General features: G+C 38.0%; 1 protein-coding gene and 1 long non-coding RNA gene across 2 annotated transcripts; one reads left to right on the top strand and one right to left on the bottom strand.

Annotated features, from left to right (window-relative positions):
* Positions 1-32,847: 32,847 nt before the first annotated feature.
* Positions 32,848-37,231, bottom strand: LOC146726064 (uncharacterized). The gene is made up of 2 exons (XR_014928667.1): positions 36,547-37,231; positions 32,848-33,092 (listed from the first exon to the last, which is right to left on the bottom strand). It is a non-coding gene; the product is annotated as an uncharacterized LOC146726064 (long non-coding RNA).
* Positions 37,232-45,187: 7,956 nt separating this feature from the next.
* On the top strand, positions 45,188-46,771 carry LOC146726065 (uncharacterized). Its single transcript, XM_085496297.1, has 3 exons — positions 45,188-45,290; positions 45,722-45,932; positions 46,034-46,771. Exons 1-3 carry the CDS (start codon positions 45,216-45,218, stop codon positions 46,666-46,668), a joined length of 921 nt encoding a protein of 306 aa, XP_085352423.1. The 5' UTR covers positions 45,188-45,215; the 3' UTR covers positions 46,669-46,771.
* The last annotated feature ends 25,318 nt before the right edge of the window (positions 46,772-72,089 follow it).

Consider the following 72,089-nt stretch of genomic DNA (forward strand, 5'->3'; position numbering starts at 1 on the left):
ATAAGGCCATGTATGATGGTTTCATTTTTCTTATGGAAAACAATTTTAATTAAAAACTTCTATGCTCCTGTACCCAACCGTGGGGGTTCATCACACTAAACAACAGGTGTCACTATTACTAAGATAAATGTACTTTTTTTTCATTAAAATTACTGATCAGTTCTTTTTATTTAGATCATGGCAATTTTTTGGTCAGAGCGCCCTCTAGTTTTGTGGAGAATCATGTTCATTTGGAATGCTCTGATTGGATGGAAGTTCAAGCCTAGCAAGGTGTGATAGAATTGGCCTGTTATGTTCAGATTCAAATAAGCATGAACCACTAATTTGACAGGGAAGTGATACTTATAATGCAGCAAGCTGTTCTAATTGCTGTTGTGGTAGAGTTTTTCTATTTTCCTGTCAAATGCATTTATTGGTCCACTGAAAAATGAAAATAATGTTCCCTGTAACTTAGACTCTTATTGATCAAGGCATTTTAAAAATCATGGGTGTTAACTCCCCTCAAGTTATGACCCGTTGTCCCCTACAGAATAATGGTTGCATCTAATATTAAAATAAAGATGGCGGAGTATAGCGTTGATTCATCTCGTTCTACTCTGGATTACTTGGAGTCAATAAAGATCCTAGAAAGTTAGTATTTATATGCCTGTGTGTTTTTTGTTTGTTTGTTTTTTCACTGTCTTTGACTTTCCCAGTATGTTTGTTGCTGTTGACAACAATTCAGTCCTCTGCCAGGCTTCAGTCAATGTTTTTCTTCACTACCTACCCAACTCCTCGTCGGGCACTATGTAGCTGGTGTGGTATATTTATCACAGACAGTAGGGCAATTGTCACATTTAGTGCTCCAAGAAAATATTCTCTGTCCATGTGTATTTATATAAATAGATGCAGTTTCTTTGGCTTGAATAACGATCACTGGCTTCGTACATACAGGTATACTGGTTTACCTGTTTCTAGTTGAAATATAGCCAATCTTATTAACCAAGACAGTTGGACATTTGCCACATGTCACAACACTCATTTCCAAGTGCCATAGCTTGAAACAAGTAGTCAAATCTGATATTGGCTGGAGCTTTAGTTTATATGGACATGGTAAATGGCAAACTAGATGGTCAGAAAGTAATAAAAATAATCACAGCTTTACTCCACCCACCCCACTATGAAGTAAAAGGCTGTTTATAAGGCCATGTATGATGGTTTCATTTTTCTTATGGAAAACAATTTTAATTAAAAACTTCTATGCTCCTGTACCCAACCGTGGGGGTTCATCACACTAAACAACAGGTGTCACTATTACTAAGATAAATGTACTTTTTTTTCATTAAAATTACTGAATGCTTATACATATGTACTAAAACGTTAGTTAACATTTAATATCAGGCAATGCATTGGTTCATTACCCTGGCTACGTGTTAAAATGGTTATGAATTCATTTTGGATAAGTACGTACATAACCGACCAATCTTGGACTTTATTTCAATATGTTGGTCAGGGTTCTGACCCTGTGTATTTTTCGGTGGGTACCGTTTAATTTCATTACCCTGGCTACGTGTTAAAATGGTTATGAATTCACTCTGGATAAGTACGTACATAACCGACCAATCTTGGACTTTATTTCAATATGTTGGTCAGGGTTCTGACCCTGTGTATTTTTCGGTGGGTACCGTTTAATTTCATTACCCTGGCTACGTGTTAAAATGGTTATGAATTCACTCTGGATAAGTACGTACATAACCGACCAATCTTGGACTTTATTTCAATATGTTGGTCAGGGTTCTGACCCTGTGTATTTTTCGGTGGGTACCGTTTAATTTCATTACCCTGGCTACGTGTTAAAATGGTTATGAATTCACTCTGGATAAGTACGTACATAACCGACCAATCTTGGACTTTATTTCAATGTGTTGGTCAGGGTTCTGACCCTGTGTATTTTTCGGTGGGTACCGTTTAATTTCATTACCCTGGCTACGTGTTAAAATGGTTATGAATTCATTTTGGATAAGTACGTACATAACCGACCAATCTTGGACTTTATTTCAATGTGTTGGTCAGGGTTCTGACCCTGTGTATTTTTCGGTGGGTACCGTTTAATTTCATTACCCTGGCTACGTGTTAAAATGGTTATGAATTCACTCTGGATAAGTACGTACATAACCGACCAATCTTGGACTTTATTTCAATATGTTGGTCAGGGTTCTGACCCTGTGTATTTTTCGGTGGGTACCGTTTAATTTCATTACCCTGGCTACGTGTTAAAATGGTTATGAATTCATTTTGGATAAGTACGTACATAACCGACCAATCTTGGACTTTATTTCAATGTGTTGGTCAGGGTTCTGACCCTGTGTATTTTTCGGTGGGTACCGTTTAATTTCATTACCCTGGCTACGTGTTAAAATGGTTATGAATTCATTTTGGATAAGTACGTACATAACCGACCAATCTTGGACTTTATTTCAATGTGTTGGTCAGGGTTCTGACCCTGTGTATTTTTCGGTGGGTACCGTTTAATTTCATTACCCTGGCTACGTGTTAAAATGGTTATGAATTCACTCTGGATAAGTACGTACATAACCGACCAATCTTGGACTTTATTTCAATATGTTGGTCAGGGTTCTGACCCTGTGTATTTTTCGGTGGGTACCGTTTAATTTCATTACCCTGGCTACGTGTTAAAATGGTTATGAATTCACTCTGGATAAGTACGTACATAACCGACCAATCTTGGACTTTATTTCAATATGTTGGTCAGGGTTCTGACCCTGTGTATTTTTCGGTGGGTACCGTTTAATTTCATTACCCTGGCTACGTGTTAAAATGGTTATGAATTCACTCTGGATAAGTACGTACATAACCGACCAATCTTGGACTTTATTTCAATATGTTGGTCAGGGTTCTGACCCTGTGTATTTTTCGGTGGGTACCGTTTAATTTCATTACCCTGGCTACGTGTTAAAATGGTTATGAATTCACTCTGGATAAGTACGTACATAACCGACCAATCTTGGACTTTATTTCAATATGTTGGTCAGGGTTCTGACCCTGTGTATTTTTCGGTGGGTACCGTTTAATTTCACCACCCTGGCTACGTGTTAAAATGGTTATGAATTCACTCTGGATAAGTACGTACATAACCGACCAATCTTGGACTTTATTTCAATATGTTGGTCAGGGTTCTGACCCTGTGTATTTTTCGGTGGGTACCGTTTAATTTCATTACCCTGGCTACGTGTTAAAATGGTTATGAATTCACTCTGGATAAGTACGTACATAACCGACCAATCTTGGACTTTATTTCAATATGTTGGTCAGGGTTCTGACCCTGTGTATTTTTCGGTGGGTACCGTTTAATTTCATTACCCTGGCTACGTGTTAAAATGGTTATGAATTCATTTTGGATAAGTACGTACATAACCGACCAATCTTGGACTTTATTTCAATGTGTTGGTCAGGGTTCTGACCCTGTGTATTTTTCGGTGGGTACCGTTTAATTTCATTACCCTGGCTACGTGTTAAAATGGTTATGAATTCACTCTGGATAAGTACGTACATAACCGACCAATCTTGGACTTTATTTCAATATGTTGGTCAGGGTTCTGACCCTGTGTATTTTTCGGTGGGTACCGTTTAATTTCATTACCCTGGCTACGTGTTAAAATGGTTATGAATTCACTCTGGATAAGTACGTACATAACCGACCAATCTTGGACTTTATTTTGCATGCAGGTAAGGTACACCTACAGACATAACTGTGGACATTCAGTTCTTTTTATTTAGATCATGGCAATTTTTTGGTCAGAGCGCCCTCTAGTTTTGTGGAGAATCATGTTCATTTGGAATGCTCTGATTGGATGGAAGTTCAAGCCTAGCAAGGTGTGATAGAATTGGCCTGTTATGTTCAGATTCAAATAAGCATGAACCACTAATTTGACAGGGAAGTGATACTTATAATGCAGCAAGCTGTTCTAATTGCTGTTGTGGTAGAGTTTTTCTATTTTCCTGTCAAATGCATTTATTGGTCCACTGAAAAATGAAAATAATGTTCCCTGTAACTTAGACTCTTATTGATCAAGGCATTTTAAAAATCATGGGTGTTAACTCCCCTCAAGTTATGACCCGTTGTCCCCTACAGAATAATGGTTGCATCTAATATTAAAATAAAGATGGCGGAGTATAGCGTTGATTCATCTCGTTCTACTCTGGATTACTTGGAGTCAATAAAGATCCTAGAAAGTTAGTATTTATATGCCTGTGTGTTTTTTGTTTGTTTGTTTTTTCACTGTCTTTGACTTTCCCAGTATGTTTGTTGCTGTTGACAACAATTCAGTCCTCTGCCAGGCTTCAGTCAATGTTTTTCTTCACTACCTACCCAACTCCTCGTCGGGCACTATGTAGCTGGTGTGGTATATTTATCACAGACAGTAGGGCAATTGTCACATTTAGTGCTCCAAGAAAATATTCTCTGTCCATGTGTATTTATATAAATAGATGCAGTTTCTTTGGCTTGAATAACGATCACTGGCTTCGTACATACAGGTATACTGGTTTACCTGTTTCTAGTTGAAATATAGCCAATCTTATTAACCAAGACAGTTGGACATTTGCCACATGTCACAACACTCATTTCCAAGTGCCATAGCTTGAAACAAGTAGTCAAATCTGATATTGGCTGGAGCTTTAGTTTATATGGACATGGTAAATGGCAAACTAGATGGTCAGAAAGTAATAAAAATAATCACAGCTTTACTCCACCCACCCCACTATGAAGTAAAAGGCTGTTTATAAGGCCATGTATGATGGTTTCATTTTTCTTATGGAAAACAATTTTAATTAAAAACTTCTATGCTCCTGTACCCAACCGTGGGGGTTCATCACACTAAACAACAGGTGTCACTATTACTAAGATAAATGTACTTTTTTTTCATTAAAATTACTGAATGCTTATACATATGTACTAAAACGTTAGTTAACATTTAATATCAGGCAATGCATTGGTTCATTACCCTGGCTACGTGTTAAAATGGTTATGAATTCATTTTGGATAAGTACGTACATAACCGACCAATCTTGGACTTTATTTCAATATGTTGGTCAGGGTTCTGACCCTGTGTATTTTTCGGTGGGTACCGTTTAATTTCATTACCCTGGCTACGTGTTAAAATGGTTATGAATTCACTCTGGATAAGTACGTACATAACCGACCAATCTTGGACTTTATTTCAATATGTTGGTCAGGGTTCTGACCCTGTGTATTTTTCGGTGGGTACCGTTTAATTTCATTACCCTGGCTACGTGTTAAAATGGTTATGAATTCACTCTGGATAAGTACGTACATAACCGACCAATCTTGGACTTTATTTCAATGTGTTGGTCAGGGTTCTGACCCTGTGTATTTTTCGGTGGGTACCGTTTAATTTCATTACCCTGGCTACGTGTTAAAATGGTTATGAATTCACTCTGGATAAGTACGTACATAACCGACCAATCTTGGACTTTATTTCAATATGTTGGTCAGGGTTCTGACCCTGTGTATATTTCGGTGGGTACCGTTTAATTTCATTACCCTGGCTACGTGTTAAAATGGTTATGAATTCACTCTGGATAAGTACGTACATAACCGACCAATCTTGGACTTTATTTCAATATGTTGGTCAGGGTTCTGACCCTGTGTATTTTTCGGTGGGTACCGTTTAATTTCATTACCCTGGCTACGTGTTAAAATGGTTATGAATTCATTTTGGATAAGTACGTACATAACCGACCAATCTTGGACTTTATTTCAATGTGTTGGTCAGGGTTCTGACCCTGTGTATTTTTCGGTGGGTACCGTTTAATTTCATTACCCTGGCTACGTGTTAAAATGGTTATGAATTCACTCTGGATAAGTACGTACATAACCGACCAATCTTGGACTTTATTTCAATATGTTGGTCAGGGTTCTGACCCTGTGTATTTTTCGGTGGGTACCGTTTAATTTCATTACCCTGGCTACGTGTTAAAATGGTTATGAATTCACTCTGGATAAGTACGTACATAACCGACCAATCTTGGACTTTATTTTGCATGCAGGTAAGGTACACCTACAGACATAACTGTGGACATTCAGTTCTTTTTATTTAGATCATGGCAATTTTTTGGTCAGAGCGCCCTCTAGTTTTGTGGAGAATCATGTTCATTTGGAATGCTCTGATTGGATGGAAGTTCAAGCCTAGCAAGGTGTGATAGAATTGGCCTGTTATGTTCAGATTCAAATAAGCATGAACCACTAATTTGACAGGGAAGTGATACTTATAATGCAGCAAGCTGTTCTAATTGCTGTTGTGGTAGAGTTTTTCTATTTTCCTGTCAAATGCATTTATTGGTCCACTGAAAAATGAAAATAATGTTCCCTGTAACTTAGACTCTTATTGATCAAGGCATTTTAAAAATCATGGGTGTTAACTCCCCTCAAGTTATGACCCGTTGTCCCCTACAGAATAATGGTTGCATCTAATATTAAAATAAAGATGGCGGAGTATAGCGTTGATTCATCTCGTTCTACTCTGGATTACTTGGAGTCAATAAAGATCCTAGAAAGTTAGTATTTATATGCCTGTGTGTTTTTTGTTTGTTTGTTTTTTCACTGTCTTTGACTTTCCCAGTATGTTTGTTGCTGTTGACAACAATTCAGTCCTCTGCCAGGCTTCAGTCAATGTTTTTCTTCACTACCTACCCAACTCCTCGTCGGGCACTATGTAGCTGGTGTGGTATATTTATCACAGACAGTAGGGCAATTGTCACATTTAGTGCTCCAAGAAAATATTCTCTGTCCATGTGTATTTATATAAATAGATGCAGTTTCTTTGGCTTGAATAACGATCACTGGCTTCGTACATACAGGTATACTGGTTTACCTGTTTCTAGTTGAAATATAGCCAATCTTATTAACCAAGACAGTTGGACATTTGCCACATGTCACAACACTCATTTCCAAGTGCCATAGCTTGAAACAAGTAGTCAAATCTGATATTGGCTGGAGCTTTAGTTTATATGGACATGGTAAATGGCAAACTAGATGGTCAGAAAGTAATAAAAATAATCACAGCTTTACTCCACCCACCCCACTATGAAGTAAAAGGCTGTTTATAAGGCCATGTATGATGGTTTCATTTTTCTTATGGAAAACAATTTTAATTAAAAACTTCTATGCTCCTGTACCCAACCGTGGGGGTTCATCACACTAAACAACAGGTGTCACTATTACTAAGATAAATGTACTTTTTTTTCATTAAAATTACTGAATGCTTATACATATGTACTAAAACGTTAGTTAACATTTAATATCAGGCAATGCATTGGTTCATTACCCTGGCTACGTGTTAAAATGGTTATGAATTCATTTTGGATAAGTACGTACATAACCGACCAATCTTGGACTTTATTTCAATATGTTGGTCAGGGTTCTGACCCTGTGTATTTTTCGGTGGGTACCGTTTAATTTCATTACCCTGGCTACGTGTTAAAATGGTTATGAATTCACTCTGGATAAGTACGTACATAACCGACCAATCTTGGACTTTATTTCAATATGTTGGTCAGGGTTCTGACCCTGTGTATTTTTCGGTGGGTACCGTTTAATTTCATTACCCTGGCTACGTGTTAAAATGGTTATGAATTCACTCTGGATAAGTACGTACATAACCGACCAATCTTGGACTTTATTTCAATGTGTTGGTCAGGGTTCTGACCCTGTGTATTTTTCGGTGGGTACCGTTTAATTTCATTACCCTGGCTACGTGTTAAAATGGTTATGAATTCACTCTGGATAAGTACGTACATAACCGACCAATCTTGGACTTTATTTCAATATGTTGGTCAGGGTTCTGACCCTGTGTATATTTCGGTGGGTACCGTTTAATTTCATTACCCTGGCTACGTGTTAAAATGGTTATGAATTCACTCTGGATAAGTACGTACATAACCGACCAATCTTGGACTTTATTTCAATATGTTGGTCAGGGTTCTGACCCTGTGTATTTTTCGGTGGGTACCGTTTAATTTCATTACCCTGGCTACGTGTTAAAATGGTTATGAATTCATTTTGGATAAGTACGTACATAACCGACCAATCTTGGACTTTATTTCAATGTGTTGGTCAGGGTTCTGACCCTGTGTATTTTTCGGTGGGTACCGTTTAATTTCATTACCCTGGCTACGTGTTAAAATGGTTATGAATTCACTCTGGATAAGTACGTACATAACCGACCAATCTTGGACTTTATTTTGCATGCAGGTAAGGTACACCTACAGACATAACTGTGGACATTCAGTTCTTTTTATTTAGATCATGGCAATTTTTTGGTCAGAGCGCCCTCTAGTTTTGTGGAGAATCATGTTCATTTGGAATGCTCTGATTGGATGGAAGTTCAAGCCTAGCAAGGTGTGATAGAATTGGCCTGTTATGTTCAGATTCAAATAAGCATGAACCACTAATTTGACAGGGAAGTGATACTTATAATGCAGCAAGCTGTTCTAATTGCTGTTGTGGTAGAGTTTTTCTATTTTCCTGTCAAATGCATTTATTGGTCCACTGAAAAATGAAAATAATGTTCCCTGTAACTTAGACTCTTATTGATCAAGGCATTTTAAAAATCATGGGTGTTAACTCCCCTCAAGTTATGACCCGTTGTCCCCTACAGAATAATGGTTGCATCTAATATTAAAATAAAGATGGCGGAGTATAGCGTTGATTCATCTCGTTCTACTCTGGATTACTTGGAGTCAATAAAGATCCTAGAAAGTTAGTATTTATATGCCTGTGTGTTTTTTGTTTGTTTGTTTTTTCACTGTCTTTGACTTTCCCAGTATGTTTGTTGCTGTTGACAACAATTCAGTCCTCTGCCAGGCTTCAGTCAATGTTTTTCTTCACTACCTACCCAACTCCTCGTCGGGCACTATGTAGCTGGTGTGGTATATTTATCACAGACAGTAGGGCAATTGTCACATTTAGTGCTCCAAGAAAATATTCTCTGTCCATGTGTATTTATATAAATAGATGCAGTTTCTTTGGCTTGAATAACGATCACTGGCTTCGTACATACAGGTATACTGGTTTACCTGTTTCTAGTTGAAATATAGCCAATCTTATTAACCAAGACAGTTGGACATTTGCCACATGTCACAACACTCATTTCCAAGTGCCATAGCTTGAAACAAGTAGTCAAATCTGATATTGGCTGGAGCTTTAGTTTATATGGACATGGTAAATGGCAAACTAGATGGTCAGAAAGTAATAAAAATAATCACAGCTTTACTCCACCCACCCCACTATGAAGTAAAAGGCTGTTTATAAGGCCATGTATGATGGTTTCATTTTTCTTATGGAAAACAATTTTAATTAAAAACTTCTATGCTCCTGTACCCAACCGTGGGGGTTCATCACACTAAACAACAGGTGTCACTATTACTAAGATAAATGTACTTTTTTTTCATTAAAATTACTGAATGCTTATACATATGTACTAAAACGTTAGTTAACATTTAATATCAGGCAATGCATTGGTTCATTACCCTGGCTACGTGTTAAAATGGTTATGAATTCATTTTGGATAAGTACGTACATAACCGACCAATCTTGGACTTTATTTCAATATGTTGGTCAGGGTTCTGACCCTGTGTATTTTTCGGTGGGTACCGTTTAATTTCATTACCCTGGCTACGTGTTAAAATGGTTATGAATTCACTCTGGATAAGTACGTACATAACCGACCAATCTTGGACTTTATTTCAATATGTTGGTCAGGGTTCTGACCCTGTGTATTTTTCGGTGGGTACCGTTTAATTTCATTACCCTGGCTACGTGTTAAAATGGTTATGAATTCACTCTGGATAAGTACGTACATAACCGACCAATCTTGGACTTTATTTCAATGTGTTGGTCAGGGTTCTGACCCTGTGTATTTTTCGGTGGGTACCGTTTAATTTCATTACCCTGGCTACGTGTTAAAATGGTTATGAATTCACTCTGGATAAGTACGTACATAACCGACCAATCTTGGACTTTATTTCAATATGTTGGTCAGGGTTCTGACCCTGTGTATATTTCGGTGGGTACCGTTTAATTTCATTACCCTGGCTACGTGTTAAAATGGTTATGAATTCACTCTGGATAAGTACGTACATAACCGACCAATCTTGGACTTTATTTCAATATGTTGGTCAGGGTTCTGACCCTGTGTATTTTTCGGTGGGTACCGTTTAATTTCATTACCCTGGCTACGTGTTAAAATGGTTATGAATTCATTTTGGATAAGTACGTACATAACCGACCAATCTTGGACTTTATTTCAATGTGTTGGTCAGGGTTCTGACCCTGTGTATTTTTCGGTGGGTACCGTTTAATTTCATTACCCTGGCTACGTGTTAAAATGGTTATGAATTCACTCTGGATAAGTACGTACATAACCGACCAATCTTGGACTTTATTTCAATATGTTGGTCAGGGTTCTGACCCTGTGTATTTTTCGGTGGGTACCGTTTAATTTCATTACCCTGGCTACGTGTTAAAATGGTTATGAATTCACTCTGGATAAGTACGTACATAACCGACCAATCTTGGACTTTATTTTGCATGCAGGTAAGGTACACCTACAGACATAACTGTGGACATTCAGTTCTTTTTATTTAGATCATGGCAATTTTTTGGTCAGAGCGCCCTCTAGTTTTGTGGAGAATCATGTTCATTTGGAATGCTCTGATTGGATGGAAGTTCAAGCCTAGCAAGGTGTGATAGAATTGGCCTGTTATGTTCAGATTCAAATAAGCATGAACCACTAATTTGACAGGGAAGTGATACTTATAATGCAGCAAGCTGTTCTAATTGCTGTTGTGGTAGAGTTTTTCTATTTTCCTGTCAAATGCATTTATTGGTCCACTGAAAAATGAAAATAATGTTCCCTGTAACTTAGACTCTTATTGATCAAGGCATTTTAAAAATCATGGGTGTTAACTCCCCTCAAGTTATGACCCGTTGTCCCCTACAGAATAATGGTTGCATCTAATATTAAAATAAAGATGGCGGAGTATAGCGTTGATTCATCTCGTTCTACTCTGGATTACTTGGAGTCAATAAAGATCCTAGAAAGTTAGTATTTATATGCCTGTGTGTTTTTTGTTTGTTTGTTTTTTCACTGTCTTTGACTTTCCCAGTATGTTTGTTGCTGTTGACAACAATTCAGTCCTCTGCCAGGCTTCAGTCAATGTTTTTCTTCACTACCTACCCAACTCCTCGTCGGGCACTATGTAGCTGGTGTGGTATATTTATCACAGACAGTAGGGCAATTGTCACATTTAGTGCTCCAAGAAAATATTCTCTGTCCATGTGTATTTATATAAATAGATGCAGTTTCTTTGGCTTGAATAACGATCACTGGCTTCGTACATACAGGTATACTGGTTTACCTGTTTCTAGTTGAAATATAGCCAATCTTATTAACCAAGACAGTTGGACATTTGCCACATGTCACAACACTCATTTCCAAGTGCCATAGCTTGAAACAAGTAGTCAAATCTGATATTGGCTGGAGCTTTAGTTTATATGGACATGGTAAATGGCAAACTAGATGGTCAGAAAGTAATAAAAATAATCACAGCTTTACTCCACCCACCCCACTATGAAGTAAAAGGCTGTTTATAAGGCCATGTATGATGGTTTCATTTTTCTTATGGAAAACAATTTTAATTAAAAACTTCTATGCTCCTGTACCCAACCGTGGGGGTTCATCACACTAAACAACAGGTGTCACTATTACTAAGATAAATGTACTTTTTTTTCATTAAAATTACTGAATGCTTATACATATGTACTAAAACGTTAGTTAACATTTAATATCAGGCAATGCATTGGTTCATTACCCTGGCTACGTGTTAAAATGGTTATGAATTCATTTTGGATAAGTACGTACATAACCGACCAATCTTGGACTTTATTTCAATATGTTGGTCAGGGTTCTGACCCTGTGTATTTTTCGGTGGGTACCGTTTAATTTCATTACCCTGGCTACGTGTTAAAATGGTTATGAATTCACTCTGGATAAGTACGTACATAACCGACCAATCTTGGACTTTATTTCAATATGTTGGTCAGGGTTCTGACCCTGTGTATTTTTCGGTGGGTACCGTTTAATTTCATTACCCTGGCTACGTGTTAAAATGGTTATGAATTCACTCTGGATAAGTACGTACATAACCGACCAATCTTGGACTTTATTTCAATGTGTTGGTCAGGGTTCTGACCCTGTGTATTTTTCGGTGGGTACCGTTTAATTTCATTACCCTGGCTACGTGTTAAAATGGTTATGAATTCACTCTGGATAAGTACGTACATAACCGACCAATCTTGGACTTTATTTCAATATGTTGGTCAGGGTTCTGACCCTGTGTATATTTCGGTGGGTACCGTTTAATTTCATTACCCTGGCTACGTGTTAAAATGGTTATGAATTCACTCTGGATAAGTACGTACATAACCGACCAATCTTGGACTTTATTTCAATATGTTGGTCAGGGTTCTGACCCTGTGTATTTTTCGGTGGGTACCGTTTAATTTCATTACCCTGGCTACGTGTTAAAATGGTTATGAATTCATTTTGGATAAGTACGTACATAACCGACCAATCTTGGACTTTATTTCAATGTGTTGGTCAGGGTTCTGACCCTGTGTATTTTTCGGTGGGTACCGTTTAATTTCATTACCCTGGCTACGTGTTAAAATGGTTATGAATTCACTCTGGATAAGTACGTACATAACCGACCAATCTTGGACTTTATTTCAATATGTTGGTCAGGGTTCTGACCCTGTGTATTTTTCGGTGGGTACCGTTTAATTTCATTACCCTGGCTACGTGTTAAAATGGTTATGAATTCACTCTGGATAAGTACGTACATAACCGACCAATCTTGGACTTTATTTTGCATGCAGGTAAGGTACACCTACAGACATAACTGTGGACATAATTATGCTTATACATATGTACTAAAACGTTAGTTAACATTTAATATCAGGCAATGCATTGGTTCATTACCCTGGCTACGTGTTAAAATGGTTATGAATTCATTTTGGATAAGTACGTACATAACCGACCAATCTTGGACTTTATTTCAATATGTTGGTCAGGGTTCTGACCCTGTGTATTTTTCGGTGGGTACCGTTTAATTTCATTACCCTGGCTACGTGTTAAAATGGTTATGAATTCACTCTGGATAAGTACGTACATAACCGACCAATCTTGGACTTTATTTCAATATGTTGGTCAGGGTTCTGACCCTGTGTATTTTTCGGTGGGTACCGTTTAATTTCATTACCCTGGCTACGTGTTAAAATGGTTATGAATTCACTCTGGATAAGTACGTACATAACCGACCAATCTTGGACTTTATTTCAATATGTTGGTCAGGGTTCTGACCCTGTGTATATTTCGGTGGGTACCGTTTAATTTCATTACCCTGGCTACGTGTTAAAATGGTTATGAATTCACTCTGGATAAGTACGTACATAACCGACCAATCTTGGACTTTATTTCAATATGTTGGTCAGGGTTCTGACCCTGTGTATTTTTCGGTGGGTACCGTTTAATTTCATTACCCTGGCTACGTGTTAAAATGGTTATGAATTCATTTTGGATAAGTACGTACATAACCGACCAATCTTGGACTTTATTTCAATGTGTTGGTCAGGGTTCTGACCCTGTGTATTTTTCGGTGGGTACCGTTTAATTTCATTACCCTGGCTACGTGTTAAAATGGTTATGAATTCACTCTGGATAAGTACGTACATAACCGACCAATCTTGGACTTTATTTCAATATGTTGGTCAGGGTTCTGACCCTGTGTATTTTTCGGTGGGTACCGTTTAATTTCATTACCCTGGCTACGTGTTAAAATGGTTATGAATTCACTCTGGATAAGTACGTACATAACCGACCAATCTTGGACTTTATTTTGCATGCAGGTAAGGTACACCTACAGACATAACTGTGGACATTCAGTTCTTTTTATTTAGATCATGGCAATTTTTTGGTCAGAGCGCCCTCTAGTTTTGTGGAGAATCATGTTCATTTGGAATGCTCTGATTGGATGGAAGTTCAAGCCTAGCAAGGTGTGATAGAATTGGCCTGTTATGTTCAGATTCAAATAAGCATGAACCACTAATTTGACAGGGAAGTGATACTTATAATGCAGCAAGCTGTTCTAATTGCTGTTGTGGTAGAGTTTTTCTATTTTCCTGTCAAATGCATTTATTGGTCCACTGAAAAATGAAAATAATGTTCCCTGTAACTTAGACTCTTATTGATCAAGGCATTTTAAAAATCATGGGTGTTAACTCCCCTCAAGTTATGACCCGTTGTCCCCTACAGAATAATGGTTGCATCTAATATTAAAATAAAGATGGCGGAGTATAGCGTTGATTCATCTCGTTCTACTCTGGATTACTTGGAGTCAATAAAGATCCTAGAAAGTTAGTATTTATATGCCTGTGTGTTTTTTGTTTGTTTGTTTTTTCACTGTCTTTGACTTTCCCAGTATGTTTGTTGCTGTTGACAACAATTCAGTCCTCTGCCAGGCTTCAGTCAATGTTTTTCTTCACTACCTACCCAACTCCTCGTCGGGCACTATGTAGCTGGTGTGGTATATTTATCACAGACAGTAGGGCAATTGTCACATTTAGTGCTCCAAGAAAATATTCTCTGTCCATGTGTATTTATATAAATAGATGCAGTTTCTTTGGCTTGAATAACGATCACTGGCTTCGTACATACAGGTATACTGGTTTACCTGTTTCTAGTTGAAATATAGCCAATCTTATTAACCAAGACAGTTGGACATTTGCCACATGTCACAACACTCATTTCCAAGTGCCATAGCTTGAAACAAGTAGTCAAATCTGATATTGGCTGGAGCTTTAGTTTATATGGACATGGTAAATGGCAAACTAGATGGTCAGAAAGTAATAAAAATAATCACAGCTTTACTCCACCCACCCCACTATGAAGTAAAAGGCTGTTTATAAGGCCATGTATGATGGTTTCATTTTTCTTATGGAAAACAATTTTAATTAAAAACTTCTATGCTCCTGTACCCAACCGTGGGGGTTCATCACACTAAACAACAGGTGTCACTATTACTAAGATAAATGTACTTTTTTTTCATTAAAATTACTGAATGCTTATACATATGTACTAAAACGTTAGTTAACATTTAATATCAGGCAATGCATTGGTTCATTACCCTGGCTACGTGTTAAAATGGTTATGAATTCATTTTGGATAAGTACGTACATAACCGACCAATCTTGGACTTTATTTCAATATGTTGGTCAGGGTTCTGACCCTGTGTATTTTTCGGTGGGTACCGTTTAATTTCATTACCCTGGCTACGTGTTAAAATGGTTATGAATTCACTCTGGATAAGTACGTACATAACCGACCAATCTTGGACTTTATTTCAATATGTTGGTCAGGGTTCTGACCCTGTGTATTTTTCGGTGGGTACCGTTTAATTTCATTACCCTGGCTACGTGTTAAAATGGTTATGAATTCACTCTGGATAAGTACGTACATAACCGACCAATCTTGGACTTTATTTCAATGTGTTGGTCAGGGTTCTGACCCTGTGTATTTTTCGGTGGGTACCGTTTAATTTCATTACCCTGGCTACGTGTTAAAATGGTTATGAATTCACTCTGGATAAGTACGTACATAACCGACCAATCTTGGACTTTATTTCAATATGTTGGTCAGGGTTCTGACCCTGTGTATATTTCGGTGGGTACCGTTTAATTTCATTACCCTGGCTACGTGTTAAAATGGTTATGAATTCACTCTGGATAAGTACGTACATAACCGACCAATCTTGGACTTTATTTCAATATGTTGGTCAGGGTTCTGACCCTGTGTATTTTTCGGTGGGTACCGTTTAATTTCATTACCCTGGCTACGTGTTAAAATGGTTATGAATTCATTTTGGATAAGTACGTACATAACCGACCAATCTTGGACTTTATTTCAATGTGTTGGTCAGGGTTCTGACCCTGTGTATTTTTCGGTGGGTACCGTTTAATTTCATTACCCTGGCTACGTGTTAAAATGGTTATGAATTCACTCTGGATAAGTACGTACATAACCGACCAATCTTGGACTTTATTTCAATATGTTGGTCAGGGTTCTGACCCTGTGTATTTTTCGGTGGGTACCGTTTAATTTCATTACCCTGGCTACGTGTTAAAATGGTTATGAATTCACTCTGGATAAGTACGTACATAACCGACCAATCTTGGACTTTATTTTGCATGCAGGTAAGGTACACCTACAGACATAACTGTGGACATTCAGTTCTTTTTATTTAGATCATGGCAATTTTTTGGTCAGAGCGCCCTCTAGTTTTGTGGAGAATCATGTTCATTTGGAATGCTCTGATTGGATGGAAGTTCAAGCCTAGCAAGGTGTGATAGAATTGGCCTGTTATGTTCAGATTCAAATAAGCATGAACCACTAATTTGACAGGGAAGTGATACTTATAATGCAGCAAGCTGTTCTAATTGCTGTTGTGGTAGAGTTTTTCTATTTTCCTGTCAAATGCATTTATTGGTCCACTGAAAAATGAAAATAATGTTCCCTGTAACTTAGACTCTTATTGATCAAGGCATTTTAAAAATCATGGGTGTTAACTCCCCTCAAGTTATGACCCGTTGTCCCCTACAGAATAATGGTTGCATCTAATATTAAAATAAAGATGGCGGAGTATAGCGTTGATTCATCTCGTTCTACTCTGGATTACTTGGAGTCAATAAAGATCCTAGAAAGTTAGTATTTATATGCCTGTGTGTTTTTTGTTTGTTTGTTTTTTCACTGTCTTTGACTTTCCCAGTATGTTTGTTGCTGTTGACAACAATTCAGTCCTCTGCCAGGCTTCAGTCAATGTTTTTCTTCACTACCTACCCAACTCCTCGTCGGGCACTATGTAGCTGGTGTGGTATATTTATCACAGACAGTAGGGCAATTGTCACATTTAGTGCTCCAAGAAAATATTCTCTGTCCATGTGTATTTATATAAATAGATGCAGTTTCTTTGGCTTGAATAACGATCACTGGCTTCGTACATACAGGTATACTGGTTTACCTGTTTCTAGTTGAAATATAGCCAATCTTATTAACCAAGACAGTTGGACATTTGCCACATGTCACAACACTCATTTCCAAGTGCCATAGCTTGAAACAAGTAGTCAAATCTGATATTGGCTGGAGCTTTAGTTTATATGGACATGGTAAATGGCAAACTAGATGGTCAGAAAGTAATAAAAATAATCACAGCTTTACTCCACCCACCCCACTATGAAGTAAAAGGCTGTTTATAAGGCCATGTATGATGGTTTCATTTTTCTTATGGAAAACAATTTTAATTAAAAACTTCTATGCTCCTGTACCCAACCGTGGGGGTTCATCACACTAAACAACAGGTGTCACTATTACTAAGATAAATGTACTTTTTTTTCATTAAAATTACTGAATGCTTATACATATGTACTAAAACGTTAGTTAACATTTAATATCAGGCAATGCATTGGTTCATTACCCTGGCTACGTGTTAAAATGGTTATGAATTCATTTTGGATAAGTACGTACATAACCGACCAATCTTGGACTTTATTTCAATATGTTGGTCAGGGTTCTGACCCTGTGTATTTTTCGGTGGGTACCGTTTAATTTCATTACCCTGGCTACGTGTTAAAATGGTTATGAATTCACTCTGGATAAGTACGTACATAACCGACCAATCTTGGACTTTATTTCAATATGTTGGTCAGGGTTCTGACCCTGTGTATTTTTCGGTGGGTACCGTTTAATTTCATTACCCTGGCTACGTGTTAAAATGGTTATGAATTCACTCTGGATAAGTACGTACATAACCGACCAATCTTGGACTTTATTTCAATGTGTTGGTCAGGGTTCTGACCCTGTGTATTTTTCGGTGGGTACCGTTTAATTTCATTACCCTGGCTACGTGTTAAAATGGTTATGAATTCACTCTGGATAAGTACGTACATAACCGACCAATCTTGGACTTTATTTCAATATGTTGGTCAGGGTTCTGACCCTGTGTATATTTCGGTGGGTACCGTTTAATTTCATTACCCTGGCTACGTGTTAAAATGGTTATGAATTCACTCTGGATAAGTACGTACATAACCGACCAATCTTGGACTTTATTTCAATATGTTGGTCAGGGTTCTGACCCTGTGTATATTTCGGTGGGTACCGTTTAATTTCATTACCCTGGCTACGTGTTAAAATGGTTATGAATTCACTCTGGATAAGTACGTACATAACCGACCAATCTTGGACTTTATTTCAATATGTTGGTCAGGGTTCTGACCCTGTGTATTTTTCGGTGGGTACCGTTTAATTTCATTACCCTGGCTACGTGTTAAAATGGTTATGAATTCATTTTGGATAAGTACGTACATAACCGACCAATCTTGGACTTTATTTCAATGTGTTGGTCAGGGTTCTGACCCTGTGTATTTTTCGGTGGGTACCGTTTAATTTCATTACCCTGGCTACGTGTTAAAATGGTTATGAATTCACTCTGGATAAGTACGTACATAACCGACCAATCTTGGACTTTATTTCAATATGTTGGTCAGGGTTCTGACCCTGTGTATTTTTCGGTGGGTACCGTTTAATTTCATTACCCTGGCTACGTGTTAAAATGGTTATGAATTCACTCTGGATAAGTACGTACATAACCGACCAATCTTGGACTTTATTTTGCATGCAGGTAAGGTACACCTACAGACATAACTGTGGACATTCAGTTCTTTTTATTTAGATCATGGCAATTTTTTGGTCAGAGCGCCCTCTAGTTTTGTGGAGAATCATGTTCATTTGGAATGCTCTGATTGGATGGAAGTTCAAGCCTAGCAAGGTGTGATAGAATTGGCCTGTTATGTTCAGATTCAAATAAGCATGAACCACTAATTTGACAGGGAAGTGATACTTATAATGCAGCAAGCTGTTCTAATTGCTGTTGTGGTAGAGTTTTTCTATTTTCCTGTCAAATGCATTTATTGGTCCACTGAAAAATGAAAATAATGTTCCCTGTAACTTAGACTCTTATTGATCAAGGCATTTTAAAAATCATGGGTGTTAACTCCCCTCAAGTTATGACCCGTTGTCCCCTACAGAATAATGGTTGCATCTAATATTAAAATAAAGATGGCGGAGTATAGCGTTGATTCATCTCGTTCTACTCTGGATTACTTGGAGTCAATAAAGATCCTAGAAAGTTAGTATTTATATGCCTGTGTGTTTTTTGTTTGTTTGTTTTTTCACTGTCTTTGACTTTCCCAGTATGTTTGTTGCTGTTGACAACAATTCAGTCCTCTGCCAGGCTTCAGTCAATGTTTTTCTTCACTACCTACCCAACTCCTCGTCGGGCACTATGTAGCTGGTGTGGTATATTTATCACAGACAGTAGGGCAATTGTCACATTTAGTGCTCCAAGAAAATATTCTCTGTCCATGTGTATTTATATAAATAGATGCAGTTTCTTTGGCTTGAATAACGATCACTGGCTTCGTACATACAGGTATACTGGTTTACCTGTTTCTAGTTGAAATATAGCCAATCTTATTAACCAAGACAGTTGGACATTTGCCACATGTCACAACACTCATTTCCAAGTGCCATAGCTTGAAACAAGTAGTCAAATCTGATATTGGCTGGAGCTTTAGTTTATATGGACATGGTAAATGGCAAACTAGATGGTCAGAAAGTAATAAAAATAATCACAGCTTTACTCCACCCACCCCACTATGAAGTAAAAGGCTGTTTATAAGGCCATGTATGATGGTTTCATTTTTCTTATGGAAAACAATTTTAATTAAAAACTTCTATGCTCCTGTACCCAACCGTGGGGGTTCATCACACTAAACAACAGGTGTCACTATTACTAAGATAAATGTACTTTTTTTTCATTAAAATTACTGAATGCTTATACATATGTACTAAAACGTTAGTTAACATTTAATATCAGGCAATGCATTGGTTCATTACCCTGGCTACGTGTTAAAATGGTTATGAATTCATTTTGGATAAGTACGTACATAACCGACCAATCTTGGACTTTATTTCAATATGTTGGTCAGGGTTCTGACCCTGTGTATTTTTCGGTGGGTACCGTTTAATTTCATTACCCTGGCTACGTGTTAAAATGGTTATGAATTCACTCTGGATAAGTACGTACATAACCGACCAATCTTGGACTTTATTTCAATATGTTGGTCAGGGTTCTGACCCTGTGTATTTTTCGGTGGGTACCGTTTAATTTCATTACCCTGGCTACGTGTTAAAATGGTTATGAATTCACTCTGGATAAGTACGTACATAACCGACCAATCTTGGACTTTATTTCAATGTGTTGGTCAGGGTTCTGACCCTGTGTATTTTTCGGTGGGTACCGTTTAATTTCATTACCCTGGCTACGTGTTAAAATGGTTATGAATTCACTCTGGATAAGTACGTACATAACCGACCAATCTTGGACTTTATTTCAATATGTTGGTCAGGGTTCTGACCCTGTGTATATTTCGGTGGGTACCGTTTAATTTCATTACCCTGGCTACGTGTTAAAATGGTTATGAATTCACTCTGGATAAGTACGTACATAACCGACCAATCTTGGACTTTATTTCAATATGTTGGTCAGGGTTCTGACCCTGTGTATATTTCGGTGGGTACCGTTTAATTTCATTACCCTGGCTACGTGTTAAAATGGTTATGAATTCACTCTGGATAAGTACGTACATAACCGACCAATCTTGGACTTTATTTCAATATGTTGGTCAGGGTTCTGACCCTGTGTATTTTTCGGTGGGTACCGTTTAATTTCATTACCCTGGCTACGTGTTAAAATGGTTATGAATTCATTTTGGATAAGTACGTACATAACCGACCAATCTTGGACTTTATTTCAATGTGTTGGTCAGGGTTCTGACCCTGTGTATTTTTCGGTGGGTACCGTTTAATTTCATTACCCTGGCTACGTGTTAAAATGGTTATGAATTCACTCTGGATAAGTACGTACATAACCGACCAATCTTGGACTTTATTTCAATATGTTGGTCAGGGTTCTGACCCTGTGTATTTTTCGGTGGGTACCGTTTAATTTCATTACCCTGGCTACGTGTTAAAATGGTTATGAATTCACTCTGGATAAGTACGTACATAACCGACCAATCTTGGACTTTATTTTGCATGCAGGTAAGGTACACCTACAGACATAACTGTGGACATTCAGTTCTTTTTATTTAGATCATGGCAATTTTTTGGTCAGAGCGCCCTCTAGTTTTGTGGAGAATCATGTTCATTTGGAATGCTCTGATTGGATGGAAGTTCAAGCCTAGCAAGGTGTGATAGAATTGGCCTGTTATGTTCAGATTCAAATAAGCATGAACCACTAATTTGACAGGGAAGTGATACTTATAATGCAGCAAGCTGTTCTAATTGCTGTTGTGGTAGAGTTTTTCTATTTTCCTGTCAAATGCATTTATTGGTCCACTGAAAAATGAAAATAATGTTCCCTGTAACTTAGACTCTTATTGATCAAGGCATTTTAAAAATCATGGGTGTTAACTCCCCTCAAGTTATGACCCGTTGTCCCCTACAGAATAATGGTTGCATCTAATATTAAAATAAAGATGGCGGAGTATAGCGTTGATTCATCTCGTTCTACTCTGGATTACTTGGAGTCAATAAAGATCCTAGAAAGTTAGTATTTATATGCCTGTGTGTTTTTTGTTTGTTTGTTTTTTCACTGTCTTTGACTTTCCCAGTATGTTTGTTGCTGTTGACAACAATTCAGTCCTCTGCCAGGCTTCAGTCAATGTTTTTCTTCACTACCTACCCAACTCCTCGTCGGGCACTATGTAGCTGGTGTGGTATATTTATCACAGACAGTAGGGCAATTGTCACATTTAGTGCTCCAAGAAAATATTCTCTGTCCATGTGTATTTATATAAATAGATGCAGTTTCTTTGGCTTGAATAACGATCACTGGCTTCGTACATACAGGTATACTGGTTTACCTGTTTCTAGTTGAAATATAGCCAATCTTATTAACCAAGACAGTTGGACATTTGCCACATGTCACAACACTCATTTCCAAGTGCCATAGCTTGAAACAAGTAGTCAAATCTGATATTGGCTGGAGCTTTAGTTTATATGGACATGGTAAATGGCAAACTAGATGGTCAGAAAGTAATAAAAATAATCACAGCTTTACTCCACCCACCCCACTATGAAGTAAAAGGCTGTTTATAAGGCCATGTATGATGGTTTCATTTTTCTTATGGAAAACAATTTTAATTAAAAACTTCTATGCTCCTGTACCCAACCGTGGGGGTTCATCACACTAAACAACAGGTGTCACTATTACTAAGATAAATGTACTTTTTTTTCATTAAAATTACTGAATGCTTATACATATGTACTAAAACGTTAGTTAACATTTAATATCAGGCAATGCATTGGTTCATTACCCTGGCTACGTGTTAAAATGGTTATGAATTCATTTTGGATAAGTACGTACATAACCGACCAATCTTGGACTTTATTTCAATATGTTGGTCAGGGTTCTGACCCTGTGTATTTTTCGGTGGGTACCGTTTAATTTCATTACCCTGGCTACGTGTTAAAATGGTTATGAATTCACTCTGGATAAGTACGTACATAACCGACCAATCTTGGACTTTATTTCAATATGTTGGTCAGGGTTCTGACCCTGTGTATTTTTCGGTGGGTACCGTTTAATTTCATTACCCTGGCTACGTGTTAAAATGGTTATGAATTCACTCTGGATAAGTACGTACATAACTGACCAATCTTGGACTTTATTTCAATGTGTTGGTCAGGGTTCTGACCCTGTGTATTTTTCGGTGGGTACCGTTTAATTTCATTACCCTGGCTACGTGTTAAAATGGTTATGAATTCACTCTGGATAAGTACGTACATAACCGACCAATCTTGGACTTTATTTCAATATGTTGGTCAGGGTTCTGACCCTGTGTATATTTCGGTGGGTACCGTTTAATTTCATTACCCTGGCTACGTGTTAAAATGGTTATGAATTCACTCTGGATAAGTACGTACATAACCGACCAATCTTGGACTTTATTTCAATATGTTGGTCAGGGTTCTGACCCTGTGTATTTTTCGGTGGGTACCGTTTAATTTCATTACCCTGGCTACGTGTTAAAATGGTTATGAATTCATTTTGGATAAGTACGTACATAACCGACCAATCTTGGACTTTATTTCAATGTGTTGGTCAGGGTTCTGACCCTGTGTATTTTTCGGTGGGTACCGTTTAATTTCATTACCCTGGCTACGTGTTAAAATGGTTATGAATTCACTCTGGATAAGTACGTACATAACCGACCAATCTTGGACTTTATTTCAATATGTTGGTCAGGGTTCTGACCCTGTGTATTTTTCGGTGGGTACCGTTTAATTTCATTACCCTGGCTACGTGTTAAAATGGTTATGAATTCACTCTGGATAAGTACGTACATAACCGACCAATCTTGGACTTTATTTTGCATGCAGGTAAGGTACACCTACAGACATAACTGTGGACATTCAGTTCTTTTTATTTAGATCATGGCAATTTTTTGGTCAGAGCGCCCTCTAGTTTTGTGGAGAATCATGTTCATTTGGAATGCTCTGATTGGATGGAAGTTCAAGCCTAGCAAGGTGTGATAGAATTGGCCTGTTATGTTCAGATTCAAATAAGCATGAACCACTAATTTGACAGGGAAGTGATACTTATAATGCAGCAAGCTGTTCTAATTGCTGTTGTGGTAGAGTTTTTCTATTTTCCTGTCAAATGCATTTATTGGTCCACTGAAAAATGAAAATAATGTTCCCTGTAACTTAGACTCTTATTGATCAAGGCATTTTAAAAATCATGGGTGTTAACTCCCCTCAAGTTATGACCCGTTGTCCCCTACAGAATAATGGTTGCATCTAATATTAAAATAAAGATGGCGGAGTATAGCGTTGATTCATCTCGTTCTACTCTGGATTACTTGGAGTCAATAAAGATCCTAGAAAGTTAGTATTTATATGCCTGTGTGTTTTTTGTTTGTTTGTTTTTTCACTGTCTTTGACTTTCCCAGTATGTTTGTTGCTGTTGACAACAATTCAGTCCTCTGCCAGGCTTCAGTCAATGTTTTTCTTCACTACCTACCCAACTCCTCGTCGGGCACTATGTAGCTGGTGTGGTATATTTATCACAGACAGTAGGGCAATTGTCACATTTAGTGCTCCAAGAAAATATTCTCTGTCCATGTGTATTTATATAAATAGATGCAGTTTCTTTGGCTTGAATAACGATCACTGGCTTCGTACATACAGGTATACTGGTTTACCTGTTTCTAGTTGAAATATAGCCAATCTTATTAACCAAGACAGTTGGACATTTGCCACATGTCACAACACTCATTTCCAAGTGCCATAGCTTGAAACAAGTAGTCAAATCTGATATTGGCTGGAGCTTTAGTTTATATGGACATGGTAAATGGCAAACTAGATGGTCAGAAAGTAATAAAAATAATCACAGCTTTACTCCACCCACCCCACTATGAAGTAAAAGGCTGTTTATAAGGCCATGTATGATGGTTTCATTTTTCTTATGGAAAACAATTTTAATTAAAAACTTCTATGCTCCTGTACCCAACCGTGGGGGTTCATCACACTAAACAACAGGTGTCACTATTACTAAGATAAATGTACTTTTTTTTCATTAAAATTACTGAATGCTTATACATATGTACTAAAACGTTAGTTAACATTTAATATCAGGCAATGCATTGGTTCATTACCCTGGCTACGTGTTAAAATGGTTATGAATTCATTTTGGATAAGTACGTACATAACCGACCAATCTTGGACTTTATTTCAATATGTTGGTCAGGGTTCTGACCCTGTGTATTTTTCGGTGGGTACCGTTTAATTTCATTACCCTGGCTACGTGTTAAAATGGTTATGAATTCACTCTGGATAAGTACGTACATAACCGACCAATCTTGGACTTTATTTCAATATGTTGGTCAGGGTTCTGACCCTGTGTATTTTTCGGTGGGTACCGTTTAATTTCATTACCCTGGCTACGTGTTAAAATGGTTATGAATTCACTCTGGATAAGTACGTACATAACCGACCAATCTTGGACTTTATTTCAATGTGTTGGTCAGGGTTCTGACCCTGTGTATTTTTCGGTGGGTACCGTTTAATTTCATTACCCTGGCTACGTGTTAAAATGGTTATGAATTCACTCTGGATAAGTACGTACATAACCGACCAATCTTGGACTTTATTTCAATATGTTGGTCAGGGTTCTGACCCTGTGTATATTTCGGTGGGTACCGTTTAATTTCATTACCCTGGCTACGTGTTAAAATGGTTATGAATTCACTCTGGATAAGTACGTACATAACCGACCAATCTTGGACTTTATTTCAATATGTTGGTCAGGGTTCTGACCCTGTGTATATTTCGGTGGGTACCGTTTAATTTCATTACCCTGGCTACGTGTTAAAATGGTTATGAATTCACTCTGGATAAGTACGTACATAACCGACCAATCTTGGACTTTATTTCAATATGTTGGTCAGGGTTCTGACCCTGTGTATTTTTCGGTGGGTACCGTTTAATTTCATTACCCTGGCTACGTGTTAAAATGGTTATGAATTCATTTTGGATAAGTACGTACATAACCGACCAATCTTGGACTTTATTTCAATGTGTTGGTCAGGGTTCTGACCCTGTGTATTTTTCGGTGGGTACCGTTTAATTTCATTACCCTGGCTACGTGTTAAAATGGTTATGAATTCACTCTGGATAAGTACGTACATAACCGACCAATCTTGGACTTTATTTCAATATGTTGGTCAGGGTTCTGACCCTGTGTATTTTTCGGTGGGTACCGTTTAATTTCATTACCCTGGCTACGTGTTAAAATGGTTATGAATTCACTCTGGATAAGTACGTACATAACCGACCAATCTTGGACTTTATTTTGCATGCAGGTAAGGTACACCTACAGACATAACTGTGGACATTCAGTTCTTTTTATTTAGATCATGGCAATTTTTTGGTCAGAGCGCCCTCTAGTTTTGTGGAGAATCATGTTCATTTGGAATGCTCTGATTGGATGGAAGTTCAAGCCTAGCAAGGTGTGATAGAATTGGCCTGTTATGTTCAGATTCAAATAAGCATGAACCACTAATTTGACAGGGAAGTGATACTTATAATGCAGCAAGCTGTTCTAATTGCTGTTGTGGTAGAGTTTTTCTATTTTCCTGTCAAATGCATTTATTGGTCCACTGAAAAATGAAAATAATGTTCCCTGTAACTTAGACTCTTATTGATCAAGGCATTTTAAAAATCATGGGTGTTAACTCCCCTCAAGTTATGACCCGTTGTCCCCTACAGAATAATGGTTGCATCTAATATTAAAATAAAGATGGCGGAGTATAGCGTTGATTCATCTCGTTCTACTCTGGATTACTTGGAGTCAATAAAGATCCTAGAAAGTTAGTATTTATATGCCTGTGTGTTTTTTGTTTGTTTGTTTTTTCACTGTCTTTGACTTTCCCAGTATGTTTGTTGCTGTTGACAACAATTCAGTCCTCTGCCAGGCTTCAGTCAATGTTTTTCTTCACTACCTACCCAACTCCTCGTCGGGCACTATGTAGCTGGTGTGGTATATTTATCACAGACAGTAGGGCAATTGTCACATTTAGTGCTCCAAGAAAATATTCTCTGTCCATGTGTATTTATATAAATAGATGCAGTTTCTTTGGCTTGAATAACGATCACTGGCTTCGTACATACAGGTATACTGGTTTACCTGTTTCTAGTTGAAATATAGCCAATCTTATTAACCAAGACAGTTGGACATTTGCCACATGTCACAACACTCATTTCCAAGTGCCATAGCTTGAAACAAGTAGTCAAATCTGATATTGGCTGGAGCTTTAGTTTATATGGACATGGTAAATGGCAAACTAGATGGTCAGAAAGTAATAAAAATAATCACAGCTTTACTCCACCCACCCCACTATGAAGTAAAAGGCTGTTTATAAGGCCATGTATGATGGTTTCATTTTTCTTATGGAAAACAATTTTAATTAAAAACTTCTATGCTCCTGTACCCAACCGTGGGGGTTCATCACACTAAACAACAGGTGTCACTATTACTAAGATAAATGTACTTTTTTTTCATTAAAATTACTGAATGCTTATACATATGTACTAAAACGTTAGTTAACATTTAATATCAGGCAATGCATTGGTTCATTACCCTGGCTACGTGTTAAAATGGTTATGAATTCATTTTGGATAAGTACGTACATAACCGACCAATCTTGGACTTTATTTCAATATGTTGGTCAGGGTTCTGACCCTGTGTATTTTTCGGTGGGTACCGTTTAATTTCATTACCCTGGCTACGTGTTAAAATGGTTATGAATTCACTCTGGATAAGTACGTACATAACCGACCAATCTTGGACTTTATTTCAATATGTTGGTCAGGGTTCTGACCCTGTGTATTTTTCGGTGGGTACCGTTTAATTTCATTACCCTGGCTACGTGTTAAAATGGTTATGAATTCACTCTGGATAAGTACGTACATAACCGACCAATCTTGGACTTTATTTCAATGTGTTGGTCAGGGTTCTGACCCTGTGTATTTTTCGGTGGGTACCGTTTAATTTCATTACCCTGGCTACGTGTTAAAATGGTTATGAATTCACTCTGGATAAGTACGTACATAACCGACCAATCTTGGACTTTATTTCAATATGTTGGTCAGGGTTCTGACCCTGTGTATATTTCGGTGGGTACCGTTTAATTTCATTACCCTGGCTACGTGTTAAAATGGTTATGAATTCACTCTGGATAAGTACGTACATAACCGACCAATCTTGGACTTTATTTCAATATGTTGGTCAGGGTTCTGACCCTGTGTATTTTTCGGTGGGTACCGTTTAATTTCATTACCCTGGCTACGTGTTAAAATGGTTATGAATTCATTTTGGATAAGTACGTACATAACCGACCAATCTTGGACTTTATTTCAATGTGTTGGTCAGGGTTCTGACCCTGTGTATTTTTCGGTGGGTACCGTTTAATTTCATTACCCTGGCTACGTGTTAAAATGGTTATGAATTCACTCTGGATAAGTACGTACATAACCGACCAATCTTGGACTTTATTTCAATATGTTGGTCAGGGTTCTGACCCTGTGTATTTTTCGGTGGGTACCGTTTAATTTCATTACCCTGGCTACGTGTTAAAATGGTTATGAATTCACTCTGGATAAGTACGTACATAACCGACCAATCTTGGACTTTATTTTGCATGCAGGTAAGGTACACCTACAGACATAACTGTGGACATTCAGTTCTTTTTATTTAGATCATGGCAATTTTTTGGTCAGAGCGCCCTCTAGTTTTGTGGAGAATCATGTTCATTTGGAATGCTCTGATTGGATGGAAGTTCAAGCCTAGCAAGGTGTGATAGAATTGGCCTGTTATGTTCAGATTCAAATAAGCATGAACCACTAATTTGACAGGGAAGTGATACTTATAATGCAGCAAGCTGTTCTAATTGCTGTTGTGGTAGAGTTTTTCTATTTTCCTGTCAAATGCATTTATTGGTCCACTGAAAAATGAAAATAATGTTCCCTGTAACTTAGACTCTTATTGATCAAGGCATTTTAAAAATCATGGGTGTTAACTCCCCTCAAGTTATGACCCGTTGTCCCCTACAGAATAATGGTTGCATCTAATATTAAAATAAAGATGGCGGAGTATAGCGTTGATTCATCTCGTTCTACTCTGGATTACTTGGAGTCAATAAAGATCCTAGAAAGTTAGTATTTATATGCCTGTGTGTTTTTTGTTTGTTTGTTTTTTCACTGTCTTTGACTTTCCCAGTATGTTTGTTGCTGTTGACAACAATTCAGTCCTCTGCCAGGCTTCAGTCAATGTTTTTCTTCACTACCTACCCAACTCCTCGTCGGGCACTATGTAGCTGGTGTGGTATATTTATCACAGACAGTAGGGCAATTGTCACATTTAGTGCTCCAAGAAAATATTCTCTGTCCATGTGTATTTATATAAATAGATGCAGTTTCTTTGGCTTGAATAACGATCACTGGCTTCGTACATACAGGTATACTGGTTTACCTGTTTCTAGTTGAAATATAGCCAATCTTATTAACCAAGACAGTTGGACATTTGCCACATGTCACAACACTCATTTCCAAGTGCCATAGCTTGAAACAAGTAGTCAAATCTGATATTGGCTGGAGCTTTAGTTTATATGGACATGGTAAATGGCAAACTAGATGGTCAGAAAGTAATAAAAATAATCACAGCTTTACTCCACCCACCCCACTATGAAGTAAAAGGCTGTTTATAAGGCCATGTATGATGGTTTCATTTTTCTTATGGAAAACAATTTTAATTAAAAACTTCTATGCTCCTGTACCCAACCGTGGGGGTTCATCACACTAAACAACAGGTGTCACTATTACTAAGATAAATGTACTTTTTTTTCATTAAAATTACTGAATGCTTATACATATGTACTAAAACGTTAGTTAACATTTAATATCAGGCAATGCATTGGTTCATTACCCTGGCTACGTGTTAAAATGGTTATGAATTCATTTTGGATAAGTACGTACATAACCGACCAATCTTGGACTTTATTTCAATATGTTGGTCAGGGTTCTGACCCTGTGTATTTTTCGGTGGGTACCGTTTAATTTCATTACCCTGGCTACGTGTTAAAATGGTTATGAATTCACTCTGGATAAGTACGTACATAACCGACCAATCTTGGACTTTATTTCAATATGTTGGTCAGGGTTCTGACCCTGTGTATTTTTCGGTGGGTACCGTTTAATTTCATTACCCTGGCTACGTGTTAAAATGGTTATGAATTCACTCTGGATAAGTACGTACATAACCGACCAATCTTGGACTTTATTTCAATATGTTGGTCAGGGTTCTGACCCTGTGTATTTTTCGGTGGGTACCGTTTAATTTCATTACCCTGGCTACGTGTTAAAATGGTTATGAATTCACTCTGGATAAGTACGTACATAACCGACCAATCTTGGACTTTATTTCAATGTGTTGGTCAGGGTTCTGACCCTGTGTATTTTTCGGTGGGTACCGTTTAATTTCATTACCCTGGCTACGTGTTAAAATGGTTATGAATTCATTTTGGATAAGTACGTACATAACCGACCAATCTTGGACTTTATTTCAATGTGTTGGTCAGGGTTCTGACCCTGTGTATTTTTCGGTGGGTACCGTTTAATTTCATTACCCTGGCTACGTGTTAAAATGGTTATGAATTCACTCTGGATAAGTACGTACATAACCGACCAATCTTGGACTTTATTTCAATATGTTGGTCAGGGTTCTGACCCTGTGTATTTTTCGGTGGGTACCGTTTAATTTCATTACCCTGGCTACGTGTTAAAATGGTTATGAATTCACTCTGGATAAGTACGTACATAACCGACCAATCTTGGACTTTATTTCAATATGTTGGTCAGGGTTCTGACCCTGTGTATTTTTCGGTGGGTACCGTTTAATTTCATTACCCTGGCTACGTGTTAAAATGGTTATGAATTCATTTTGGATAAGTACGTACATAACCGACCAATCTTGGACTTTATTTCAATATGTTGGTCAGGGTTCTGACCCTGTGTATTTTTCGGTGGGTACCGTTTAATTTCATTACCCTGGCTACGTGTTAAAATGGGTCTGAAGTCACTCTGGATAAGTACGTACATAACCGACCAATCTTGGACTTTATTTCAATATGTTGGTCAGGGTTCTGACCCTGTGTATTTTTCGGTGGGTACCGTTTAATTTCATTACCCTGGCTACGTGTTAAAATGGTTATGAATTCACTCTGGATAAGTACGTACATAACCGACCAATCTTGGACTTTATTTCAATATGTTGGTCAGGGTTCTGACCCTGTGTATTTTTCGGTGGGTACCGTTTAATTTCATTACCCTGGCTACGTGTTAAAATGGTTATGAATTCATTTTGGATAAGTACGTACATAACCGACCAATCTTGGACTTTATTTCAATGTGTTGGTCAGGGTTCTGACCCTGTGTATTTTTCGGTGGGTACCGTTTAATTTCATTACCCTGGCTACGTGTTAAAATGGTTATGAATTCATTTTGGATAAGTACGTACATAACCGACCAATCTTGGACTTTATTTCAATGTGTTGGTCAGGGTTCTGACCCTGTGTATTTTTCGGTGGGTACCGTTTAATTTCATTACCCTGGCTACGTGTTAAAATGGTTATGAATTCATTTTGGATAAGTACGTACATAACCGACCAATCTTGGACTTTATTTCAATATGTTGGTCAGGGTTCAGACCCTGTGTATTTTTCGGTGGGTACCGTTTAATTTCACTACCCTGGCTACGTGTTAAAATGGGTCTGAATTCATGGGGGCCTTGTAATTTGGAAATCCCCAACTGTCTCAATCTTATTTGATCATTGCATGACTTACCTTCCAAATTCCTACTTTAATTGTGTTTGCAACAATGTTATATTTTCATTGACTTTTGTTTTATATTTAAAATTCATATCTGACTAAAGCTAAATGAATCTAATTGTACTTGATATATTGTTTTTCTTTTGCAAAACGCAGGAACGCAAGAACCCTGGAATGTACTTTAGGGTGTCCATTTTTATAGTGCCAGTATCCAATATGATGTATTATTACTCTATAATTAATCAGGACACAAACCAGGACGTCATTGGCTGATGAATAAAATACAAGAATTGCGTCAACAGTGGATCATATACACTTACAAGGACATGTGCTTAGAAATTGTATGCTCTGTGCATGACTATGTTTATTATAAGTTGAAATGTAAAGCTGTGTTTAAATTCTATCTTGGGAAGTGTTTTTTCAATAATTTGAAAATGTTTATTGAAACTAAAATGAATCAACATTGTTAATTAAAAAAATAGTTTTGTTTGAAACTTGTCAATTGATTGTTAATAGATTAGTAAATATACCTGACAATGGATACCAACATACCACTGGTGATATGTACATTGCTTTTGCCCAATTGGCACCTTTTTGTGTTAAATTATTCAATTAACAGCTTGAATAATATGTTCTACAGTAGTACTATGCACCATTCATTTTTAGTTTGTTAAAATAATGAAACAAATAATTTGTGTTTATTAATTAACTAATATTTTCCCACATTTGAATGTAATTATTTCTCTGGAACCCCTGTCATATGAATTACTGTAGTAATGACCTGCAAGTTAAAAAAAGAGATGAAGGTGTTTTAAATACATTGATCTGTGTCAAAATAATAAGGTATTTACTAGTAGTTCATTACTGGGATGGGGAATAGTTGTAAATTTAAAAGAAAATTAGTTTCATTACGTTTACATAAACCTTATTTTGCATATACCATAAATTTCATTTATTTAGCGATTTTGAAAATGTTCAGCAATTAGTCTGTCATGTGGCACTTGCGTGTGAAACTTCATATATTCAATTGTGTATTTCCTGACTTTTGAATGCTGTAAAACTATTTAATTTAACTGACATTTAATTTTAATGTTTTGATGTTTTTAGCATGTTCACTGTGTTTTAATTTCTTGTCAAGGAAATATTGAATTTTATTGTTATTTTACATGTTCACAACACAACACAACACAACTCAACTCGAACATAGATCATAAATTACTTTAATTTGGAAAAGTTTGTGAATTTGCAAAAAATGGTGCTTTCTCATCACCATAATTATATAACAATTCTGCCCCTTCTGGTATGTAATATTTGGAAATCATAACCACACACGGCCTGTCATTAATCTTCAGTTGTTTTGTGACAATGTTGGAATGCTTTTTGGAATGGTTCAGGAAAAAGGTAATTCCACTTGTTTCCCACATCTTCTTTTCACTGTGTGGATTTATTCTGAAAATATATGGCCATGATGATATTAACATGAGAGAGTGAGTGAGTGAGTGAATGAAGGTGAGGGTGGGTGAGTGAGTGAAGATGAGGACAAGTGAGTGAAGATGAGGGCGAGTGAGGGTAAGTGAATGAAGGTGAGGGTGGGTGAGGGTGAGTGAGTGAGTGAATGAAGGTGATGGTGGGTGAGTGAGTGACGGTGTGTGGATGAGGGTGAGTGATTGAAGGTGAGGGTGGGTGAGTGAGTGAAGATGAGGGCAGTGAGTGAAGATGAGGGTGAGTGAATGAAGGTGAGGGTGGGTGAGGGTGAGTGAGGGTGGGTGAGGGTGAGTGAGTGTGAGTGAATGAAGGTGAGGGTGGGTGAGTGAGTGAGGGAGTGAAGATGAGGGCGAGTGAGAAAAGGTGAGGGTGAGTGAGTGAAGGTGTGTGGATGAGGGTGAGTGATTGAAGGTGAGGGTGAGTGATTGAAGGTGAGAGTGAGTTAGAGAAGACGAGTGAGTGAAGATGAGGGTGGGTGATTCAAGGAGAGAGTGAGTTAGAGAAGGCGAGTGAGTGAAGGGTGAGTGAGAGTGATTGAGTGAAGGTGAACGAGTGAGTGAAGGTGTGTGAGTGAAGGAGAGGGTGAGTGAAGGTGAGCGAGTGAGTGAAGGTGTGTGAGTGAAGGTGGGTGAGTGAGTGAAGGTGAGGCTGATGGAAGTGAAGCTGAGGGTGAGTGTGTGAGTGAAGGTAAGGGTGAGGGTGGGTGAGTGAGTGAGTGAAAGTGTGTGACTGAAGGTGAGTGAGTGAGTGAATGAGGGTGAGTGAAGATGAGACTGAGGGTGAGTGAGTAAGTAAAGCTGAGGGTGAGTGAGTGGGAGTAAAGACGAGTGAGTGAAGGTGAGTGAGTGGCTGAAGATGGGAGTGAGTTAGAGAAGGTGAGTGAGTGAAGACGAGGGTGAGTGAATGGAGGTGTGGATGAGAGTAAGTGAAGATAAGGGGGAGTGAAGGTAAGGGTGAGTGAATGAAGGTGAGTGAGTGAGTGAGCGAAGGTGAGCGAGTGAGTGAGCGAAGGTGAGAGTGAGTTAGAGAAGGCGAGTGAGTGAGAGTGAGTGAGTGAAGGTGAGTGAGTGAGTGAAGGTGTGTGAGTGAAGGAGAGGGTGAGTGAAGGTGAGCGAGTGAGTGAAGGTGTGTGAGTGAAGGTGGGAGTGGGTGAGTGAGTGAAGGTGAGGCTGATGGAAGTGAAGCTGAGGGTGAGTGTGTGAGTGAAGGTGAGGGTGGGTGGGTGTGTGAGTGAGTGAGTGAGTGAAAGTGTGTGAATGAATGAGGGTGAGTGAGTGAGTGAGTGAATGAGGGTGAGTGAAGATGAGACTGAGGGTGAGTGAGTAAGTAAAGCTGAGGGTGAGTGAGTGGGAGTAAAGATGAGTGAGTGAAGGTGAGTGAGTGGGTGAAGATGGGAGTGAGTTAGAGAAGGTGAGTGAGTGAAGACGAGGGTGAGTGAATGGAGGTGTGGATGAGAGTGAGTGAAGATAAGGGGGAGTGAATGAAGGTGAGTGAGTGAGTGAGCGAAGGTGAGCGAGCGAGTGAGTGAGTGAGTGAAGGCGAGTGAGTGAAGATGAGGGCGAGTGAGTAAATGAAGATGAGGGTGAGTGAGTGAGGGAGTGAAGATGAGGGCGAGTGAGAAAAGGTGAGGGTGAGTGAGTGAAGGTGTGTGGATGAGGGCGAGTGATTGAAGGTGAGAGTGAGTTAGAGAAGACGAGTGAGTGAAGATGAGGGTGGGTGATTGAAGGAGAGAGTGAGTTAGAGAAGGCGAGTGAGTGAAGGTAAGGGTGGGTGGGTGAGTGAGTGAGTGAAGGTGAGCGAGTGAGTGAAGGTGTGTGAGTGAAGGTGAGGCTGATGGAAGTGAAGCTGAGTGTGAGTGAAGGTGAGGGTGGGTGGGTGAGTGAGTGAGTGAAAGTGTGTGACTGAAGGTGAGTGAGTGAATGAGGGTGAGTGAGTGAGTGAATGAGGGTGAGTGAAGATGAGACTGAGGGTGAGTGAGTAAGTAAAGCTGAGGGTGAGTGAGTGGGAGTAAAGATGAGTGAGTGAAGGTGAGTGGGTGAAGATGGGAGTGAGTTAGAGAAGGTGAGTGAGTGAAGACGAGGGTGAGTGAATGGAGGTGTGGATGAGAGTGAGTGAAGATAAGGGGGAGTGAAGGTAAGGGTGAGTGAATGAAGGTGAGTGAGTGAGCGAAGGTGAGCGAGTGAGTGAGTGAAGGTGAGAGTGAGTTTGAGAAGGCGAGTGATTGAAGATGAGGGCGAGTGAGTAAATGAAGATGAGGGTGAGTGGGTGAAGGAGTGAGTGAGTGAAGGTAAAGGTAAGTTAGTGAAGGTAAGGGTGAGTGAGTGAGTGGGTGAGGTGAGTGAGTGAAGGTGAGGCTGAGGATGGGTGAATGAAGGTGAGGGTGGGTGAATGAAGGTGAGCATGAAGGTGAGTGGGTGAGAGTGAGTGAATGAAGGTGAGTGAGTGAGTGAGTGAGTGAATGAAGATGAGTGAAGGTGAGAAAGTGAGTGAAGGTGAGGCTGAGGGAGTAAAGCTGAGTGGGTGAGGGTGAGTGAGTGAAGATGTGTGTGTGAGTGAGTGAAAGGGTTAATTGATGCGTCATTTGAGTATGACAGTGAATGGATGGGTGGGTGGTTGGTTGGATGGATGTGTTTATATATACAACAGTGAGTCAATCTGTTGGTGAGCGAATGGGTGCTTGAGTTGGCAAGTGTGTAATGAGTAAGTTGATATAATGTACATATGACTGAGTGAATTAACTAGATTTAGTGTTGATTAAGTGAGCGAATGAAGCTATCTTTGGGTTGACAAATCAGTGAGCTAGTGGTAAGGTGGGACAGTTAAGTTATAGCGTGTGCGAGTTAAAATGGGTTAATGAAATGTGGGCAAGTCAGAGAGAAATCAATGTTTCACTCAGCAAGTCATTTGGTTGGTGAGTTAATAATATATGTCTGATTGTTACTGAATTATTTCGTTGTTAAGTGGGTGAGTAGAAAGGAATTTATTAAACAATGAGTCACTCATTTAGTCAATCAGTTGAGAGTAATGAGTGAATTGCGGTTGACCTAATGAAAGGGTGGCTTGATAATGTAAGAGTTGTGGGTGAATTAGATTTAGTTGTGAGTGAGTTTGTTGGAGGATGATCAAATGGGTGGGTGAGTGAGTTTGTGTGCGAGTTTGTGTGTGTCAGTGGGTGGAGTGTTTGAGTTCAATGAATTGGGGTGGGAGAGGGTAAGCGAGTGCGTGAGAATGGGTGAATTGCCATTGTGCGTGTGTGTGTGTGTGTGTGAGCGAGCTAGTTGATAAGAGCGAGTGTGTGACAGCAAGTGCATAATTCATTTCATTAGTTTTACATTAAATTGTATGAAAGTAGTGTTACATATAACTACTAACACTAAGAAAATATTATGGCAAATATTGTGGCTGATTATATACTCACACCATGCCGGAATATTCCAGGTGATACATGCCACAACGTTCACCTGTTACCGCATACTGTCGTTCTAGTTGTTCAGCCTCTGCTCTGTCAATTATTTCTCCGTCGTACACCCCAATTATCTCATTTGCTTTTATATCTTGTTTTGCAAAGGCGCACTTTCCCGCTTCTCTAAAATCTCTGTTAACGACTTCAACCTTAATTTCAATGTAAACAAATATTGTTTTTTGTTTTGATTTCACTAGACTATTCTGGGGGTCTTTTAGTAAAAATCAAATTCAAAAATCGGCCCTCGAAATATATTTTCGATATAAAAACACTCTTTTATTACATGTACACTATACTAGTTACAAATAATTGTTAAATTAAACTATCATTGCCGCATATTACACAATATATAAAGCTAGCAACGATATCATTCTTTTTGATTTCTGAGAATGTCGAAAAGGGACCCTGTTATGAAGCATAATTTCTAGAACACTTGGGTGCCTCGCTTTTCCGTGAGTTTTACCAGTGATCCCCTGGGAAGATCATGTACCAAATCTTATCGTCATAATACATTAAACAACAAAATATCTATTCTATATACTGAACTGTTAGAGTTACGAGCATCGAGTTACGAAAACATTGAGTTACAAATATTACCACGCCCATATTTTATAAATCACGCCCCTTTTGCGAAACCACACCCAAATTGTAACTATGGCCAATCAACAGTTACTGTAGAATACTTTATTTTCGCTTGGAATTTATTTTCGCTATTTTCGCTGAAGGGATGATTCCGTGAAAATAAAATCCAGCGAATATACTTTTTTTCCTATATTTTCACTTTAAACTCATCCAAAATCAGTGAAAATAAATTCCAAGCAAACGCCCAAAAAGCCTTTTCAGCGAAAATTAATTCCGGCGAAAATAAAGTATTCCACAGTAACAAAACTTCGCGTTATGGGCAACATACTTAATAGTTGAACGTTAAAAAAAATCATGCTGCCTGTAACTCGATGTTTGGTTAACTGTTACTTAAAGTTCAAGTTACTAAATGTGGACCTTCAACAACTAAAAATGTATTTTACCTGTAACTCGGAATTCTGTTGACTAGTTAATCGAGTTACAGTTTGGACGAGGTCTCACAAAAGTGGGTGTGGTTTCCAAAATGTAACTTTTTTTGTAATTCGATGTTCGTACTTCGATGTCCGTAACTCGAACAACTTAGCAGCTCTCTATATTCTAACACAAATAATGTATTCTTATTATTAACTCGTTGTCAGTTTTCCATGAGATAACACTCATGTATAATAGCATTTGATTCGTAAAACATGTTTAATTTACTCATTTATTTCCTATTTCGAATTCGAGATAGAAACTCCTATAATAAACAGAGTATTTTGTTATGAAAGTGTAACTCATTTTAATGAAAACATGGGTGAAAAGAAATGCTAAATAATTTCGGGACAAACTCGTTCAGGAATATACAGAGCAAGGAAGGATTCGTCAATTATGCTATGCAAACATATTTTGAAATTGCAAACGATTATGCATTGATTAAAATGAGCTACATGTGACATAGTAATTATATTTCAGTATAGCAACATGCACCCCATAACAATATATATAATCTCATTATAGTGAGATGTTAAATCATTATACTATGGATGTACAAAATATTAAACCATTACAAATACTAAGACTTTTATTCTAGATTGAGATATTCCCTCATTATCAGGAGAGAACTCGTCAAATTTAAATATAAAGGTGTGAACTTTCCACAGATGTGGATCTCCACGTTTAATATATTTTGCTTAATAACTCTGCTTATTTTTTTGTAATTACGTTCCGCATTGTACCTGTATATATTCATCCCATTTTTTTCGTTTCAAAAAGTGTTCTGTTTTTTCTTTAATAGACATCGAGGATTGTTCCCTTCTTAGCCGATGTTGCCGCATATTCAACCCGCGATAACCTCGCTTACCACCCGAGGTGACTGGCGATATGCCATTATGGACAAGTGTAACCTTGATTTGCTGTAAAATACCACATGTCAAATGAGATACAATTTATGATATAATTATAAAATTTAAACACCAGTGGAAGTTATGAAGGGTGACCCCTTGCCCATTTTTTTATTGTGTAATCTTTCCATTAGTAGTTATGTCAACGCATGTATTTTATTTCTTTATAGCTGACTAGTTTTAATCAATTGTCGTACTTTTAATCTGGTGTGTAGTTTCTTTACAAAACACAAATAATATATAAGACTGATCCCGAATTACACTAGCGTTTCACAATATTCCCTGCACATGTATAACCGATGTAAGCAATGTATAGTTTTCTGAATTTGTATAACGTTTACAATATTTATGTAACAAATCCAAACACAATGAAAAAAAGAAAGAAACTTGTCATTGTGAAATATTTCTCGTCTGTATTTCCTTAATTTGTGGTGATATGACAAATTCAATCATCGATCACCCGGCCACACAAAAGCACGTACCTTATGAAAACGAGTCTCACTAATCATTGACTGTGTCTGGCGATCATTTTTTGTCATTAATGATATAAAATTTTCATAATGAAAAAACAGCTCCTTTGATGTAATGATGTCACCAGGTTCTCGTGTGAAGCACAAATACTCCTCTACAAATAAGCTCAGAAATGGGCACTTGATTCCTATTTTTACTCCGTTGATGAGTTTGCGTACGTTGCCTTTGCTAGCCATCTTGAAATAATAAGACTCACTTGTCATGAATTTGACTGGGTGGAACGATTTGCGTAAAAATCAGAATGTGGGTGATAAATATACACGAGTATTCAATAAATAAATAAAATAAAATGTAATGTTACTACTATTCATGTGTATATATGTTCATTTTATTTTCTTCGCATAATAAATATATAAATGCAAATTCAATTAAAAACATAATTTTGCCTTCAATTTGTCACCCACTCTGGAAAGGATAATGGTTGTATACCTTTCACACGTGATTACATTCAGAACGACACACATAATTGAATGACCTTGGGTTTCAGAAACCACGGCATATAATTTCTGAAATGGTCTAATACATTCGCGTTCGTTCTCAACGCAATTTAAACACTGTTGCAAATTTCTATTTTGGTCTGCGTCACCTAGATGATGACCTATTTTTAGCACAACATCTACACGTGTGTACGACAAGAGACAAAAGTTGTCGCGTCCGTGCACCAGCACGTAATTACTTTTCAATTTAGCCACTCCACAGGACCGTTAGTTTACTAGTAAATGATCAAATATTTTTTTTTCAAATCAACATATTTGCAAACACACACACAACAGTGCGCAGAAAATTAGCTTTTATAAAATGAATAATAACCCGTTATGATAGTAACGAGGTCCGAACCGAATTAAAGATTATATATATATGTATATGTGCTGCAACATGCTCGGTAGTCAGTAGGCGCAAGTGGTCGCGCATTTTTGGGGGGCGCGACTGCCGCTCACTTCCCCGCTGGTAGTGGAACTTTGAATTCGGCTCGAACTCGAAGCGTTATAGTAGAGCCTACACATAATTTTTAAGATGGCACCTTGAAATAACATTCTTGTGTGTGTTACAGTAATGTATTTTGAGAAACTTGTCATAAAAATCACTTCTTTTAGAACAATTCCTTGGTACGCAATGATAAAAAAAATGCATTATTTAATTTCTCCAAAAAACAAATTTATGAAAAAAGAATCACTATAATTTGTCGAGTCGAGTGTGTGGTGACAATTCCGATTTGCTAAAGTTAGCTTCCATTATAATATTACCCAGACAAAGTTATCAGTCTAACAGTGAGTCAACTGGACCTGGGCTACTTTTAGACTTGATCAAATTGAACACCAGCTACTCCGTGCATAGGATGAAGTAAGACTACGAGAGATTTTCTGTAATATACATCGGCGAGGGCTTCATATCAGAAGAGTTCGACTAGGACTTAAAACTCCGTGACCAATCGTTGCCGTCGTATAAGGATCGGGAAAAATTAAGATCAAATAATGCATAACGCACTTACGAGCATTTTGAAAATCAGTAAAACAAATATCAATACACACTCGTTCACTCATCCTGTAGAAATTTGCAAGTAATCACTTTTATACGAAAATGAAGTCCATCTCCTAACGTTGATGTTCACGAAAGTGTCCTACGGTTGACCGATCATGACCTTGTATTTGTTATCAAAATAATTGGTCACGTCAACATATGGTTGTGACGTTGTTTTCTATTTGCTTGGCTAAATACGTCCATGCAACGAAATGTTTTTAACGTTATTCATTATATATCAAAGGGAACAGATGGAATCGCGTTACATTGATAAAACCAACAATACTTAAAGCAATAAAGGGTGTGTTATGTGGTATGTAATATAGATTATTGTGGGTCATTATAATAATAATAATAATAATAACTTTATTGCATCCTTAGAAATACAATGTTTCTATCAGTTAATAGCAATACGATGGTCATGATGACTGATCACGATTCTTGAGAAAACATATAGATATGTGATATATTTTAAGGAATTTCTCAGGAAAGAGTACCTTTTGCACCCACCACTAATCCTAACACTAACTTTCACCCCTCAATTAATTTGTGAACGTCCACTCTAGATATAACTGTAGATATACTTGGGAGGGCATATGCAATCAAATTGGGAAACGCAGGAGGGTCGGGTAATAGTGTTTGGTTTAGAAACTTATTCCATTTCTTATACATTTGAAATCCTTCAATGAGTCTTGTAAACAATTTTGCACGCAATTCTTATTTGGAAAGCAGACCTATGCCACAATTTTCAAACGAAAAATGTTATAAAACACGAGGGCAACCTTCAAACTTATTTTGATGCTAAAAATACGGGTTTCACCTATGGTCATAATTGTCCATCGGAAACATTCTATCTCGGGTAACATTTTCCATTCGATTATACCACTCAATATCAGGTGCTCTATAGTTCTCATCGTTCATTTCTCATATGCAAACTAATAAACATTTACAGTTACACTGGTTAACCTGTTTGTATAACAATGTAACCGTGGTGTTTACTAATATACATAACAATAGGGAAGCTTTCATAAACAAACAATATACAAGGTGTTTCGTGCAAATCGCCCAGTTTTAATTTCAAATTGCCCCCTCCCTTCTAATGCAATGCTATCTTATTGCTGTGGTGATGAAATATTTGGGCGTGGTCATTTTTCGTATTTCGATGTTTTTGTAATACGATCTCCGTAAATCGAATAATTGACAGTCTCTCTTATTGCTACAATTTCACTAGTATTTGAGACGTCGATCCCATGCATTTGCATAATACTGTCACCGCTACTACTACAAGACTGAAACTCTTGTAGGGCACTCGCGTATGAGCGCAATAGATATGGCAACCTCAATCAGCGATCTCTCAGCCAACGAAAAATCTGCTCTAAAACTCAAAATTTTGGAAAAACGAATAGTTTGTGGCAAGTATGGGTGTTGGGTTTGGAGTGGTTCTACAAGCAGAGGGTACGGGACTTGTAGGATAACTCCGAATGGAGCAGTTCGTACTGTCCATCAAATTAGTTTCGTTGTGCATGGTGGAATGCTAAATCCGTCTTTAGAAGTGTCACACCTGTGCCATACTCGGGCGTGTTTTAACCCTTTCCATCTTGTACTAGAAAGCCGAATCCAGAATAATAGCCGTAAGAGTTGCGTGAGTGGATCGTCTTGCTGGCACCGCCCGTCATGTTTGATCTGATCAATAGACTGTGGTCTCCACGAGACCCAAAATGAAGATAAGGTAGAACGCGATGTAATCATAATTAAACTTGTATGTGTGCGTTATTTCCCCCCCCCCCCACTGAGTGCGGGCGCTATATTTTACACGAACACATCGCCCTGAATTTTCGTCAACCGTGAATTTGTCTTTCTATATTAGATAATGTCAACGAAAGCAGCTCAAACAAATGCCGAACAGGGTTTGCATTCAGCAACTGGTACTGTTTCGTTAGAAATATAATTTAAACGAAAGAATCTTGTGATATTACGCATCGAATATGATAAAGGGTCAAAATTGCATTCACGTATTAGGTCATTGAATGTGTCCGAATATATGGAACCGATGATCGATACTGATAATTGTTAATACCGCCAAACATATGTTTTGTATGTAAATTGATTTAAGTTACGTTTCGTTACGGGTTTATTAAATGCATTCTTGTGTTATTGCCTGAGTGTGAAAGTTCCGCGATTACCGTGTGATCGTAACTGTACGAGTCCTACGGATTCAACATGAACCAAGCATTTAGATGTAGACGTTTTTTTCTTTTTCTATTTCTTTTGCCAAACACTAGTATAATGTTCACGTTGATTGGTATGTATCAAACAAAGAACAAACTCAAAATATATCACTGTAAGCCGCTGTGACAGATCGTAAAATTAATACACGGGAAATTGGTCCGAACTCCCGTAAATCATAGTTAAAATGATTGAGATTTGATTCTTTATGAGAGCGAGTGTCATTGTAGCATGGACTTGTATAATCATATGCATAGTTATAGTGACTTGAAAAATTATCAATATGGTAATCACGCTGAGAATGAGGATAGGATTGTGATTGGTACTCATAGTCACGACGAACAATGAGTTTGGGCGTCTCTTAGCCAGTGCTAAACACTGTTTCATCCTTACATGGACGCAACTCGGACTAGCCTATATGAAAACATATGAGATTAGCTTAAATTTTAGCCCGTGCTTGGTGTAGCCAGATGACATAGTTAGCGCACAGTACCCAACAGCCAGTTGGGGAACGCTGTTGTTCTAAGGTGTGAATCGCATACAGTGCGCGTTGCTCTTCAGTGGGGAGACAGCGGTGACGTCATATCATTCTCGTTGGGAGCACTTCTGTTCTGTGTCACGTCTACAAATATTGCGTGTTTTTAAGTAAAGTCGGTAAATTTTATTTAAAGTTACAAGTCTCTATGTGATCATATCGGTTTCATGAAAATGCACGTGTAGTTTAAAATTCATATTCATTATACCACGACGGAAAGTTTCAACCCTGGTAAATCGCGTTACCACACCCAAAACAATCACATTCTTTATTTGTGATTTAATACTTGAATTGTTGGATAATATTTATTAATTTATGCATAAGTGCCGAGGAGATGTTCATCTCAGTGGAGGAACTGTGGTTAGCGATACACATGCAAATTATAGTTTACATTAAACTTTTGACTAGTACTATATAGTCTACAGTACTTCGAGATTAAACTGGTTTCGTATTATTGTAGGGTCTATAATTCTAAACTACGTTGTTGGAATCAGAATTTTGTAACTTACACGAGGTCGAGGAAAAGTTATCGTCATTATCAACAACTATATAAATTGATCTGTGAGTTGAACAGCCCATTTAATTATGTCTCCCATGATGCACCAGTGCTAAACTGGGATTGTGGAACCGCGAACCTCAGGTTGCATATTTGTTTCTTTAATATATTCACAAGGTCGTACACAAATGCAACGTCAACTTCCTCTGTCAAGGAATGTGAATCTTTGTGCCACGCTACACTTAGTACGCATATGTATTGAACGATGGCCGTACGTGGAGGATTCTGTTATAATACCTGGTCATTTGAACAACCATGGGCTCATAGAACAGTTCAAAGACTACCTCGTAAAGGGTTATATAAACGAAAAGTAACTATCACGAGAAAGTTTGCAAAATCTACTACAGCGAGGAAAAACAGAGCATTTCCTTTTGTTGACCGGATGTCGCTCTCCTGTTCGTGTAACAATGACTGTTTAATCCAAACAGGCGTTCGAAATATCAGAATGATTCGCCGTGATTTTGACCTTAAATGCTATGATGAGCAGAATCTCATTTTAATACAACTAATGGATATACGGACGGTACGCCGATACAATTCACGCACTTATCATATTATTGATGTTACAATGAACAGAAAGCGTATCTGCCGTCTGGGATTTTTGAAAATCTTCGGAATCAGCAAGCAACGTATTGCAACTCTTATGGGGAAAAGAAGACCACTTTCGACAATTCAATCCGACCGCCGCGGAAAACACGGACTGCACCACAGATCTGTTGACAGACAATGCGTTATGGACATCGACAATCATATGGCAAGTTATACATTCGAATCCCCCCATTATTGTAATATTGGAAACACTGAAACAAAATATATGCCAGCTTCAAATAGTATTAGTAGTTGCTATCGCGATTATCTGAAGAAACAACGAAATAATAACAGACGATACGTTTCCTTTTCAACTTTTCGAACACACGTTTTAAAAAACATTGATATCCATTTTAAACGGCCTCGGCGAGATACTTGTCAGCGATGTGATGTGATGGCCAAAAAAATTAAATATGCAAGAACGACCGAGGACAAACGGCGTTTCCAGAAGGCCCTACAGGATCATTTGTCAATTGCCGAAACACATTATGGTAATATAAATTACGATTTTACAGTTTTGGCAATGAAACCACCCGACACACAAAACTGGGAAATTCCCGAAGTATTTTCGTAGCGGACTGAATTTGATCTCATCATGTGTTCAACCGCCGAGGGAGGGCACTATGTTACAGAAGACGAACCACTTGCTCTGCAATATAAATGCGTGGTGGTTAGTTGGAAACAGACATCTTGCTTGTCGGAACTAAAGATGGATAATTTTTGTTCAACGAATGACGTTGCTGTATTTCACTTAGATTTCTCAAAAAGCCTTCCATGTCCAAAGGTAAGACATATTAGTTTTAATGTTAAATTACATGCTCTCTATAATGCCGTACACTTTCATGTTGTTATCTAGATTACTTCACATAGAATTTGATTTAGATTACTTCATATAAAATAATTCTAGCATGAAGGTGGGATATTGCTTATTTTTTTTTATTATCGGATAATTTGATAATTATAGATTATAGTACCATATGTTTATCAGGGAGCTCGCGATTCCAAAAATCCTGATTAAGACCCAACATCAAGCCTGTCTAATATCGATCTAATATCGGACGTAAATTTCCATATTTAAACAGTCGATAAATTATTGATATCATATCGATCCCTGCTTTCCTCAGCTGACCAAAATTGATGATTCGAATTACCGTTCATAGACGATATATCATATCTAGTGCCTTATCTGATCTATTTGTTTATTTCAACCACTAGGTCTCCACTCAAGACTGGCACTTTCGCAGTAAATTACATCTGAGATGTCTTGGAGTGGACGTTGCTAAGACAAGAACTTTTCATTGTTTTCTTTGGGATGAAATGAACGGAGGTAAAGGTCCAAATGAAATCATCTCTGCATTCCAAAGCCTTCTCGTGCAACAGAATATAACCTCACGGCATGCTATTTTGAGTTCGGATAACCATCCAGGTGAATATCTTTTTTATATATAGTATATTTGTGCTAGACAATAATTTCGGGCATTGAGTGACAAGTTTGTCTTTCCTGACTTTCTTTTTTGCCATTTGCAGGTGAATGTTTAAACAATAAATTTATGTGGTATCTTCAGAGTTTAATTGACCAGGGAACTTTCCAGCGAATAGATTATAAAACGCTGTTAGAGGGACATTCATACAGCTTTGCAGATCGTCACTTTGGGCTGATTGAAAAGAATTCACGGAAACACGATGTCATAGAGCTTCCTACAGATTGGTTAAATGTGATAGAACAGTCGTCATTTGCGGGCCACTATAAAGCCAAACTGTTGACAATTGATGACATTTATGATTATTCTTCATACTTAAAAAATGAGTTTACATACAGGTACAAAGATGTCAACGGAATCAAATTTTCGTTTGACGAGGCTCACTATTTTAATTTTGGAATTGGTGAACGATTAATTGATGGTACTGTCAAAACATTTTCTCATCCGGAAACAGCCTGGGTGCGTAAGACTCTTGATCCGAAAGAAACTCCGATTGTTGTGTCGTTCAGGAAAATTAAGCAAATGACAAGAATAACAGATTGTCATTTACATACTCTTAGTAGAGAATTAAAACCATTGCCTGGAAAGGTGTTTCAAGACGTGAATGAATTGGCGATAAAATATTTATCCCCACGCGCACAAGAATGGTATCAGGCTTTGCCAAAAGTCACGGAATCGTAAATATTTGCATATACAAATGTGTGTATTTGTGGTTATTTTTAATAACATTGTACGTGAAATTTTCTGATCTTATCTTTGCAAATAGTAATTTTAATATTTAGTAGACCCGGTAACGCAGTCTACTGATCAATGGGCATTGCAACCACTATATGGGACTTGTGTGACTTGAAGGAAACACAATAAGAAGTTTTATATATATGACAAATTAGTTGTATTTTTACCAAAAACTAAATGATAATTGTAGAGGTTGGTAATTTGCGAGAAGTGCTCACTATTTTAAATAAATACATGTATGTAGACGAACAAGTTTTCTTATTTTTTATATATGTTTCTTCACGGGTATACTTTGTAAACACACTTACGTTCACCCCTGTCAAGAAGGACCCATATATCATTTCAACGAATCACGATAATTTGTAATAATGATTAGCATACCCATTTGAAGTATTCCATGTTGCATTTGTCAAACTATTTCTGTAATTGTAACTCCCTAACATTGCTTGATTATTTCATTGACAACATTATTTATATACAAAGTCAAAATATATATTTTACCCCCCAATGGGACATGACATATCACATATGTTTTAAGTCAATCTAACGCCTACCCGTCCTTGACAAAGACGACAAGCGTTTTTCGAATTCTTGACATAGCAACATCTGTTTCCTGTCTTTGAGACAATTCTGAATTGAAAACCGAAATTCATGACCATCCCTTAATTTGCACTGTCGTGGATATTAGTTGAATACCATTAAAACAAGCTATCAATCGTCACTTTCAGATTAGTAGAGCAGATGTTACATATTTTAACAAAAACGTGCCCTAAAATCACATTGTGAGTGTCATGTTTGGTACTCTCATGTAACCAGCAGCACGAAATCATTTAGTCAGGACACAAATTGTCAGCTGCCCGTGTTGTTTGGCCACAACTATTTTTTTATTGACTCTGGTAGTATTCTGTAACTTTCCCTGGAACCTGGAACTTACTGGTACAGGGCACAATCTCCCCCACTGTGTGAGAGGGCGGACATTACTAAATTATACTGTATAGCCACCGGTATTCTGGTATCGGAGTGATCATTATAAATTCCAATATGCATCGGATAAAATGCAAACCGTGATTAATTAATTTAGATCTAAATGAGTTGTTTTATCTTCATACTACGATCTCCCTCCGGCTTGGGTAGCCGATTGTCGCTGAATCAATACGCATGCGCGTATGCTTTTCTTAGCACGATAATGAGCCTCGATTTCGCATGCATATACGCCCTTCGTCAACTTTCGACAAATCACGAAAATGAACAAATTAAATACATACAAGTCTTTTATTCACGATAATTTGATCAAATAAATGTTTACACAAAAAAACCTTAAATAGTATGATTGACTAGTTGCGAGAAGACATTAACAAACAAACGAACGTCACAACAAGCTCAGACTGACCAAGACGCAGTTGGGTTACTTTTGTTTTGTACACTACGTCAGCAATGGTATTGGCTAACAAGACAGTAGTTTTAAAAGCAATGCAGCTTTCAGGAAAACACTAGTAACAAACTTAGAGGCAAATTGATTGCCGCACTGCTGCACTGTCAACCAATTTAGTCGTTAAATTGCTTACTTTGTGTGCGAAGTCAAATCCAGACGAGAACGGAAGAATGATGAAATGAGCTTAAACAATGCAATGGTAAGTTTACGAAATATAATGTTATAATATAAGAATCTATGTGTGAGTAGATCGAACAACGAAGATTTTTTCAGCCAGAGGACGAGTATCATTCACGTCTTGAATTGGCCAATGGGCGTTCCAGAATTACCATATTATATGCCATTAGTATATACATAACCGACCAATCTTGGACTTTATATTTCAATGTGTTGGTCAGGGTTCTGACCCTGTGTATTTTTCGGTGGGTACCGTTTAATTTCATTACCCTGGCTACGTGTTAAAATGGTTATGAATTCATTTTGGATAAGTACGTACATAACCGACCAATCTTGGACTTTATTTCAATATGTTGGTCAGGGTTCAGACCCTGTGTATTTTTCGGTGGGTACCGTTTAATTTCATTACCCTGGCTACGTGTTAAAATGGGTCTGAAGTCACTCTGGATAAGTACGTACATAACCGACCAATCTTGGACTTTATTTCAATATGTTGGTCAGGGTTCAGACCCTGTGTATTTTTCGGTGGGTACCGTTTAATTTCATTACCCTGGCTACGTGTTAAAATGGGTCTGAAGTCACTCTGGATAAGTACGTACATAACCGACCAATCTTGGACTTTATTTCAATATGTTGGTCAGGGTTCTGACCCTGTGTATTTTTCGGTGGGTACCGTTTAATTTCATTACCCTGGCTACGTGTTAAAATGGTTATGAATTCATTTTGGATAAGTACGTACATAACCGACCAATCTTGGACTTTATATTTCAATGTGTTGGTCAGGGTTCTGACCCTGTGTATTTTTCGGTGGGTACCGTTTAATTTCATTACCCTGGCTACGTGTTAAAATGGTTATGAATTCATTTTGGATAAGTACGTACATAACCGACCAATCTTGGACTTTATTTCAATATGTTGGTCAGGGTTCAGACCCTGTGTATTTTTCGGTGGGTACCGTTTAATTTCATTACCCTGGCTACGTGTTAAAATGGTTATGAATTCACTCTGGATAAGTACGTACATAACCGACCAATCTTGGACTTTATTTCAATATGTTGGTCAGGGTTCTGACCCTGTGTATTTTTCGGTGGGTACCGTTTAATTTCATTACCCTGGCTACGTGTTAAAATGGGTCTGAAGTCACTCTGGATAAGTACGTACATAACCGACCAATCTTGGACTTTATTTTGCATGCAGGTAAGGTACACCTACAGACATAACTGTGGACATAATATGCTTATACATATGTACTAAAACGTTAGTTAACATTTAATATCAGGCAATGCATTGGTTCATTACCCTGGCTACGTGTTAAAATGGTTATGAATTCATTTTGGATAAGTACGTACGTAACCGACCAATCTTGGACTTTATTTCAATATGTTGGTCAGGGTTCTGACCCTGTGTATTTTTCGGTGGGTACCGTTTAATTTCATTACCCTGGCTACGTGTTAAAATGGGTCTGAAGTCACTCTGGATAAGTACGTACATAACCGACCAATCTTGGACTTTAATTCAATGTGTTGGTCAGGGTTCTGACCCTGTGTATTTTTCGGTGGGTACCGTTTAATTTCACTACCCTGGCTACGTGTTAAAATGGTTATGAATTCATTTTGGATAAGTACGTACATAACCGACCAATCTTGGACTTTATTTCAATATGTTGGTCAGGGTTCTGACCCTGTGTATTTTTCGGTGGGTACCGTTTAATTTCATTACCCTGGCTACGTGTTAAAATGGTTATGAATTCATTTTGGATAAGTACGTACATAACCGACCAATCTTGGACTTTATATTTCAATGTGTTGGTCAGGGTTCTGACCCTGTGTATTTTTCGGTGGGTACCGTTTAATTTCATTACCCTGGCTACGTGTTAAAATGGGTCTGAAGTCACTCTGGATAAGTACGTACGTAACCGACCAATCTTGGACTTTAATTCAATGTGTTGGTCAGGGTTCTGACCCTGTGTATTTTTCGGTGGGTACCGTTTAATTTCACTACCCTGGCTACGTGTTAAAATGGTTATGAATTCATTTTGGATAAGTACGTACATAACCGACCAATCTTGGACTTTATTTCAATATGTTGGTCAGGGTTCAGACCCTGTGTATTTTTCGGTGGGTACCGTTTAATTTCATTACCCTGGCTACGTGTTAAAATGGTTATGAATTCACTCTGGATAAGTACGTACATAACCGACCAATCTTGGACTTTATTTTGCATGCAGGTAAGGTACACCTACAGACATAACTGTGGACATTCAGTTCTTTTTATTTAGATCATGGCAATTTTTTGGTCAGAGCGCCCTCTAGTTTTGTGGAGAATCATGTTCATTTGGAATGCTCTGATTGGATGGAAGTTCAAGCCTAGCAAGGTGTGATAGAATTGGCCTGTTATGTTCAGATTCAAATAAGCATGAACCACTAATTTGACAGGGAAGTGATACTTATAATGCAGCAAGCTGTTCTAATTGCTGTTGTGGTAGAGTTTTTCTATTTTCCTGTCAAATGCATTTATTGGTCCACTGAAAAATGAAAATAATGTTCCCTGTAACTTAGACTCTTATTGATCAAGGCATTTTAAAAATCATGGGTGTTAACTCCCCTCAAGTTATGACCCGTTGTCCCCTACAGAATAATGGTTGCATCTAATATTAAAATAAAGATGGCGGAGTATAGCGTTGATTCATCTCGTTCTACTCTGGATTACTTGGAGTCAATAAAGATCCTAGAAAGTTAGTATTTATATGCCTGTGTGTTTTTTGTTTGTTTGTTTTTTCACTGTCTTTGACTTTCCCAGTATGTTTGTTGCTGTTGACAACAATTCAGTCCTCTGCCAGGCTTCAGTCAATGTTTTTCTTCACTACCTACCCAACTCCTCGTCGGGCACTATGTAGCTGGTGTGGTATATTTATCACAGACAGTAGGGCAATTGTCACATTTAGTGCTCCAAGAAAATATTCTCTGTCCATGTGTATTTATATAAATAGATGCAGTTTCTTTGGCTTGAATAACGATCACTGGCTTCGTACATACAGGTATACTGGTTTACCTGTTTCTAGTTGAAATATAGCCAATCTTATTAACCAAGACAGTTGGACATTTGCCACATGTCACAACACTCATTTCCAAGTGCCATAGCTTGAAACAAGTAGTCAAATCTGATATTGGCTGGAGCTTTAGTTTATATGGACATGGTAAATGGCAAACTAGATGGTCAGAAAGTAATAAAAATAATCACAGCTTTACTCCACCCACCCCACTATGAAGTAAAAGGCTGTTTATAAGGCCATGTATGATGGTTTCATTTTTCTTATGGAAAACAATTTTAATTAAAAACTTCTATGCTCCTGTACCCAACCGTGGGGGTTCATCACACTAAACAACAGGTGTCACTATTACTAAGATAAATGTACTTTTTTTTCATTAAAATTACTGAATGCTTATACATATGTACTAAAACGTTAGTTAACATTTAATATCAGGCAATGCATTGGTTCATTACCCTGGCTACGTGTTAAAATGGTTATGAATTCATTTTGGATAAGTACGTACATAACCGACCAATCTTGGACTTTATTTCAATGTGTTGGTCAGGGTTCTGACCCTGTGTATTTTTCGGTGGGTACCGTTTAATTTCACCACCCTGGCTACGTGTTAAAATGGGTATGAATTCATTTTGGATAAGTACGTACATAACCGACCAATCTTGGACTTTATTTCAATGTGTTGGTCAGGGTTCTGACCCTGTGTATTTTTCGGTGGGTACCGTTTAATTTCATTACCCTGGCTACGTGTTAAAATGGGTCTGAAGTCACTCTGGATAAGTACGTACGTAACCGACCAATCTTGGACTTTAATTCAATGTGTTGGTCAGGGTTCTGACCCTGTGTATTTTTCGGTGGGTACCGTTTAATTTCACTACCCTGGCTACGTGTTAAAATGGTTATGAATTCATTTTGGATAAGTACGTACATAACCGACCAATCTTGGACTTTATTTCAATATGTTGGTCAGGGTTCAGACCCTGTGTATTTTTCGGTGGGTACCGTTTAATTTCATTACCCTGGCTACGTGTTAAAATGGTTATGAATTCACTCTGGATAAGTACGTACATAACCGACCAATCTTGGACTTTATTTCAATATGTTGGTCAGGGTTCAGACCCTGTGTATTTTTCGGTGGGTACCGTTTAATTTCATTACCCTGGCTACGTGTTAAAATGGTTATGAATTCATTTTGGATAAGTACGTACATAACCGACCAATCTTGGACTTTATTTCAATATGTTGGTCAGGGTTCTGACCCTGTGTATTTTTCGGTGGGTACCGTTTAATTTCATTACCCTGGCTACGTGTTAAAATGGTTATGAATTCATTTTGGATAAGTACGTACATAACCGACCAATCTTGGACTTTATATTTCAATGTGTTGGTCAGGGTTCTGACCCTGTGTATTTTTCGGTGGGTACCGTTTAATTTCATTACCCTGGCTACGTGTTAAAATGGGTCTGAAGTCACTCTGGATAAGTACGTACGTAACCGACCAATCTTGGACTTTAATTCAATGTGTTGGTCAGGGTTCTGACCCTGTGTATTTTTCGGTGGGTACCGTTTAATTTCACCACCCTGGCTACGTGTTAAAATGGGTATGAATTCATTTTGGATAAGTACGTACATAACCGACCAATCTTGGACTTTATTTCAATGTGTTGGTCAGGGTTCTGACCCTGTGTATTTTTCGGTGGGTACCGTTTAATTTCACCACCCTGGCTACGTGTTAAAATGGGTATGAATTCATTTTGGATAAGTACGTACATAACCGACCAATCTTGGACTTTATTTCAATGTGTTGGTCAGGGTTCTGACCCTGTGTATTTTTCGGTGGGTACCGTTTAATTTCATTACCCTGGCTACGTGTTAAAATGGGTCTGAAGTCACTCTGGATAAGTACGTACGTAACCGACCAATCTTGGACTTTAATTCAATGTGTTGGTCAGGGTTCTGACCCTGTGTATTTTTCGGTGGGTACCGTTTAATTTCACTACCCTGGCTACGTGTTAAAATGGTTATGAATTCATTTTGGATAAGTACGTACATAACCGACCAATCTTGGACTTTATTTCAATATGTTGGTCAGGGTTCAGACCCTGTGTATTTTTCGGTGGGTACCGTTTAATTTCATTACCCTGGCTACGTGTTAAAATGGTTATGAATTCACTCTGGATAAGTACGTACATAACCGACCAATCTTGGACTTTATTTTGCATGCAGGTAAGGTACACCTACAGACATAACTGTGGACATTCAGTTCTTTTTATTTAGATCATGGCAATTTTTTGGTCAGAGCGCCCTCTAGTTTTGTGGAGAATCATGTTCATTTGGAATGCTCTGATTGGATGGAAGTTCAAGCCTAGCAAGGTGTGATAGAATTGGCCTGTTATGTTCAGATTCAAATAAGCATGAACCACTAATTTGACAGGGAAGTGATACTTATAATGCAGCAAGCTGTTCTAATTGCTGTTGTGGTAGAGTTTTTCTATTTTCCTGTCAAATGCATTTATTGGTCCACTGAAAAATGAAAATAATGTTCCCTGTAACTTAGACTCTTATTGATCAAGGCATTTTAAAAATCATGGGTGTTAACTCCCCTCAAGTTATGACCCGTTGTCCCCTACAGAATAATGGTTGCATCTAATATTAAAATAAAGATGGCGGAGTATAGCGTTGATTCATCTCGTTCTACTCTGGATTACTTGGAGTCAATAAAGATCCTAGAAAGTTAGTATTTATATGCCTGTGTGTTTTTTGTTTGTTTGTTTTTTCACTGTCTTTGACTTTCCCAGTATGTTTGTTGCTGTTGACAACAATTCAGTCCTCTGCCAGGCTTCAGTCAATGTTTTTCTTCACTACCTACCCAACTCCTCGTCGGGCACTATGTAGCTGGTGTGGTATATTTATCACAGACAGTAGGGCAATTGTCACATTTAGTGCTCCAAGAAAATATTCTCTGTCCATGTGTATTTATATAAATAGATGCAGTTTCTTTGGCTTGAATAACGATCACTGGCTTCGTACATACAGGTATACTGGTTTACCTGTTTCTAGTTGAAATATAGCCAATCTTATTAACCAAGACAGTTGGACATTTGCCACATGTCACAACACTCATTTCCAAGTGCCATAGCTTGAAACAAGTAGTCAAATCTGATATTGGCTGGAGCTTTAGTTTATATGGACATGGTAAATGGCAAACTAGATGGTCAGAAAGTAATAAAAATAATCACAGCTTTACTCCACCCACCCCACTATGAAGTAAAAGGCTGTTTATAAGGCCATGTATGATGGTTTCATTTTTCTTATGGAAAACAATTTTAATTAAAAACTTCTATGCTCCTGTACCCAACCGTGGGGGTTCATCACACTAAACAACAGGTGTCACTATTACTAAGATAAATGTACTTTTTTTTCATTAAAATTACTGAATGCTTATACATATGTACTAAAACGTTAGTTAACATTTAATATCAGGCAATGCATTGGTTCATTACCCTGGCTACGTGTTAAAATGGTTATGAATTCATTTTGGATAAGTACGTACATAACCGACCAATCTTGGACTTTATTTCAATGTGTTGGTCAGGGTTCTGACCCTGTGTATTTTTCGGTGGGTACCGTTTAATTTCACCACCCTGGCTACGTGTTAAAATGGTTATGAATTCATTTTGGATAAGTACGTACATAACCGACCAATCTTGGACTTTATTTCAATATGTTGGTCAGGGTTCTGACCCTGTGTATTTTTCGGTGGGTACCGTTTAATTTCATTACCCTGGCTACGTGTTAAAATGGTTATGAATTCATTTTGGATAAGTACGTACATAACCGACCAATCTTGGACTTTATTTCAATGTGTTGGTCAGGGTTCTGACCCTGTGTATTTTTCGGTGGGTACCGTTTAATTTCACCACCCTGGCTACGTGTTAAAATGGGTATGAATTCATTTTGGATAAGTACGTACATAACCGACCAATCTTGGACTTTATTTCAATGTGTTGGTCAGGGTTCTGACCCTGTGTATTTTTCGGTGGGTACCGTTTAATTTCACCACCCTGGCTACGTGTTAAAATGGGTATGAATTCATTTTGGATAAGTACGTACATAACCGACCAATCTTGGACTTTATTTCAATGTGTTGGTCAGGGTTCTGACCCTGTGTATTTTTCGGTGGGTACCGTTTAATTTCATTACCCTGGCTACGTGTTAAAATGGGTCTGAAGTCACTCTGGATAAGTACGTACGTAACCGACCAATCTTGGACTTTAATTCAATGTGTTGGTCAGGGTTCTGACCCTGTGTATTTTTCGGTGGGTACCGTTTAATTTCACTACCCTGGCTACGTGTTAAAATGGTTATGAATTCATTTTGGATAAGTACGTACATAACCGACCAATCTTGGACTTTATTTCAATATGTTGGTCAGGGTTCAGACCCTGTGTATTTTTCGGTGGGTACCGTTTAATTTCATTACCCTGGCTACGTGTTAAAATGGTTATGAATTCACTCTGGATAAGTACGTACATAACCGACCAATCTTGGACTTTATTTCAATATGTTGGTCAGGGTTCAGACCCTGTGTATTTTTCGGTGGGTACCGTTTAATTTCATTACCCTGGCTACGTGTTAAAATGGTTATGAATTCATTTTGGATAAGTACGTACATAACCGACCAATCTTGGACTTTATTTCAATATGTTGGTCAGGGTTCTGACCCTGTGTATTTTTCGGTGGGTACCGTTTAATTTCATTACCCTGGCTACGTGTTAAAATGGTTATGAATTCATTTTGGATAAGTACGTACATAACCGACCAATCTTGGACTTTATATTTCAATGTGTTGGTCAGGGTTCTGACCCTGTGTATTTTTCGGTGGGTACCGTTTAATTTCATTACCCTGGCTACGTGTTAAAATGGGTCTGAAGTCACTCTGGATAAGTACGTACGTAACCGACCAATCTTGGACTTTAATTCAATGTGTTGGTCAGGGTTCTGACCCTGTGTATTTTTCGGTGGGTACCGTTTAATTTCACTACCCTGGCTACGTGTTAAAATGGTTATGAATTCATTTTGGATAAGTACGTACATAACCGACCAATCTTGGACTTTATTTCAATATGTTGGTCAGGGTTCTGACCCTGTGTATTTTTCGGTGGGTACCGTTTAATTTCACCACCCTGGCTACGTGTTAAAATGGGTATGAATTCATTTTGGATAAGTACGTACATAACCGACCAATCTTGGACTTTATTTCAATGTGTTGGTCAGGGTTCTGACCCTGTGTATTTTTCGGTGGGTACCGTTTAATTTCATTACCCTGGCTACGTGTTAAAATGGGTCTGAAGTCACTCTGGATAAGTACGTACGTAACCGACCAATCTTGGACTTTAATTCAATGTGTTGGTCAGGGTTCTGACCCTGTGTATTTTTCGGTGGGTACCGTTTAATTTCACTACCCTGGCTACGTGTTAAAATGGTTATGAATTCATTTTGGATAAGTACGTACATAACCGACCAATCTTGGACTTTATTTCAATATGTTGGTCAGGGTTCAGACCCTGTGTATTTTTCGGTGGGTACCGTTTAATTTCATTACCCTGGCTACGTGTTAAAATGGTTATGAATTCACTCTGGATAAGTACGTACATAACCGACCAATCTTGGACTTTATTTCAATATGTTGGTCAGGGTTCAGACCCTGTGTATTTTTCGGTGGGTACCGTTTAATTTCATTACCCTGGCTACGTGTTAAAATGGTTATGAATTCATTTTGGATAAGTACGTACATAACCGACCAATCTTGGACTTTATTTCAATATGTTGGTCAGGGTTCTGACCCTGTGTATTTTTCGGTGGGTACCGTTTAATTTCATTACCCTGGCTACGTGTTAAAATGGTTATGAATTCATTTTGGATAAGTACGTACATAACCGACCAATCTTGGACTTTATATTTCAATGTGTTGGTCAGGGTTCTGACCCTGTGTATTTTTCGGTGGGTACCGTTTAATTTCATTACCCTGGCTACGTGTTAAAATGGGTCTGAAGTCACTCTGGATAAGTACGTACGTAACCGACCAATCTTGGACTTTAATTCAATGTGTTGGTCAGGGTTCTGACCCTGTGTATTTTTCGGTGGGTACCGTTTAATTTCACTACCCTGGCTACGTGTTAAAATGGTTATGAATTCATTTTGGATAAGTACGTACATAACCGACCAATCTTGGACTTTATTTCAATATGTTGGTCAGGGTTCAGACCCTGTGTATTTTTCGGTGGGTACCGTTTAATTTCATTACCCTGGCTACGTGTTAAAATGGTTATGAATTCACTCTGGATAAGTACGTACATAACCGACCAATCTTGGACTTTATTTTGCATGCAGGTAAGGTACACCTACAGACATAACTGTGGACATTCAGTTCTTTTTATTTAGATCATGGCAATTTTTTGGTCAGAGCGCCCTCTAGTTTTGTGGAGAATCATGTTCATTTGGAATGCTCTGATTGGATGGAAGTTCAAGCCTAGCAAGGTGTGATAGAATTGGCCTGTTATGTTCAGATTCAAATAAGCATGAACCACTAATTTGACAGGGAAGTGATACTTATAATGCAGCAAGCTGTTCTAATTGCTGTTGTGGTAGAGTTTTTCTATTTTCCTGTCAAATGCATTTATTGGTCCACTGAAAAATGAAAATAATGTTCCCTGTAACTTAGACTCTTATTGATCAAGGCATTTTAAAAATCATGGGTGTTAACTCCCCTCAAGTTATGACCCGTTGTCCCCTACAGAATAATGGTTGCATCTAATATTAAAATAAAGATGGCGGAGTATAGCGTTGATTCATCTCGTTCTACTCTGGATTACTTGGAGTCAATAAAGATCCTAGAAAGTTAGTATTTATATGCCTGTGTGTTTTTTGTTTGTTTGTTTTTTCACTGTCTTTGACTTTCCCAGTATGTTTGTTGCTGTTGACAACAATTCAGTCCTCTGCCAGGCTTCAGTCAATGTTTTTCTTCACTACCTACCCAACTCCTCGTCGGGCACTATGTAGCTGGTGTGGTATATTTATCACAGACAGTAGGGCAATTGTCACATTTAGTGCTCCAAGAAAATATTCTCTGTCCATGTGTATTTATATAAATAGATGCAGTTTCTTTGGCTTGAATAACGATCACTGGCTTCGTACATACAGGTATACTGGTTTACCTGTTTCTAGTTGAAATATAGCCAATCTTATTAACCAAGACAGTTGGACATTTGCCACATGTCACAACACTCATTTCCAAGTGCCATAGCTTGAAACAAGTAGTCAAATCTGATATTGGCTGGAGCTTTAGTTTATATGGACATGGTAAATGGCAAACTAGATGGTCAGAAAGTAATAAAAATAATCACAGCTTTACTCCACCCACCCCACTATGAAGTAAAAGGCTGTTTATAAGGCCATGTATGATGGTTTCATTTTTCTTATGGAAAACAATTTTAATTAAAAACTTCTATGCTCCTGTACCCAACCGTGGGGGTTCATCACACTAAACAACAGGTGTCACTATTACTAAGATAAATGTACTTTTTTTTCATTAAAATTACTGAATGCTTATACATATGTACTAAAACGTTAGTTAACATTTAATATCAGGCAATGCATTGGTTCATTACCCTGGCTACGTGTTAAAATGGTTATGAATTCATTTTGGATAAGTACGTACATAACCGACCAATCTTGGACTTTATTTCAATGTGTTGGTCAGGGTTCTGACCCTGTGTATTTTTCGGTGGGTACCGTTTAATTTCACCACCCTGGCTACGTGTTAAAATGGTTATGAATTCATTTTGGATAAGTACGTACATAACCGACCAATCTTGGACTTTATTTCAATATGTTGGTCAGGGTTCTGACCCTGTGTATTTTTCGGTGGGTACCGTTTAATTTCATTACCCTGGCTACGTGTTAAAATGGTTATGAATTCATTTTGGATAAGTACGTACATAACCGACCAATCTTGGACTTTATTTCAATGTGTTGGTCAGGGTTCTGACCCTGTGTATTTTTCGGTGGGTACCGTTTAATTTCACCACCCTGGCTACGTGTTAAAATGGGTATGAATTCATTTTGGATAAGTACGTACATAACCGACCAATCTTGGACTTTATTTCAATGTGTTGGTCAGGGTTCTGACCCTGTGTATTTTTCGGTGGGTACCGTTTAATTTCATTACCCTGGCTACGTGTTAAAATGGGTCTGAAGTCACTCTGGATAAGTACGTACGTAACCGACCAATCTTGGACTTTAATTCAATGTGTTGGTCAGGGTTCTGACCCTGTGTATTTTTCGGTGGGTACCGTTTAATTTCACTACCCTGGCTACGTGTTAAAATGGTTATGAATTCATTTTGGATAAGTACGTACATAACCGACCAATCTTGGACTTTATTTCAATATGTTGGTCAGGGTTCAGACCCTGTGTATTTTTCGGTGGGTACCGTTTAATTTCATTACCCTGGCTACGTGTTAAAATGGTTATGAATTCACTCTGGATAAGTACGTACATAACCGACCAATCTTGGACTTTATTTTGCATGCAGGTAAGGTACACCTACAGACATAACTGTGGACATTCAGTTCTTTTTATTTAGATCATGGCAATTTTTTGGTCAGAGCGCCCTCTAGTTTTGTGGAGAATCATGTTCATTTGGAATGCTCTGATTGGATGGAAGTTCAAGCCTAGCAAGGTGTGATAGAATTGGCCTGTTATGTTCAGATTCAAATAAGCATGAACCACTAATTTGACAGGGAAGTGATACTTATAATGCAGCAAGCTGTTCTAATTGCTGTTGTGGTAGAGTTTTTCTATTTTCCTGTCAAATGCATTTATTGGTCCACTGAAAAATGAAAATAATGTTCCCTGTAACTTAGACTCTTATTGATCAAGGCATTTTAAAAATCATGGGTGTTAACTCCCCTCAAGTTATGACCCGTTGTCCCCTACAGAATAATGGTTGCATCTAATATTAAAATAAAGATGGCGGAGTATAGCGTTGATTCATCTCGTTCTACTCTGGATTACTTGGAGTCAATAAAGATCCTAGAAAGTTAGTATTTATATGCCTGTGTGTTTTTTGTTTGTTTGTTTTTTCACTGTCTTTGACTTTCCCAGTATGTTTGTTGCTGTTGACAACAATTCAGTCCTCTGCCAGGCTTCAGTCAATGTTTTTCTTCACTACCTACCCAACTCCTCGTCGGGCACTATGTAGCTGGTGTGGTATATTTATCACAGACAGTAGGGCAATTGTCACATTTAGTGCTCCAAGAAAATATTCTCTGTCCATGTGTATTTATATAAATAGATGCAGTTTCTTTGGCTTGAATAACGATCACTGGCTTCGTACATACAGGTATACTGGTTTACCTGTTTCTAGTTGAAATATAGCCAATCTTATTAACCAAGACAGTTGGACATTTGCCACATGTCACAACACTCATTTCCAAGTGCCATAGCTTGAAACAAGTAGTCAAATCTGATATTGGCTGGAGCTTTAGTTTATATGGACATGGTAAATGGCAAACTAGATGGTCAGAAAGTAATAAAAATAATCACAGCTTTACTCCACCCACCCCACTATGAAGTAAAAGGCTGTTTATAAGGCCATGTATGATGGTTTCATTTTTCTTATGGAAAACAATTTTAATTAAAAACTTCTATGCTCCTGTACCCAACCGTGGGGGTTCATCACACTAAACAACAGGTGTCACTATTACTAAGATAAATGTACTTTTTTTTCATTAAAATTACTGAATGCTTATACATATGTACTAAAACGTTAGTTAACATTTAATATCAGGCAATGCATTGGTTCATTACCCTGGCTACGTGTTAAAATGGTTATGAATTCATTTTGGATAAGTACGTACATAACCGACCAATCTTGGACTTTATTTCAATGTGTTGGTCAGGGTTCTGACCCTGTGTATTTTTCGGTGGGTACCGTTTAATTTCACCACCCTGGCTACGTGTTAAAATGGTTATGAATTCATTTTGGATAAGTACGTACATAACCGACCAATCTTGGACTTTATTTCAATATGTTGGTCAGGGTTCTGACCCTGTGTATTTTTCGGTGGGTACCGTTTAATTTCATTACCCTGGCTACGTGTTAAAATGGTTATGAATTCATTTTGGATAAGTACGTACATAACCGACCAATCTTGGACTTTATTTCAATGTGTTGGTCAGGGTTCTGACCCTGTGTATTTTTCGGTGGGTACCGTTTAATTTCACCACCCTGGCTACGTGTTAAAATGGGTATGAATTCATTTTGGATAAGTACGTACATAACCGACCAATCTTGGACTTTATTTCAATGTGTTGGTCAGGGTTCTGACCCTGTGTATTTTTCGGTGGGTACCGTTTAATTTCACCACCCTGGCTACGTGTTAAAATGGGTATGAATTCATTTTGGATAAGTACGTACATAACCGACCAATCTTGGACTTTATTTCAATGTGTTGGTCAGGGTTCTGACCCTGTGTATTTTTCGGTGGGTACCGTTTAATTTCATTACCCTGGCTACGTGTTAAAATGGGTCTGAAGTCACTCTGGATAAGTACGTACGTAACCGACCAATCTTGGACTTTAATTCAATGTGTTGGTCAGGGTTCTGACCCTGTGTATTTTTCGGTGGGTACCGTTTAATTTCACTACCCTGGCTACGTGTTAAAATGGTTATGAATTCATTTTGGATAAGTACGTACATAACCGACCAATCTTGGACTTTATTTCAATATGTTGGTCAGGGTTCAGACCCTGTGTATTTTTCGGTGGGTACCGTTTAATTTCATTACCCTGGCTACGTGTTAAAATGGTTATGAATTCACTCTGGATAAGTACGTACATAACCGACCAATCTTGGACTTTATTTTGCATGCAGGTAAGGTACACCTACAGACATAACTGTGGACATTCAGTTCTTTTTATTTAGATCATGGCAATTTTTTGGTCAGAGCGCCCTCTAGTTTTGTGGAGAATCATGTTCATTTGGAATGCTCTGATTGGATGGAAGTTCAAGCCTAGCAAGGTGTGATAGAATTGGCCTGTTATGTTCAGATTCAAATAAGCATGAACCACTAATTTGACAGGGAAGTGATACTTATAATGCAGCAAGCTGTTCTAATTGCTGTTGTGGTAGAGTTTTTCTATTTTCCTGTCAAATGCATTTATTGGTCCACTGAAAAATGAAAATAATGTTCCCTGTAACTTAGACTCTTATTGATCAAGGCATTTTAAAAATCATGGGTGTTAACTCCCCTCAAGTTATGACCCGTTGTCCCCTACAGAATAATGGTTGCATCTAATATTAAAATAAAGATGGCGGAGTATAGCGTTGATTCATCTCGTTCTACTCTGGATTACTTGGAGTCAATAAAGATCCTAGAAAGTTAGTATTTATATGCCTGTGTGTTTTTTGTTTGTTTGTTTTTTCACTGTCTTTGACTTTCCCAGTATGTTTGTTGCTGTTGACAACAATTCAGTCCTCTGCCAGGCTTCAGTCAATGTTTTTCTTCACTACCTACCCAACTCCTCGTCGGGCACTATGTAGCTGGTGTGGTATATTTATCACAGACAGTAGGGCAATTGTCACATTTAGTGCTCCAAGAAAATATTCTCTGTCCATGTGTATTTATATAAATAGATGCAGTTTCTTTGGCTTGAATAACGATCACTGGCTTCGTACATACAGGTATACTGGTTTACCTGTTTCTAGTTGAAATATAGCCAATCTTATTAACCAAGACAGTTGGACATTTGCCACATGTCACAACACTCATTTCCAAGTGCCATAGCTTGAAACAAGTAGTCAAATCTGATATTGGCTGGAGCTTTAGTTTATATGGACATGGTAAATGGCAAACTAGATGGTCAGAAAGTAATAAAAATAATCACAGCTTTACTCCACCCACCCCACTATGAAGTAAAAGGCTGTTTATAAGGCCATGTATGATGGTTTCATTTTTCTTATGGAAAACAATTTTAATTAAAAACTTCTATGCTCCTGTACCCAACCGTGGGGGTTCATCACACTAAACAACAGGTGTCACTATTACTAAGATAAATGTACTTTTTTTTCATTAAAATTACTGAATGCTTATACATATGTACTAAAACGTTAGTTAACATTTAATATCAGGCAATGCATTGGTTCATTACCCTGGCTACGTGTTAAAATGGTTATGAATTCATTTTGGATAAGTACGTACATAACCGACCAATCTTGGACTTTATTTCAATGTGTTGGTCAGGGTTCTGACCCTGTGTATTTTTCGGTGGGTACCGTTTAATTTCACCACCCTGGCTACGTGTTAAAATGGTTATGAATTCATTTTGGATAAGTACGTACATAACCGACCAATCTTGGACTTTATTTCAATATGTTGGTCAGGGTTCTGACCCTGTGTATTTTTCGGTGGGTACCGTTTAATTTCATTACCCTGGCTACGTGTTAAAATGGTTATGAATTCATTTTGGATAAGTACGTACATAACCGACCAATCTTGGACTTTATTTCAATGTGTTGGTCAGGGTTCTGACCCTGTGTATTTTTCGGTGGGTACCGTTTAATTTCACCACCCTGGCTACGTGTTAAAATGGGTATGAATTCATTTTGGATAAGTACGTACATAACCGACCAATCTTGGACTTTATTTCAATGTGTTGGTCAGGGTTCTGACCCTGTGTATTTTTCGGTGGGTACCGTTTAATTTCATTACCCTGGCTACGTGTTAAAATGGGTCTGAAGTCACTCTGGATAAGTACGTACGTAACCGACCAATCTTGGACTTTAATTCAATGTGTTGGTCAGGGTTCTGACCCTGTGTATTTTTCGGTGGGTACCGTTTAATTTCACTACCCTGGCTACGTGTTAAAATGGTTATGAATTCATTTTGGATAAGTACGTACATAACCGACCAATCTTGGACTTTATTTCAATATGTTGGTCAGGGTTCAGACCCTGTGTATTTTTCGGTGGGTACCGTTTAATTTCATTACCCTGGCTACGTGTTAAAATGGTTATGAATTCACTCTGGATAAGTACGTACATAACCGACCAATCTTGGACTTTATTTTGCATGCAGGTAAGGTACACCTACAGACATAACTGTGGACATTCAGTTCTTTTTATTTAGATCATGGCAATTTTTTGGTCAGAGCGCCCTCTAGTTTTGTGGAGAATCATGTTCATTTGGAATGCTCTGATTGGATGGAAGTTCAAGCCTAGCAAGGTGTGATAGAATTGGCCTGTTATGTTCAGATTCAAATAAGCATGAACCACTAATTTGACAGGGAAGTGATACTTATAATGCAGCAAGCTGATCTAATTGCTGTTGTGGTAGAGTTTTTCTATTTTCCTGTCAAATGCATTTATTGGTCCACTGAAAAATGAAAATAATGTTCCCTGTAACTTAGACTCTTATTGATCAAGGCATTTTAAAAATCATGGGTGTTAACTCCCCTCAAGTTATGACCCGTTGTCCCCTACAGAATAATGGTTGCATCTAATATTAAAATAAAGATGGCGGAGTATAGCGTTGATTCATCTCGTTCTACTCTGGATTACTTGGAGTCAATAAAGATCCTAGAAAGTTAGTATTTATATGCCTGTGTGTTTTTTGTTTGTTTGTTTTTTCACTGTCTTTGACTTTCCCAGTATGTTTGTTGCTGTTGACAACAATTCAGTCCTCTGCCAGGCTTCAGTCAATGTTTTTCTTCACTACCTACCCAACTCCTCGTCGGGCACTATGTAGCTGGTGTGGTATATTTATCACAGACAGTAGGGCAATTGTCACATTTAGTGCTCCAAGAAAATATTCTCTGTCCATGTGTATTTATATAAATAGATGCAGTTTCTTTGGCTTGAATAACGATCACTGGCTTCGTACATACAGGTATACTGGTTTACCTGTTTCTAGTTGAAATATAGCCAATCTTATTAACCAAGACAGTTGGACATTTGCCACATGTCACAACACTCATTTCCAAGTGCCATAGCTTGAAACAAGTAGTCAAATCTGATATTGGCTGGAGCTTTAGTTTATATGGACATGGTAAATGGCAAACTAGATGGTCAGAAAGTAATAAAAATAATCACAGCTTTACTCCACCCACCCCACTATGAAGTAAAAGGCTGTTTATAAGGCCATGTATGATGGTTTCATTTTTCTTATGGAAAACAATTTTAATTAAAAACTTCTATGCTCCTGTACCCAACCGTGGGGGTTCATCACACTAAACAACAGGTGTCACTATTACTAAGATAAATGTACTTTTTTTTCATTAAAATTACTGAATGCTTATACATATGTACTAAAACGTTAGTTAACATTTAATATCAGGCAATGCATTGGTTCATTACCCTGGCTACGTGTTAAAATGGTTATGAATTCATTTTGGATAAGTACGTACATAACCGACCAATCTTGGACTTTATTTCAATGTGTTGGTCAGGGTTCTGACCCTGTGTATTTTTCGGTGGGTACCGTTTAATTTCACCACCCTGGCTACGTGTTAAAATGGTTATGAATTCATTTTGGATAAGTACGTACATAACCGACCAATCTTGGACTTTATTTCAATATGTTGGTCAGGGTTCTGACCCTGTGTATTTTTCGGTGGGTACCGTTTAATTTCATTACCCTGGCTACGTGTTAAAATGGTTATGAATTCATTTTGGATAAGTACGTACATAACCGACCAATCTTGGACTTTATTTCAATGTGTTGGTCAGGGTTCTGACCCTGTGTATTTTTCGGTGGGTACCGTTTAATTTCACCACCCTGGCTACGTGTTAAAATGGGTATGAATTCATTTTGGATAAGTACGTACATAACCGACCAATCTTGGACTTTATTTCAATGTGTTGGTCAGGGTTCTGACCCTGTGTATTTTTCGGTGGGTACCGTTTAATTTCACCACCCTGGCTACGTGTTAAAATGGGTATGAATTCATTTTGGATAAGTACGTACATAACCGACCAATCTTGGACTTTATTTCAATGTGTTGGTCAGGGTTCTGACCCTGTGTATTTTTCGGTGGGTACCGTTTAATTTCATTACCCTGGCTACGTGTTAAAATGGGTCTGAAGTCACTCTGGATAAGTACGTACGTAACCGACCAATCTTGGACTTTAATTCAATGTGTTGGTCAGGGTTCTGACCCTGTGTATTTTTCGGTGGGTACCGTTTAATTTCACTACCCTGGCTACGTGTTAAAATGGTTATGAATTCATTTTGGATAAGTACGTACATAACCGACCAATCTTGGACTTTATTTCAATATGTTGGTCAGGGTTCAGACCCTGTGTATTTTTCGGTGGGTACCGTTTAATTTCATTACCCTGGCTACGTGTTAAAATGGTTATGAATTCACTCTGGATAAGTACGTACATAACCGACCAATCTTGGACTTTATTTCAATATGTTGGTCAGGGTTCAGACCCTGTGTATTTTTCGGTGGGTACCGTTTAATTTCATTACCCTGGCTACGTGTTAAAATGGTTATGAATTCATTTTGGATAAGTACGTACATAACCGACCAATCTTGGACTTTATTTCAATATGTTGGTCAGGGTTCTGACCCTGTGTATTTTTCGGTGGGTACCGTTTAATTTCATTACCCTGGCTACGTGTTAAAATGGGTCTGAAGTCACTCTGGATAAGTACGTACATAACCGACCAATCTTGGACTTTATATTTCAATGTGTTGGTCAGGGTTCTGACCCTGTGTATTTTTCGGTGGGTACCGTTTAATTTCATTACCCTGGCTACGTGTTAAAATGGGTCTGAAGTCACTCTGGATAAGTACGTACATAACCGACCAATCTTGGACTTTATTTTGCATGCAGGTAAGGTACACCTACAGACATAACTGTGGACATAATGCTTATACATATGTACTAAAACGTTAGTTAACATTTAATATCAGGCAATGCATTGGTTCATTACCCTGGCTACGTGTTAAAATGGTTATGAATTCATTTTGGATAAGTACGTACATAACCGACCAATCTTGGACTTTATTTCAATGTGTTGGTCAGGGTTCTGACCCTGTGTATTTTTCGGTGGGTACCGTTTAATTTCACCACCCTGGCTACGTGTTAAAATGGGTATGAATTCATTTTGGATAAGTACGTACATAACCGACCAATCTTGGACTTTATTTCAATATGTTGGTCAGGGTTCTGACCCTGTGTATTTTTCGGTGGGTACCGTTTAATTTCATTACCCTGGCTACGTGTTAAAATGGTTATGAATTCATTTTGGATAAGTACGTACATAACCGACCAATCTTGGACTTTATTTCAATGTGTTGGTCAGGGTTCTGACCCTGTGTATTTTTCGGTGGGTACCGTTTAATTTCACCACCCTGGCTACGTGTTAAAATGGGTATGAATTCATTTTGGATAAGTACGTACATAACCGACCAATCTTGGACTTTATTTCAATGTGTTGGTCAGGGTTCTGACCCTGTGTATTTTTCGGTGGGTACCGTTTAATTTCACCACCCTGGCTACGTGTTAAAATGGGTATGAATTCATTTTGGATAAGTACGTACATAACCGACCAATCTTGGACTTTATTTCAATGTGTTGGTCAGGGTTCTGACCCTGTGTATTTTTCGGTGGGTACCGTTTAATTTCATTACCCTGGCTACGTGTTAAAATGGGTCTGAAGTCACTCTGGATAAGTACGTACGTAACCGACCAATCTTGGACTTTAATTCAATGTGTTGGTCAGGGTTCTGACCCTGTGTATTTTTCGGTGGGTACCGTTTAATTTCACTACCCTGGCTACGTGTTAAAATGGTTATGAATTCATTTTGGATAAGTACGTACATAACCGACCAATCTTGGACTTTATTTCAATATGTTGGTCAGGGTTCAGACCCTGTGTATTTTTCGGTGGGTACCGTTTAATTTCATTACCCTGGCTACGTGTTAAAATGGTTATGAATTCACTCTGGATAAGTACGTACATAACCGACCAATCTTGGACTTTATTTCAATATGTTGGTCAGGGTTCAGACCCTGTGTATTTTTCGGTGGGTACCGTTTAATTTCATTACCCTGGCTACGTGTTAAAATGGTTATGAATTCATTTTGGATAAGTACGTACATAACCGACCAATCTTGGACTTTATTTCAATATGTTGGTCAGGGTTCTGACCCTGTGTATTTTTCGGTGGGTACCGTTTAATTTCATTACCCTGGCTACGTGTTAAAATGGTTATGAATTCATTTTGGATAAGTACGTACATAACCGACCAATCTTGGACTTTATATTTCAATGTGTTGGTCAGGGTTCTGACCCTGTGTATTTTTCGGTGGGTACCGTTTAATTTCATTACCCTGGCTACGTGTTAAAATGGGTCTGAAGTCACTCTGGATAAGTACGTACGTAACCGACCAATCTTGGACTTTAATTCAATGTGTTGGTCAGGGTTCTGACCCTGTGTATTTTTCGGTGGGTACCGTTTAATTTCACTACCCTGGCTACGTGTTAAAATGGTTATGAATTCATTTTGGATAAGTACGTACATAACCGACCAATCTTGGACTTTATTTCAATATGTTGGTCAGGGTTCAGACCCTGTGTATTTTTCGGTGGGTACCGTTTAATTTCATTACCCTGGCTACGTGTTAAAATGGTTATGAATTCACTCTGGATAAGTACGTACATAACCGACCAATCTTGGACTTTATTTTGCATGCAGGTAAGGTACACCTACAGACATAACTGTGGACATTCAGTTCTTTTTATTTAGATCATGGCAATTTTTTGGTCAGAGCGCCCTCTAGTTTTGTGGAGAATCATGTTCATTTGGAATGCTCTGATTGGATGGAAGTTCAAGCCTAGCAAGGTGTGATAGAATTGGCCTGTTATGTTCAGATTCAAATAAGCATGAACCACTAATTTGACAGGGAAGTGATACTTATAATGCAGCAAGCTGTTCTAATTGCTGTTGTGGTAGAGTTTTTCTATTTTCCTGTCAAATGCATTTATTGGTCCACTGAAAAATGAAAATAATGTTCCCTGTAACTTAGACTCTTATTGATCAAGGCATTTTAAAAATCATGGGTGTTAACTCCCCTCAAGTTATGACCCGTTGTCCCCTACAGAATAATGGTTGCATCTAATATTAAAATAAAGATGGCGGAGTATAGCGTTGATTCATCTCGTTCTACTCTGGATTACTTGGAGTCAATAAAGATCCTAGAAAGTTAGTATTTATATGCCTGTGTGTTTTTTGTTTGTTTGTTTTTTCACTGTCTTTGACTTTCCCAGTATGTTTGTTGCTGTTGACAACAATTCAGTCCTCTGCCAGGCTTCAGTCAATGTTTTTCTTCACTACCTACCCAACTCCTCGTCGGGCACTATGTAGCTGGTGTGGTATATTTATCACAGACAGTAGGGCAATTGTCACATTTAGTGCTCCAAGAAAATATTCTCTGTCCATGTGTATTTATATAAATAGATGCAGTTTCTTTGGCTTGAATAACGATCACTGGCTTCGTACATACAGGTATACTGGTTTACCTGTTTCTAGTTGAAATATAGCCAATCTTATTAACCAAGACAGTTGGACATTTGCCACATGTCACAACACTCATTTCCAAGTGCCATAGCTTGAAACAAGTAGTCAAATCTGATATTGGCTGGAGCTTTAGTTTATATGGACATGGTAAATGGCAAACTAGATGGTCAGAAAGTAATAAAAATAATCACAGCTTTACTCCACCCACCCCACTATGAAGTAAAAGGCTGTTTATAAGGCCATGTATGATGGTTTCATTTTTCTTATGGAAAACAATTTTAATTAAAAACTTCTATGCTCCTGTACCCAACCGTGGGGGTTCATCACACTAAACAACAGGTGTCACTATTACTAAGATAAATGTACTTTTTTTTCATTAAAATTACTGAATGCTTATACATATGTACTAAAACGTTAGTTAACATTTAATATCAGGCAATGCATTGGTTCATTACCCTGGCTACGTGTTAAAATGGTTATGAATTCATTTTGGATAAGTACGTACATAACCGACCAATCTTGGACTTTATTTCAATGTGTTGGTCAGGGTTCTGACCCTGTGTATTTTTCGGTGGGTACCGTTTAATTTCACCACCCTGGCTACGTGTTAAAATGGTTATGAATTCATTTTGGATAAGTACGTACATAACCGACCAATCTTGGACTTTATTTCAATATGTTGGTCAGGGTTCTGACCCTGTGTATTTTTCGGTGGGTACCGTTTAATTTCATTACCCTGGCTACGTGTTAAAATGGTTATGAATTCATTTTGGATAAGTACGTACATAACCGACCAATCTTGGACTTTATTTCAATGTGTTGGTCAGGGTTCTGACCCTGTGTATTTTTCGGTGGGTACCGTTTAATTTCACCACCCTGGCTACGTGTTAAAATGGGTATGAATTCATTTTGGATAAGTACGTACATAACCGACCAATCTTGGACTTTATTTCAATGTGTTGGTCAGGGTTCTGACCCTGTGTATTTTTCGGTGGGTACCGTTTAATTTCACCACCCTGGCTACGTGTTAAAATGGGTATGAATTCATTTTGGATAAGTACGTACATAACCGACCAATCTTGGACTTTATTTCAATGTGTTGGTCAGGGTTCTGACCCTGTGTATTTTTCGGTGGGTACCGTTTAATTTCATTACCCTGGCTACGTGTTAAAATGGGTCTGAAGTCACTCTGGATAAGTACGTACGTAACCGACCAATCTTGGACTTTAATTCAATGTGTTGGTCAGGGTTCTGACCCTGTGTATTTTTCGGTGGGTACCGTTTAATTTCACTACCCTGGCTACGTGTTAAAATGGTTATGAATTCATTTTGGATAAGTACGTACATAACCGACCAATCTTGGACTTTATTTCAATATGTTGGTCAGGGTTCAGACCCTGTGTATTTTTCGGTGGGTACCGTTTAATTTCATTACCCTGGCTACGTGTTAAAATGGTTATGAATTCACTCTGGATAAGTACGTACATAACCGACCAATCTTGGACTTTATTTCAATATGTTGGTCAGGGTTCAGACCCTGTGTATTTTTCGGTGGGTACCGTTTAATTTCATTACCCTGGCTACGTGTTAAAATGGTTATGAATTCATTTTGGATAAGTACGTACATAACCGACCAATCTTGGACTTTATTTCAATATGTTGGTCAGGGTTCTGACCCTGTGTATTTTTCGGTGGGTACCGTTTAATTTCATTACCCTGGCTACGTGTTAAAATGGTTATGAATTCATTTTGGATAAGTACGTACATAACCGACCAATCTTGGACTTTATATTTCAATGTGTTGGTCAGGGTTCTGACCCTGTGTATTTTTCGGTGGGTACCGTTTAATTTCATTACCCTGGCTACGTGTTAAAATGGGTCTGAAGTCACTCTGGATAAGTACGTACGTAACCGACCAATCTTGGACTTTAATTCAATGTGTTGGTCAGGGTTCTGACCCTGTGTATTTTTCGGTGGGTACCGTTTAATTTCACCACCCTGGCTACGTGTTAAAATGGGTATGAATTCATTTTGGATAAGTACGTACATAACCGACCAATCTTGGACTTTATTTCAATGTGTTGGTCAGGGTTCTGACCCTGTGTATTTTTCGGT

The sequence above is a fragment of the Saccoglossus kowalevskii genome, unplaced genomic scaffold (genome assembly GCF_978046115.1).
Source record: "Saccoglossus kowalevskii unplaced genomic scaffold, keSacKowa6.1 SCAFFOLD_95, whole genome shotgun sequence".
NCBI lineage: Eukaryota > Metazoa > Hemichordata > Enteropneusta > Harrimaniidae > Saccoglossus > Saccoglossus kowalevskii.

What these genes read in the sequence shown, in the direction of transcription:
- LOC146726065 (XM_085496297.1), top strand. Translation starts at nt 45,216, where the DNA reads ATGGATAATTTTTGTTCAACGAATGACGTTGCTGTATTTCACTTAGAT. An exon ending in AAAGCCTTCCATGTCCAAAG is followed by an intron (nt 45,291 to 45,721) that starts GTAAGACATATT and finishes TTCAACCACTAG; the next exon opens with GTCTCCACTCAAGACTGGCA. An exon ending in GAGTTCGGATAACCATCCAG is followed by an intron (nt 45,933 to 46,033) that starts GTGAATATCTTT and finishes TGCCATTTGCAG; the next exon opens with GTGAATGTTTAAACAATAAA.